Source organism: Ictalurus furcatus, chromosome 22 (genome assembly GCF_023375685.1).
Source record: "Ictalurus furcatus strain D&B chromosome 22, Billie_1.0, whole genome shotgun sequence".
Classification (NCBI taxonomy): domain Eukaryota; kingdom Metazoa; phylum Chordata; class Actinopteri; order Siluriformes; family Ictaluridae; genus Ictalurus; species Ictalurus furcatus.
The window spans coordinates 17,402,203-17,474,291 of record NC_071276.1 but is presented as its reverse complement, the minus strand read 5'-3'; the positions used below and the strand labels follow the sequence as shown (position 1 = coordinate 17,474,291).

At 38.5% G+C, this 72,089-nt stretch overlaps 3 protein-coding genes across 3 annotated transcripts in view; 2 read left to right on the top strand and 1 right to left on the bottom strand.

Moving 5' to 3' along the window:
• Nucleotides 1–4,802, top strand: part of selenoe (selenoprotein e) — a 7,418-nt gene extending 2,616 nt beyond the window's left edge. The window contains exons 1-5 of the mRNA XM_053610516.1: nt 1–787; nt 2,626–2,770; nt 3,780–3,856; nt 4,090–4,168; nt 4,480–4,802. The exon at nt 1–787 is cut by the window's left edge and continues 2,616 nt beyond it. Coding sequence (XP_053466491.1) covers nt 2,654–2,770; nt 3,780–3,856; nt 4,090–4,168; nt 4,480–4,623 — 417 coding nt within the window. The 5' untranslated portion in view covers nt 1–787; nt 2,626–2,653 and the 3' untranslated portion in view covers nt 4,624–4,802. The remainder of the gene's footprint in view (nt 788–2,625; nt 2,771–3,779; nt 3,857–4,089; nt 4,169–4,479) is intronic.
• Nucleotides 4,803–5,150: 348 nt separating this feature from the next.
• On the top strand, nt 5,151–8,306 carry zgc:112294 (transmembrane protein 17A). The gene is made up of 4 exons (XM_053610517.1): nt 5,151–5,286; nt 6,517–6,623; nt 7,759–7,872; nt 7,960–8,306. Exons 1-4 carry the CDS (start codon nt 5,151–5,153, stop codon nt 8,269–8,271), a joined length of 669 nt encoding a protein of 222 aa, XP_053466492.1. The 3' UTR covers nt 8,272–8,306.
• A 30,603-nt stretch (nt 8,307–38,909) lies between these two features.
• Nucleotides 38,910–67,726, bottom strand: LOC128599314 (calcium-binding protein 7). The gene is made up of 5 exons (XM_053610829.1): nt 67,618–67,726; nt 40,870–41,073; nt 40,174–40,286; nt 39,235–39,385; nt 38,910–39,040 (listed from the first exon to the last, which is right to left on the bottom strand). Exons 1-5 carry the CDS (start codon nt 67,724–67,726, stop codon nt 38,910–38,912), a joined length of 708 nt encoding a protein of 235 aa, XP_053466804.1.
• Nucleotides 67,727–72,089: the final 4,363 nt, after the last annotated feature.

Below are 72,089 nucleotides of genomic sequence, written 5' to 3'. Positions count from 1 at the left end.
AGAGAGGGGGAAAGTAGAGAAAGACAGAGAGCTGGAGAAAAACAGAGGGGAAAGTAGAGAAAGACTCTACGTGTATATGTGAACTGTATGAGGGGGAAATAGAGAGTTCGAGATAGAGGGATAAAGAGAGAGGAAAGTGAGAACGAGAGAGAGAAGAATGAAAAGCGTAAGAGTGAGATGGAGAGAGTGAGAAAGAAGTAAGGAGGAGGAAAAGAGAAAAAAAAAGAGAAGAGAGGGGAAGAAAGCGCAAGAGATTGAGGTGGGGTAAAGAGATAAAGAATGTGAGGAAGAGCCATGAGAAAGAAAGATTAAGACAGATAGTAAGAGCGAAATAAGGGCAGAGGGAGGGAGGGAGAGAAGGAAGGGAAGAAAGAGCAGAAAACAGAGATGAGATAAAGAGATATAGAGGAGGGGCGGAAGAGAAGAGCGAAAGGAAAAAGGTCATGGAAAATAAGACGGAGACAGAGAGATGGAGACAATGTCGAGGGGTGAGATGGAGGGGGAAAGAGAGAGGGAGAAGGGGAACGAGTGAGAAATGAGGAGAGATGAGAGAGGAAGAAAAAATGGAAGGAGGTAGAGAAGGGAAGTGGTGAGAGAGGAAAAGAGAGAAAGATGTGGAGGAGCAAGGAGAAGGAAAAGAGAGGGGAAAATAGAGAGAGAAAAAGAGATGGGGGGGTGACATGGTATAGTGTAGTGGGTTGGTTTCTACGCAGCATTCCTATGTACAGCAGTTTCTTTTCACTGGTTATCTTCGTGTATGAGGCAGGAAAAACAGCGCCCTCTGTTGGTTAGTTACTATTAATGCACAACCTTATTGTTTGTTATTGTGTGTTACTATAATACTATAAAATTCTGTAAGGGCGTTAAACACATGTTACAACATGCTTGGTGTATTTATTCCCAGCTTCTCTGGTGTCTGGTATATTTGAGGTTTAATCATTTTGTAATATCCACCATATCAATCAAAATATACTTTTTAATCTAACTGATTTAATTCTACAATTATGCAATTATTCATCTTAACACATACTAATTAGGAATTATGTAGTACATGTGTTACTTTTTCAGAAGCCCTGTCCCTTATATTTACTTTTTTATTTATTTATTTTTTTTAAAAAAAGGCTTATATATCTACAATTACTGATTTGACCTTTCCCTCCTGTGTCTGCCATTTAATTCTCCAGTTTGATCAAAAATGTAATTGGTGCCACATTACAGGTCTTCATGTGGTCAAATTCTGATCTTTTCTCCTATATACAATTATGAAAACTACAGAAGTAAATTTCCAGCATTTTAAAGTCTGCTTATCGCAAAAGTGAAAAGGGGGAATATCACATTCACATTTCCATTAAAATCACCTTTAAATATTCCGCTGAAAGACTCCGACGTATAATTTGTCTAAAAGCTCCTGCTACTTATTGATTTCATTTTAATTTAATATAATAAACAAAACCTACACTCCTTTATTCTGAACCTACAGAGATTTTTCTAGCCATGTTTATAAAACTGGCTCCTTATCTACTTACGTGATCGTTTGCAGAACACCGAGTTCACAACGTTAATAAAAACACGTCTTTTGTTTTGGTGAAAAAATATTTGCACTGTCTCGATGATATCGGATGGGCTTTCCCACACCACCAAACACATAATGTTGTTGTTCGTGGTGGTGGTGGTTGTGTTGGTTGAGTTGGTCGGCTCTGAATAATCGGGTTTGATGGGTGTTCGCTATAATTAGTTTATACTGTACATGCTTGTAATCCCAGCTATTGTAAACGTGCATTTCATACATTGTTTAGCCCCACGTTTTACATCCGCCTCTGTTCAAACGTCAGCACTGAACAATATACTGATTAAAAACAAAACTCTGACAGTATAAGGGACCTATAGATTCAGTGAACTGTGTAAACACTCTCAGCTCTCAGAGGTCATGACCGCTGTCTTATTCAAAAGCACCAGTAGCAGTATTGAGGGATTTATGAGCTTTCATGAGTGAGTTATGAGCAGCTTTCATTTCTGTCGCAGTACAATAAGACGTTAAAATCAGTATTGTGTGATTAAGCCTTGAAGGACTATGGGAGACTCTGATAAAACTCCAGATGGAAATTTACACCAGAAATTGTCAAATTAAAAGCAATGACATTGCACTCAATTAGGCTAAGTTTATAGTTTTATTTATATTTAGCATTTCAGGTCGGATTTCAGTTAAACATATGTAGTAAGTGTACCCTATGGAATATTTTCACTCTTATAGCCCTTACAACTTTTTTTTTTTTTTTTTAAACAGTGAATATAAGAAAAAATGCATTTAACTGTTCAAATGACCTTTAATTTATGTACAGTGCATATTTATAAATTTTATATAAGATGGATACAAATGGCGCCCCGATCATAGAATCACCAGCATTTCCGGCAAAATGCTAGATATATTCAGGCAGAACTTTTCCGAGTCACTCGTTTCTACCTGCACATCATTACGTCCTGTTTCAAAGCTTTGCCGCAAAATGATTAAAAAAAAAAAAAATCTGGCTGTTCTCTTTTATATTCCGAAAAGAGACGGGACACTAGACGGACCAATCAGGCTTTGCCACATGAGTGCAGTTATCAGTGCACCTGTATTTCCCACAGACATTTTCCATTGCTGTGAGATTTCACCATGTGGCTCTCAATGATGATCCTCTTGGCGCTCTGTGCCACGGGAAAAACAGAGGAAAACACCACACAGAGTCCAGCCGGAAAAGAAAAACTCATCATTGCCAGAGGGAAACTGATTGTGAGTAGTTTTATAGAGAATCTGGATAGTTTTGTGGTTATGTTGCAAAATAACTACTTCGAGTGAAAAATAGCTCCACTGGATTCCAATGACACAGGACTGATATTGAAATCAAAACAGAAATGAATGAAACTCGTGCATTACACTGGTGTATTCTATACCACAGCACAGATTCGTTCTGAAATCTAATTGGTTAGAACGTGTTGATTATTTTTCTAAAACAACAACTCAGACAGTAGTTCCAGCTGCAAGGCAAATCCCAGGTTGGTATTAACGCACTCATTCTAATATGCTATCGTTTCTATAGTAACCGCTTTAACACGGACTCGTATGGTGGACACTCCACATAAACAGATTGAACACATGTAAACACAATTGTTCATATGGTGAAGTTTTCCATAAGGAGACTTTGATGTAGCATTTACGGAAGGAGTCTCCATTCCCAGGGCTTTGTAATAATCTGGGGTAAATTTGCAACTTAAAATGTTTTCGGACATGGACAGAGGGGTTTGTGGTTTCTTAGATTAGACAAGCCTACAAGCTGTATTTTTATTTTTATTATTATTTTTTTTTAATCTTGTTAAAGACAGAGGAACTGGTGAGGGAAGAACTGTTTATAGCTGCTATAAAAAGTGATTTGTTTTCCTCAACATTAAGTGCAACTCATATATATATATACCATGTACCACAGTGATGGATGCTCCGTGGTCAGTTACCTCAAGAACAATGATAATATGTGCCATGTAAGCTAGTCATAGTAGTTACATAGTAGTTGTCGACTTGTACTCTCAATATCACTATATGCCAGTATCGTTCACCAATTCCTGTGTATTGCTTACAGAAGCTCAATACTGCAACTCACTACATTATCTACAGTAAATGCTAACCTGGCTTCTACCATAACCACCAGGAGAAACAGAAGGCAAATGAACAAATGAACGTGTAATAATATAGCTTCTCTTTTCTTAACTCTTATGTCTGCTAATGGCTTTGTGTTTTCTCCGAAAAGGCTCCCAGCGTGGTGGGATGATCCATAAAGAAGATGCCCGAGCTCTACAAGTTCCTCATGGAGCGCTTGGCACTGTAGTATCCTCACATATTAGCATGAATTAGCATGAAAATAGCTGCTCAGATTCAGATGCCATGTACTGTGAAGTTAAGCTTTCGGTTTAGTGGGATTTGAAGAGAAGAGTTTTAGATGTTCAGTGAACTTCAATGAAAAGTAAAGTGATTTTAGAGCTGCATTGTTTAAAAACATACAGTAAATGCACAACTGGAGCATCTTTGAGAGGCTGTTTGCTTTAACCCGTGTGTAAAAGTCATAACCTGGAGTATGATTCCGGAGACGACAAAAACCCACGTCTTATCTTTTACAATGAGAAGGATGAGGAGGTGAAGGTAAGATGCGCTTCTTTTGAACGTGTACAGCCAAATATTGTGCAAACGTTTCCGTAGCATAGCACTGCAGTGCTACAATACACCAGCCAACTTTGGTTCACTTTGGGTTTTACTTTTGTACAAGATGGTAACTACGGTTACCAAATTCTGACTCCTGAAAATTGCAACTTTGAATGGAAACTTTGATGGAATGTTGTTTATCTAATAGGCTAACATCTAAACATCATGCATCATCTGAGGGGAAAACTCCTAGCATGGACTAGCATGAAAATTGTCAACTCTTTCGATCAGAAAGCCTTTTTCATCCTCAGATTGTTCCACTCAAGAAGATGAAGTCAGATGAAATCTGTGATCTTCTGGACTCTCTTGGCTTCTACAAGAGGTCACAAAAAGGAGAGGATGTCCCTGAAGAATTTATGAATTTCCCCCTGAAGGCTCCACGAGACGAACTTTGACCCCTGGTGGTCAACAGCTGCAACTGCACCAAGCAAAAATAATGACGCCCAGGACCTCAAGGCCTCACAATTGGGTCAGGTTCTGGGCTGAGATACAGTAGTGTTAGCTTGGTGCAGCAGCTGTTTGCAACTAATCACTTAAACATGATGAATTGCATAATAAATGGTTTTGAAATCTTTGCATGGTGCATGAATCAATCATGGAAAAGTGTTCAATGCGATTACATCCGACTGGATGAAGCAGCATCAACTTAGTAGGGATAACGAAAAAATCTTCAGAAGCCACTGATTCTGTCAGATCGAATGACTCTAAACAAAGTGGTATGGTAACTGTTAAGCACCCAGAATATAGTTGGCACATGTTTAATCAGAATCCAGATGAAGCATATGCAAGACTAACGCTAATCCCCTGTCAAGGGGATTTAATCTGGTTAGCGTTTAGCCATCTGTCTCTAATCTCGGCTGACACAAGACAGAGCCTCAGAGGGGTGAAGTGCAGCATGGCTGAGTGATTCTGTTAGGCCACCATGCCAGTGTTTTACAGCCCGATACCCCAGAATCTGAGAGTGGGTCTGGCAAACGCCAGTAGTGCCATATTTATCAACAACAAAACAAGAGATAGCGGTTATCTGGGGGGACATGGCATTGAGAATGAAGGTGAGTGCTAACCTGAAATTTACGTTTGAAAATTCACTTGTAGTTTAGTATGTTTTACAAATCCTGAGTCCTGATAGTTGTGTGGTTTTACTGCTTTATTTTACAGTAATTATGGTTAACAAATTCTAGATCTGTAAAATTGTGCAGTTTTTCTTTGTTCATTTACGATAATATTGATTACCAAATTCTGAATGCTGATACTTCTGTGGTTTTATTCTTTTTTGGTTTAAGGTAATCGTGTTTACCAAATTTTCTGAATCAAGAAAATTTCATGGTTTTACTGTGATACTTTATGGTAACTTTTTTTTTGTTTTTTGTTTTTTTTTTAAGCAAAATTGAATCCCGAAATTCATGTGCTACCATGTGGTACATTGTGGTAATTACAATCGCCATGAAACTACAATTTTACGATGGTATCTTATGATATTGTAAGTTTATGAAACTGTCTTTACTTTACAAAAAGGGTTTACAAAAATTTGGGTTAACAAAACATAATAAAATAAGAAAAGGAAAAAAAAAATTACTAAATAAAACCACTTAAATCCTGAACTAAATGCAGAGTTCTAAATAGATACACTTTTAGTTTTGGTGTCTCACTGCTCAAGGGTCTTGGATCAAGGCCCTCAACCCTCAAATGTATAAATTAGATGGGCGTAAGTCGCTCTGGATAAGGGCGTCTGAAGGGCGATTGAAGGGCGTTCAATCCTGAGCGTTCACATTTCTTTGGATATTTATTTTCCAATACTCTGATTTTCCTCTGTCCTGCAGGTGGATTGCATACTCATATAATTTCAAATATATGTTATTTCATTTCAGAGTTCCATTTAAAAAAAAATCAGTGCTGGAACTTAGCACCTCAAGCTTGTCAGTTCTACTTTTTTTTTTCCCTTAAAAAACAAACCCCAATGCATATATTGTTTCAACATATATTGTTTAAGAAGCACCACACACTCTGTTGAGGTGAGAGAACACATCTATGGTATTGTGACAGACGCCCTTATCCAGAGCGACTTACACCCATCTAAATTACATTTGAGGGTTGAGGGCCTTGATCCAAGATTTGAACTTGCAACCTTCCAGCCAGAAGGCCAATGTTTTAAACATTAAGCTACTACTGCCACACAGTGAGTGGGTGAAAGTTGGGGTAATGAGAACGCCTGTCAATGGGTTCTTTGCGGTTAATATTTACATGACAAGCAGCAGAGGGCTTTAAAAATATCTCCAACACATTTCCAGTTTCCAGCAAGGTTTCATCTCACCTGCCTCTGCAGATGCTTCTCTACTTCAATATGTTCTTCTTTCCTTTCTGGTGGCTCTCTGAGATTGTCATGCTGGACTTAAAGGTGCGTCTTAGTCTTTCAAGCTTAGTCTTCCAAATGTTTATGCTTCAAATAAAATGTAGGTGCAAAGTGAAAATCCAGGATAGTTTCATAGAAAACAATTTTGTATTCTATATCACTGTAGTATGAAACATTGGCTTCGCAAGATATGACCATATCTTATAAATATTATTTCTATTATTAGACCTTGAAGTTAGACCTTGGGCTGGCATAGTGACCTGGAATTTAGACTATCGTTGAACTGAAGGTCCAGACAGCTTGCCATTTAAGAAATAGTCCAGTCAAAAATTATTATTTTTTTTTTTCCCAAATAATTTATGAAAGTTGCTTCTTGCTTTAGTTTTAGACTGAAGCATGGAACCAAGTGGTGACATGGTGGAAATTTTTTGATAAGGTGTAACCATAAATTAATATGTTAAGGCAAATTATGTTTGTTGAGATCTATGTATGTCATTGCCTTAAAATACATAAAAAAAAAAAAAAAAAATCATGGCAATTATGATATTTGAAAATGAGTAAGACGAAAATCAATTAAATTATCCCAGTGTAGTGACAGGAACCAGTATGGAGCTAACTAACAAGATTACACTCTTGGAATGAGGCATTAAGACATACTGGAATCACTGGCATTGTTAAGGAATCACCTTAAGCGACTTCTCGAAGCAAATTTTGCCTGTTTCCACCAAATAATTAAATTCGAGGCCACATATTAAGTATGACGTTCCCACAGCGTATCAAGTCATTGGTTCGAATTAGACAATTCGTGGCCACAACTTCGGTATCATAATAATTCATATTCATGAAATACTTCTTGATAATATTTTCTCGTAGTCTCAATATATTACCTTGTGGTGATGCGTTATTGAAAAATAACCACCATGGCAACCCAGTGGCTTGAGAGCTACAGGTATGAGGCCAATATTGCTAAAAAAAAAACAAAAAAAAAAATTAAGCAAAGGATATCAGAAAGATCAAAATATCAAACAAGAGATATGAAGATGTTTTGGCTGATTTAGTGTAGATGCGAAACTGTATGAATTCATTTTTTTTCACTGAATTATTCCTTAATAATGGTTTGAGAGAAATTATTATAAGACTGTAAGTGAATTATCTTGTTTCTATTTTATTTTAAACCAAGTTCACCCTACTGCCTGGATACTACCAGTGTCTGATGGTGGGTGGAATGGTAATAATTAGCGCACTTGAGGTTCTCCGTGTGTACCTCGGCTACGTTGGGAACCTGAAAGAAAAGGTAATAGGAGTATGATTAAGTTAAAGTGTGTGTGTTTCAGTGTGCATGTGTTCAGAGTGCTTTATTCCTCCTCGCTTCTCCTGTAAGGTCCCGGAGCTTGCTGCTTTCTTGCTGATCTCTTTAGCTTTCCAGCTGCCCATCCTCCTCTTCTTCCTCACCGATGAAGGCCTGATCATCCTCCCTCTGGAGCAAGCAGTGCACGCTCTGTATCTGGCCTTCCTCCTGGGCGAGGTGTTGTCTTCATTTGTGGCTCTGAGGGTCATGACGAGGAAACTCACGCTGCAGTTCCACCTCAGGCAGTTCAGGCCTGTAGACACATCCTCTATGTTCAGCTTCTCTTGTGGAAACAGGAGTGTGTTACCGGTTCTCCCTACGCTCAGAGACGCCCAACCACAGTGATTAGACACAGGTGCTGTGTTTCATTTGAAGTTACCTGTCTCACTGGGCAGCATTTGGACTGTAAAGGAACCCTGAAAGGCATTGTATTAGAGTCATCATTCATCATAACTTTTACCTCTGTGTCTATGAAAACAGTTTATTCCTAAGGAGGCTGGGAATATTAGTTTATTCAGTTTTTCTCTTTATAATTTTTTAAATATTAAGGAAGGACATTAAATCGAAAAGTTCCCAGTTTAAACACTGGGTGTCACTATCAACCGGACCAGCTTCCCTTCTCTTCTTTCCACTTTTCAAAAACAATACTGAAATAAAATATAGTAATCTAAGGTTAATGTTACAGAGATTCAAAGTAGACATAACTACCAAGGAACAAAAAAGAATACAAATACAGACTGGAATATCTAAGGTAGGAATGGAGTAATCAGGGAATATAAGTAGAGAGTCAAATCTGTTATAAAATCTTGATGAAACTGACACTATTTCCTGTGAACTTTGTAAAAACAGGCCTAAAAAAAAAAAAAGCCCTGTAAAAACTGTCAATTGCCGACTTAAACTGAAATGCAATTGAATTAACCTGGCCTTTACACATTGTGTACATATTATTAGGACACATAAAGTATCTCCATAAATTTTGGCACCCTGCTCTCTTGCTATGTTAAACTGTGTAATACATATCATGACCACATGGGGGCGGAATAAAACAATTACACTTACAGCAAAACCCTACTGCCACAAAGCATTCATGGGATGACTCATCACGCTAGTTCTCATGCGGCACGCACACACACACACACACACACACACACACACACAAACTGCAGTAGGGAATACCACTAGTGTCTGTGTTAATCATAGTAAAACCTTTAGTAGTATGTGAGAATGTGTTCTTTTTTTTTCTTTTTTTTTTTACTTGACAACTTTAGTACTATGTAAATACAGGTATGTTGGGAAAAAAGGAGATCCACACAAAAAACACGTGTATTTTTTTTATTTTTTTCATATGGAAAAGACTCGTTTATTTATAAAGGAGTCTCCAGTTCGGTGCATTATAACAGCCAGAGGTCAAGCTGTAACTTTAAGTTTTCTGCCATGGGAATGTCTTCAGGACAGAGGACTTTTTATTTTTATTTTATTTATTTATTTTTTTTAAATTTTGCGGTTTATTGGTAAGATGACAACCTGACGTTTTGTCATATTAACTTAAGAGAGAGAAAAATATAGAGGCTGGTGATGGAACTGCTCTTTGTAGCTGCTATAACGTAAGTGATAACAGGGACTAACTTGCTTTGTGGACGTTCCGAAACATTCAACATGAATAAACTGCTAAAAACATACAGTGTGTCATTCTTTAATAAATAAAAATGGTAATCAATGGGCAAATTCTACGAGAAAGTCTAAGAGGAATGAAATACTTCATGACATGCTGTTATAAGGTATCAATAGAGGCTATTCTGAATACTTTAGAGCGGATGCTAAAGCAGTCGGTGTATATGAGGAACACTTTTATGACAGTTGTAACTGCTGTTATGAATTCTGGCAGTGATGATGATGATGGTGATGATGATGATGATTATACGGTAGGTTTCGTTCTCTCCTTCAATCATTTTGTCTCATCACAGTTAGGAGCTGAACTCTGGAACACTGCTGCTGCTGCTGTTATTCCAGATGTTCTGCCATCTTTCATTTGTATTAACTTGTTGAATCCGGAGTTTTTCCCAGCTCTGGGAGGACTGAGGAATTTTACTCAGCACAATGACAGAAACCGTGTGCTTCTTTTAAAAATGTCTGGAAAGGTTTGTAAACATAGGCGTTTTATTTTCGGTAACAATGCGCTTCAATTAATCAGTTCAGCGAACTGCTTAATTATACCGCATAACCGGTAAGTAACTTGATTAACACTTTAAGCAACTCATATGGACAATATAAATGTAATATTAGTGAAGAAGTAAAAATATAAAACTGCATGCATCCTCTTTCGGCTTATATCAGTTTACCGTGTCTTACACGTGGCACATCAAACCATGTGAAAGAAAAACAGTTGATACACAGGAGTATGTATAGGTTATTAAAATAGGTTTTCGATAGTTATATTAATAAAAAGGTACAATTTGATGACGATATCGTTAATAGAGCGTTTAAAAGGTCCCAATTAGTGTGATTTTTCAGACTCATAAGTTGTACGCTCCAACCAATTGAAAGACTGCTTCACACAGCGCCAAGGTTAGCCATCTCTGTGTTAGCAATAGCTAACAAATTGCAAAAAAAATAATAAAAATAGTTAATGTTGCTTCTTGTTGCTTCATGGGGAAAAAAACCTGACGTTACAGCTATAACACATAGGTATAATTTTATCATTTACACCTGCACAGGTACAAAAAAAAAATCTGACTGCCATCTATACAGCAGTCCCTTTTTCTTGCTCGGTCTTTATTATTCGCTCGTGTGTGTGTGTGATATAATATATCTCCCTAATTACAATATTACAGCTGTACCAGCCTCCGGTTATGGCTCCTTTAAAAGTTTTTAATGAGCACTTTGGGGCTCTGTTGGAAATGTTGAAGCACCTGAAACAATCCACCCATGAGCATGATGCATTCTTTGGAATTGCTTTAGGGAACAATAGGGTTGGCAGATATTTTAGCTTGATATAATAAAGAAGAAATAAAGAGAGATGCATATATACAGGAGCTGATGAGGTGGTGGAGTCATATAAGATCTATTTTTATCTCTATGCCATGCACGACATTTTTTAAATATACTGTATGTAGTCCGGAATATCAGAGTGGTTTCGATCAATTTGGAGTAAGTACATAGTGAATCAGCTAAAGTGTGAGAACGATCATAGTAACATCTATGACCAAGCTGCTTAATTCTGGATTCTGATAGGTCAGAAGGTGCTGATTCATTTCCTAGAACAGCAGCTCTGAGAGTACAGTAGTTCTGGCTAATAATCTCTTGGATATGAATGTTTTTAATCTCTCAAGAAAAATGTTTAAATGTTTATTATTTAACATTTATGGAAGGAGTCCCCAGCGTCAGTGTCAGTAGTTTCCAGTTGCTTGGTAACAGTACATATATATATATATATATATATATATATATATATATATATATATATATATATATATATATATATATATATATATAAACAATGAACTTTTAGGTGGTTAAATTTTAGGGGCATCTTTGATTACTTTCCTATAACTTTCCTATGCTTTGTTGTGTCTTATTCCTTACTTATTATCAACTTTGTCCATTGTTAACGTCTGGATCCATCACGAAACTGTGAAACAGCTGGACACCAGAAAGAAAAAAAAAAATGCACCAAAAGATTAAAAAGTGTGTCTCGCAAGAGAATCATATCTATACTATTGCAGGCGTATTACAGAAAGAAACTAAAGTGTAATCATATTTCTCTCCCGGGTGAGTAACCATGAGTCCTCACCCTCTGTGGCCTCTCGTGGCCACAGCTTAATGACTTTGCCCTCCATCACTCAGAAAGAGATAGAAGCTACAGAAAAGGGGGGAGAGAGAGAGAGAGAGAGAGAGAGAGAGAGAGAGAGGAAAAAGAAGCGGCGGGCTTGGGAATGGAAATGTACTCTGGAGATCAGGGCTCTTCAATGCCCAGAGCTTGTGTGCTTGAAGAGTGAGCTGAATGAATACATTTTGGACACGGAGGGATGAGATGAAATGGATGGGAACAGCACTGGCAGACTAAAACATACTGATTCACTGAGAATAAAGCCTTGCGATCATTGCTTACAGGATATTGTGTGGATTCCAGCGTACTGATTGTAAATGGCTTTTGTAGGACTCTCTATTTTCTGCGAAAGTGACTGGGAAGAACCTGTAAGGAGGACAAAGTTTAGACCTGGTCATTATCTCCAATTATTTATTTTTTTTCTAGTCCTGTCATTCTGTAGTCTGTATGTGCACGTTATGATGTAGGTAGATGGAAGATTCACTGGGAAACATATCATGGAGTTAATATTTGATAAATAGCTCACATAATCGTGTGCTCGAATATTCTATTTTTACTTTAAAATCGGTCAGTGGAAGATCAGAAGATCAACAGGGAGCGAAATTAGCCATGCTCTCTGAGTGGGAGGGATGACGTACTCTCTATTACCCGTCAATCACAGCGACACTAGTTAATCGTGAGCCTCTTTGAGCACATGTATGTGGAAAAGGGCGAATAACGTTTTCCTCCAAGTGTGTACTGCTGCCCTGTGACAGCACGAGCAGAAGTTTAAAGAGATGTGGTTGGCTGGCATCACATGCCTTGGAGGAAGCACGCGTCAGCATTCACCCTCCTGAGATAAGAACCTAGAACCCCAAAAATGTTGTGAGTTAGGCGACAGAGTGGTTTAGTAGCTAGCACATTTGCCTCGCACCTCCAGGGTTGGGGGAACGGTTCCTGTCTCCGCCTTGTGTCGTCCCCATGTTTCCTCCACGTAGTCTGGTTTCCTCCCACAGTCCAATGACATGCATTGGCATCTCTAAATCATTCCTAATGTATGATTGTGTCCTGCAGTGGGTTGGCAGCCTGTCCAGGGTGTCCCCTACCTTGTGCCCTGAGTCCCCTGGGATAAGCTCGATGCTCCCCCACGACCCATTGTAGGATAATATATATATATATATATATATATATATATATATATATATATATATATATATATATCTATAATAGAAAGAAATGCAGTAGTAAAACAGTTGTTACTATAGAAATGACAACATCATAAGTACAAAGTATAAGCACGCATGATTGCAGGAATGTTTCTCTTTCATTTTCCTGTTTTTAAAGCATCCCATTAATGCAGCGTGAGTAAATGAGAAATTCAGCCTACAGGGGATTGTGTCAATTTTACCAGAACGGTGCACGTTTCCACCACTATATAAGATGTAAAATGCGAGCTATCCAGCTGGGAACGGGAACGTGATGGATGTCACTATATGGATGGCTTCATTTCATGTTGACACTTTTCTGATCAGTTTCCCTTTGAGGACTGATTGCAGCCTGTTCCACATGAGACTGACTTGATCAGTGGGTAAAAGAATGGCATTGTTAGTTAGAGACATGTGTTTATGCACGGAGGATGGATGAGAACAGTGAAGGATCATTCCGTAGGCTGTTTTGTACAGAGGTCAATGCTGTAGTTTGAATGTAGACTTTGCTGGAAAAATTTGACGTTTGACGCTGCGTCGTAAACATACGTCAAGTCGGTGAACTGGATCTGATGGCTTGTAATAAAACTCTGCAAGATGTGCCGGACATTTTCTGGGTGGAAATACAATAGCGTGGCGTTTAATATCTATTCAGTAAGACATGGTGATATTTTTAAGGATGGAAATTGCGCAATTGTCATTAAACTACCCACCCACTCGAGAGTTTAACAACTTGTCATCGCTTTACAATGAAAATTAGGTTAATTGCTGTCTTTATAAGAAGAAGAAGAAGAAGAAAAGAGTTACGGTTTTAAAGTTTGACAGTTAATTAGACCTGAAGTACACCGACTGTCCAAAACGCATTGGGAGTTTAGCATAAATTTGAGTTCTGCTACACTTTTGCAAGCATGTAGCGAGCCAATTTTAGCCGCACTGCAACCGTCATGCCCTTCAAGCATCCTGCAGAGCTTTTTTTTTTTTTTTTTTTAGTGAAATGAACTTTCAAGCGGACACATGAGAAAGTTTAATCAGAGCTCTCAGCCACAATTCTAGAGTACCCTTTCCTGTAACCACAGCATGAGCCTCCTCCTTAAAATTACTGTAAAGCGATTCAGAATCCTTTCCCTCCTGACTTCATTTGATTTAGCAGGAGAAGTATTTGGTCTCATTTATCTTGCTGCATTTGCCTTGCCAACGCTGCCAGGCCCTCAATTTAGAGAATCACATTTTCAATTTGTCTGGCCGTCAGTGTCGGGTGGGGTGGGGTGGGGGGAACGGTGATCTGAGCTGCTGCAGGTGGTGGAAACGTGGTTGGGGACGTTGATGAATATGGCTCAGCACTGGTGTGGCTTTAATCTCAAGGTTTTTTTTTTTGTGACAGCAGCCTCTGCCTGTTAGCAAGCTGGCGCTGGCATTAATGACTCGAGCTTCGGTGTGGATCCCAGTGTTTAATGCGCGGGTCTAGAGCTTCAATTTCACGACGATGAGATTTGTGTAGTGGGATTTTCCTCGCTGTCTATTAAAAGTTTATTCGGCAACCCTGTTTGTTAGCGGCAAGAGGGAATAGATCCATTTATATCGTGGTGCAGGGGGAATGGGTTGATGTAACGCAGTTAATGAAGGAGAGGAATTGGTTATAAGGCTTGTGGCAGCCAAAATGCAAAAAAAAAAAAAAAGAAAAAAAAGAGCAATAGAAAGGTAATGTCTGCGAACGAAAAGAGGTTTGGTAGTGTTTCCACACATTGACTGCATCTTGGTTAGAGAGGAAAGAAAGCATTCTGTTTTTCAAGGTTAGGCTAAAAATTGTCCAGAGTTGTAGTTTATGAAAGCCAATGATTCAATCTCAAATACGTTCAAAAATGTCATTTGGACAGGAATGACTTTCTCCACTGTAGCATGACTGTATAAGATGTCCCGCCTGATGTGAATACAGTCCTGCATTTCTACTGAAACCTGGACCTGAGTCACATATTAATGAGAACTTTGTCACCAGTTAGCATCTGCTTAAGTGTTTCAGTGCTGGGATTTGTAGCAGACACAAGGACAAAATGAAACGAGTGTGGCATTTCATATTAATCCGTAGACACAGACTGGTGGCTTACTGGCACCGTTATGCTGTGTGGGGCATTTATTTATTTTGCTGGAATGGTGTGGATCCACTTCTCCCTGTAGAGAGAAGAGTCACTCCGAATCATATAGAGTTCGTTGTCCGATCTTTGACCTTTATCCTTTGATTTGTTGTTTTTCCATATTTCTCATTTCATTTGCTACAGTTTGTACAGACTCACAGAAATTGGACAGCTGAAGATTGGAAAGCCATCTGCTGGTCGTTTCCCAATCTCCCGCTCTTTAGGTTTGGTGATTCTGTGCCCAGTTAGCTTGGTTCTAGGTTGACAGGAGTGGAACCTGATGTGATCTTCTGCTGTTGTCGCCCATCCGCCTCAAGGTTCAACGTGTTGTTCATTCTGAGATGCTTTTCTACTCACCACGGTTGTAAAACGTGGTTATTTGAGTTACTGCGTCAACCCGAACCGCTCTCGCTCTCTCTGGGCTTGGACTTCTCTCTATCCATAGATCCCGTCTCCCACCCTCTCTGGGTGGCAGGTCTTTCAGTGTTGTAGCACCTAAAATCTAGAATTCTCTCGCTCTTCGCAGGATCTCAGAGTTCAAATCTAAATTAAAAACGGATCTGTTTTCTCAGTGTTATCTGTCCTAATCTGTTATAATGCATTTTCTCACTGTGTATTTCTTTTCTGTGTTTGGTTGCTTATTGTTTTTCACATTGTGTGTTTGTCCATGATTGTTCATTGTTTATGTATCATTGTATTTCAAAGCGTCCTTACGCTCTGGAAAGGTGCTATATAAATTAAACATTATTATTATTATTATTATTATTATTATTATTATTATTATTATTATTATTGCTGCAGCCTTCCAGTCAGTATGGACCAGCCTGACCATTCTCCTCTGATCTCTCTTATAATCCATACAGGATTTCATGGAGTTATTTGATTGTTGTGGCCAAAAACGCTCGATTTCGCTGCGTATTTTCTTCAAAATTTGTGATACAATTTGCGCCTTTTTGTGGAAAATTACTTGAACTGGCGAAATTGGAGTCTTTCACAGTGATATTTGTTGGTAAATGAGACGTTTTAGCTGTACTCAAGTTCGACCCAAAAAAAGGTCACTTTTCAGACATCATATTTTTCTCCATTCTGATGTTTGACGTGAACGTTCATTGAAACTCTTGACCTGCACCTCTATTTTTATTTATGTATTTATTTATTGCTGCCGCATGATTGGCTGACTGGATGATTGCATGAATGAGGAGATGTAAAGGTGTCCCTATTTAAGTGGTCAGTGAATGTGTATGTATTCTGTATTTAAGGCATGAAAAGTTCAGACTGTCAAACAGTTTGCTGCGAGCAGGAAAACATCTCTCACATGGCCTAAATCAGAAAATACTGATTGAAGACTACGCTGTATCGTGGCACTGAGATATATTAGTCCAAATGAATCCTCTAAAAAAGTGTTCAACCTTGCAAAAAGTGCAGTTTAACTGTGAAAAATACCCAGAAAAAAAAAAATTAAAAGCGAATGATACAGATAATTTCCCACAGCTTCATAATTTATCCACCCAAATCCCTATAACCACTCAGGATTATATCTAACTGACTTGATGCCTAGCATTAATACTAGTATTATCATCATTCTCGATCTAGTCATGACACCAAAAGGTCTTTTTTTCCCCTCAAGCCCACTGGCTTGGCCTCAGTTCTCTGTTACAGAAATATAACGCTTCATTTTGTTATCATTACAAGCACCGACAGCAACGTTGAGTTAGATTTCCTATTTAGCCTACTTCGCATTTTACCTGGCCGCGCTTCACGAGACACTCGGGCAAATGGGAAATGTTTCATAATATAAAAGTAACTAGTGGGAATAGATCTCAAATGGCATAACTGACTACAACTACTGTGAGCATCAGGACTCGAAAACACATTTGGATATAGATATGGAGGGGTTTGTCCAAGAAAATGTCATGTATGATTAAATATACTAAAAATAAATGAAACGAATTGTATGACAGATGAATGAGGTCCATTCTGAAACATGGGATGCTGGGAAGCTGTTTTTCTTAGCGTCTGATTTATGTTATTTAGATATATTTAGACGTACAGTGTATTACAGTAGGTTATACTAAGTGAAGTAATGAGTGTTAAATAAAATGTCATTTTCAACCTTCCGACATTCCAAGACCTTTACGAATGATTCCCCTTCATGTTGCAAAGCAGGTTACGGCAGATCAGGGGGAACATCCATCCATCCATCCATCCATTTTCTATACCGCTTATCCTTCAGGGTTGCAGGGAACCTGGAGCCTTTCCCAGAGAGCATGGGGCACAAGGTGGGGTACACCCTGGATGGGGTGCCAATCCATCGTAGGGCACAATCTATAGCCATTCTATACATTCTACATAGCCATAACCCATTCTACAGACACTACGGACACTTTGGATACGCTAAACAGCCTATCATGCATGTCTTTGTACTGGTGGAGGAAACCGGAGTACCCGGAGGAAACCCCGGCAGCACGGGAAGAATATGCAAACTCTGCACACACAGGGACGTGGCGAATCGAGTCGAACCTAATATTCTTGTCTTCGCTTGCCATATGAGCATTACATGCCTTCTTCAAAATCCTGTAACCTGGCAAAGGCTCATGGTTTGTTTTTCTAGTCTCTCTATAAGGTGTCTGAAAAGGTGTAGGGAAAACTATATAATATGAAACAATCCTCTCCTTTTGCGGTAGCTTACACGTCTAGTGAAACTAGCTTGTCGCCTGCTTTAATTCCATTCAAGGTACTCAAGTTTGGAGCTATAGTGTATTGCACTACGGCTGAGTAAGCATCAAACCTATACTGTACGACAATACAACACGCTGATGTGAACAATTCAGCAGTGTTAACATTTACAAGGAAAATTTAGGGGCAGTGGTGGCTTGGTGGTTTAGGCTCTGGGTTACTCAGAACATTGGGGGTTCAAGCCCCAGCACTGACAAGCTGCCACTGTTGGGCTCTTGAGCAAGGCCCTTAACCCTCTCTGCTCCAGGGGGCGCTGTATCATGGCTGACCCTGTGCTCTGACCCCAACTCCTAACATGCTGTGGCATGAAGAAAGGGCTTTGTGCTGTGATGTATACATGACCTACAAAGACACTCATGGACAGTCAATAATCGAATGCTCATACCTTTTTGACACTTTTGGTGTCCCAAAAGTCTCCATACATAGGGGGTAATTGACAGTTTTTAGCAAAATGTCAACCAAATACTTTGTTTATAACATATATCTTTTTTTCAGCAATTAAGAACGCCTTAGACAAAAGAAGAACGTATTGAAATCATTCTCATGGCTGGGTCAGGAAGCTGCCACAAGGTTACGATGGACTTTAACAGGAAACATGGTAAGTACATCATACACGACGCTGTTGCCAAACTTATTAAGTAATTCAAAAAGACCGGAAGTGTTGCGGACCGACCGAGACGTGGACGTCCACGAACATTTCAGGCGTATACTGTTTTAGCCTTCTTTTTTTTTAATTTTTTTTTATGCATTTAATCCATCTTTGCTTTTTAATATTTGATATTCAGGCAGAATTAAAGTTCATATACAGTATCATGCAATTTTAAGGATAAAATATATCCTAAAGAATCTGGATAAGTGTATAAATAATTGATGCATTCAATTTTTTAAAATGCTTTAACAGCAGCATTATGGGTGTCTGGTGCGTTATTAAAATCATTAATCATTTACTGCTTATTAAAAAAAAAAAAAAAAAAAACAAGGTTAAAAAAAAAAGGACGAAAAATAAGGGAAACAAAAAAGAGGGAAAAAATGTAAATAGCTCTAAATTACATTTAGAATGTGCACAAGTAAATGTAAGAGTAAACATTGTTGACATAATAACAATAATAGTAATAATAATAATACGTGGTATTATTATTATAGCTATAAAAGTAACAGTATGTTCAGACACTAAAAATATTTGAGAACCTTGAACAGCAAATGCTCCCGATCTCCCTGACGAAACATGCTCCCGCTCTCGCAATGTTCATTTGGATGTCGAACGTTCATTTAATATTCGTTTCATGGGTCTGATCACTTGTGGTCTATTTGTCTAAACTTCGCTTAGCATCGATGCATTATGTATTCGTCATTAGAAGTCATAAAAAGCACTTTTAATGTCATCTGAGATCTTCTGCCGTATTCTGAAGTCAGTGCCATTGCCATCGCCGTCATCAGTCCTCCGGTTAATGCTCATGCTGCACATCGTAGAGGCAGCAAAGCACCTCAGAGAGCCGTCACGCTTTACGCTGAATTACAGGAGCGAGTTTGCGGTCCTGTGTGTGGGGTGAAACACACCCTGGTGTTAGGGGAGTCACACACACTTTCCCCGACACCCATTAAAATGAATAGCGCGGTAAATAATTGAACCATAATGCGATGAAACTTGGATACATTATTCAGATCTGCAGACAGTCATCGCTTGGATAGCACCATTTAGACAAATGATTTGGTATTATACTCTACAGTGAGTGGGCTGTAAAAATTTATTTTTTTTTATAGTGATAGTCATTTTTTAACTGTCTTTTTTTTTTATTACGCTGGCTGTTGTACTGTAAAGAAAATTCATCGACTCAACGATTGCATCTGAAGTCAAATAATGGCTGCTTTATGTTTTGATGAGCTGTTCTTAAAGGGTTTCCGTGGAAATATTACCATCATGCTTCCTATTAAACTACAAACAGGAAGCTGCTTAAGTAATGGTGTATAAGTAAGGAATAAAATACAACTGTTACCAATCCAGTTCATTATTTCCCTATAACATCTTGTCCTGAAGTGTGTTATTCCTCTAATACTAGATCAATTTGCCAATATGTACCATTTTTATGTCATTTATTATTATTATTATTATTATTATTATTATTATTATTAGCAGTTTATAGTTATGTTTAATGCTGTGGAACACCCACAAAACCAATTCAATTCCTGTTATCACTTCCACTATAGCAGCTATTAATACTTATCCCCTCCCCAGGCTCTTCTTTCTATATATGGAAGTTAATATATATAGAAAACAAATATATGTCAAAAACAAACAAACAAAAACAGAAAGTGCATTTGTCCTTTGTCTTGAAGACTTTCCTGTGTCGGTAAATTTACTAGCAGTTGCAAAGCACTGACACTAGAGACTCCTTCCTTAAACAATAAATAATCAACTCCTTACACAAAACTTCACCATATCGCCAGTGATATGTTTTCCTTCATTAAATAACAAACACTTTTTTTAATCTAGTTATGTTTTAGATTATACAGAGTGTGGTGTAAAACAATTTATAACACAACATGAAGAGGTCATAAGGATAAACTAGATAAACAGAGTCATAATCTGTTTGTCTTCCAAAAGGTAATGCAATAAAGATGTTTATCTTTGCTGTCAGTATGGAATATGGCATTGCATAAATGACAGTATTTTATACAATCAAATGCTTTGATACAAAATAGCAGTCTTATCAGGTTGTGCTTTTTATTACAGCTTAGGTTATTATCTGTGTCTGTGCAGTCCTTACTGACAATCATTCTGTTTCCGATATGTTATATTAAATAGTCCATGTCAGTAGCATATGTCAGGCTTGGACCAGACTAGCGGAGACAGACATGTGTTACAAAATAACACAGAGTTATGTTACTGGAAAAAATGACACAATGCAATCAGAGTGGAAATGGCAATCAAGGAAAGGCAAAGTAAACAAGGTCAAAACCATAAATGAATTATATTTAATAGAGTATAAACAGGTATTCTTTATACACTTTAATTCCAAAATTTTGGGGACACCTGACCATCACACCCGTATGTTTTTCTTGTTGGACATCCCCTTCCAGATTTAGTCCTGCTTTGCGGTTACAGTGCCATCCATTAATATTGACTAAAATTGTATTTATTGTTTAACCTTTTCATATTTTGTTAATTTTTTTTTTTTTTTTTTACAAAAATACTCTGTTCTCATGGATATCAAATAATTGCAAACAAAACACAGGTTTATCCAAAAAAAGATCTTTGTTAAATATAGGTGTGTGACAATTATAGTGTGTGACACTCTTTAAGTGAATACTTTGTGCTACCTCCCTTTGCCAAGATAACAGCTCTGAATCTTCTCCTATAATGCCTGATGAGGTGGGAGAATACATGGTGAGGGATCTGAGAGCGTTCCTCCATACAGAACCTCTCCAGATCCTTCACATTTCGAGGTCCACACTGGTGGACTCTCTTCTTCAGTTCACCCCACAGGTTTTCTATGGGGTTCAGGTCAGGGGACTGGGATGGTCATGGCAGGACCATGATTTTGTGGTCAGTAAACCGTTTTTGTGTTGATTTTGATGTATGTTTTGGATCATTGTCCTGCTGGGAAATCCAACCATATGGCTACCGCTCTGTGTGCACCAAAACCAACTCTGGTGTTTATTACCAAAAAGTTCTATTCTGGTTTCATTTGAAGTTCCAGTAGTGTCTGGAAAACTGAAGACGCTCGAGTTTGTTTTTGGATGAGAGTAGAGGCTTTTTTCTTGAAACCCTTCCAAACAACTTGTGGTGATGTAGGTGACTTCAGACTGTAGTTTTGGAGACTTTTTGACCCCAAGACGCAACTAACTTCTGCAATTCTCCAGCTGTGAACCTTGGAGATTTTTTGGCCACTCGAACCGTCCTCTTCATAGTGCGTTGAGATGATATAGACACACGTCCAATTCCAGGTCGATTCATAACATTTCCAGTTGACTGGAACTTCTTAATTATTGCCCTGATGGTGGAAATGGCATTTTCAATTCTTGTGCTATTTATAGCCACTTCCTATTTTGTGAAGCTCAACAACCTTTTGCCGCACATCACAGCTATATTCCATGGTCTTACCCATTGTTACTGTATAATAACCTCCCAATTTTCTAATACCTTGCATTGATGATATTTTGATTTATACCTTGTCATTTAATGTCCACGTCACGTCTCTTAGTTCCACTGAAGTGAAATTATAATGCTACAGCATACAAACACATCATATACACGTGTGTGCTTTCACCTTTGTGGCGACAGTTTGGGGAAGGAACAAATATGGTCAGGCGTCAAATAAAATTGGCCTCATAGTGTACATTCAAAATTCTTATGACCAGCCAGGACTATAAACACATATAAAATCTCCCTCCAGCCAATTCCTCCAGTCTCCTGGTCCCAGTTTGCAGGGGAATGTTTTTGGCTACTAGACAGATCTTATTGGGATTACCATTTTTATGACAATATGACCTCTGCCTCTACTTCTGAACCATCTACTGGATAATTCTACTATGAACAACGGATCCGGGTGCTTAAGAATGGAAAGCTGTTAGTGTGTGAGAAGTTCCATTTGTTCTTTGAATGTCAGAGTACAGCAGCCTCGATGGAAAGACAGGCTGCTATTCTTACTAAACTCTCTATCTGAGCATGTATAATCTTTTTCAATGTCACTGAGGTGCTGACTCTTTTCAAGGATTCTCTCGAGTACTGCTCTGATGTGAGTGACGTGGATACTACATGACAAGGAATAAATCAAAATATAATCAATGCTAGATATTAGGAAAAGGGGTGGGGGGTCATTGACCAGGCCATATGGCATTACTGAGTATTCATCATGCCTAGACTTAGTTATGAATGCTGTTTTCCACTCATATCTGGACAAAGTAATAGGCACTGCCATCTTTTGAAGTAATGAGCACCTCGAAGGAGTTCTAAAGAAGTGGATATTTTACTATGCTAATGTTGAGTCCACTATTGTCAATACTATAGGGACAACCTTTCTCCCTTCTTGTCTACTTAAAGAAACTGACTGCTGTGGAAGTATTGGAGGATCTAATATATCCTTGTTCAAGGCCTTCATTGATGTATTCTTTCATGGCTTTGTGTTCAACTGATAAAAGAAGGTAATGCCTAAATATAAGTCGTATTGAACCTTGTCCTTGCTCAATGACAAGGGGGGGAGGGGGGGGGGTTCTTCCTGATGGATGGTCCCAGCAGTGAGATGGAATTCTTTTGTTGTATGAGTGATGGTTTAGGATCCTACAGTCCGTAGTGGTTGAGATATTGGTGTGGTGGTAAAATTGAAGAAAATTCAACCTCATTGTCTTAGTTTCATTGTTTGTTTGTTTTTTTCCCCCTTATTTAAATTAAATTAAATTTAGTTAATGATACTAACACTGATTGCCAGATGACAAAATTAGACTATTTGGGTTTTAAGGTATTTCATTTGTTGATAATAACTGTCATTATTTATTACTATTTTAAACACTCTGAGTGACACTATAACAAGCACATTTTCGCCAGAACCTGAACACATCTCAGCTAAGAAAGGTGGGCAAACAACGATGATTGGAAAGGCCGTGAACGTGACTCCCCTCTTCAGCAGATAGAGTTGAACCTTTTGAGCTCCCTTATGGATGAGCTATAATTCTGCCTCACCAATAAAATTGAGTGTGATTCCTCTTGTGCCCATCACCACAGTCAAGCAGTGGCCTTGCTTGATGAACTACGGAGGTCATGTATCTGTCAGGATCAGATTCTTTAGAGAATTCTGAGTAATCACAGAAAGGTTTCATTGTGTTCAGGGTATTGGAAGCGTGAGATTGAGTCTGTATTGAGACTGAGTCTACAGTATCTGTATGCATAAGGTGCTTCCATCACCTTCTATCTTGATCAGGATCTCATTTTCTCTATCCACCTTTACAGCTTAATTCACGCTTTATCCGGTCCTGCAGCCTAACCGGAGTGTCTTCTTATTCTTTTGACTTGACGAGTGTTCTGTCGTTTTTCTTAACACCCCCCTCCCCATGACCCACACACAAAAAGCACACTGATAAATGCAAGATAATGCATAGCCTTAGGAATCGGAGGCTTTTTTTAAATACAGGATGAAACTCCACAGTAATCTAGATAATGTATGTTTGTGTCTGTTGTTGTTTATGTTGTTGCAGGAAAACGAATCAAGTGCAAGTAAACAGTTTATTGAATATTGCAGACCTCACACAACAATAAAACCTGAAACTGAAAACTGAAACCCTGAAGCACAGCTATGGTTACCACCCCAAAGTTGATTATCTTCCCATAACTGCACATCCTGGCGTGTCTCATTCTTCTTATTCAACAGCAATTTTACCAATGGCTGCATTTCTGTTCATTAAAGAATGACATCATACTTTTTTTATTATTATTATTAAGTCCATGGTTAAATTTAATGTTTTGGAACATCCAAATAAGTTATTTCATGTTATCATTTCTGGCAGAGCTGGGAAAAACAAAACCAAAATAAAAGCAAACGAGGCGAGGCTTTGTTGTTACCGCCCCCAAATAGTAACGGGGAAAGTAATTAACGGATGTGAGGTAATGATATAAGAGGCGGAGTCAAGGAAGGAAAAGGACAGGGACGTGTGAGGAGAGTAGAAAGACCGAAGGCGATAGAGAACAACGTGAGAACCTGAGTCCTGGAGTGTTCCAAGGAATTGTGCTCGGAGCTTTGGATACCAGCGCAGAACGTTAGTGGACGCAAGGGCTGGAAGATGTTTCTGCTGGGTATCGTTCTTCAATTTCTTGAAAATCTCTACCTCCGTGTCACTGTTAAAAATCGTCAACTTGTGGGATTATATATTAAATTAATAATATGTACCATGCATGTGCATTTCTGTGTGCTGATCGCTGGTGAAGGCTTGGCACTTGAAGGCTTGGAGGTTCGAATCCCACCACCGCCGTGTGCGTGCAGAGTTTGCACGTTTCCTCCCCCAGTCTAAAGACATGCATTGTAGGCTGATTGGCATTTCTAAAATTCTCCATAGTGTGTGTGAATTTGTGTGTGATTGTGCACTGTGATGGGTTGGCACCCCAGTCAGGGTGTCCCTTGCCCTGTGGCCCGGTTTCCCTGGGAGAAGATCTAGGTTCCCCGCAACCCTGTGTAGGATAAGTGGTATGGTGTGACCAGCATCTCTAACAGTACTTTGGCTGTAAGTTTTATATTAATGCGCCTGTTCTAATCCATTATCGTTTCTACAGAAACAACTTTCACAAGAACTTGTGTAATCATTGTGTCAGCGTGTGCAATGTTTGCTATGGCGATTGCATATTTAACATTTTTGGAAAGTCTTCAAGGTCACCACTGTGGTATTCTGTATTATTCCTCATTTAAGAGGAATAAAACGCTAGTAAGTCATTCTACATTGCACCGAGGTGCATCACACCGCCCTGCCGCTGATATTTTCACATAATATCACACCACAAGTGTTTTATTTTTTTAACAAGCTTGTGAAAGGATTTTTGAATTGTTGTATATTTATGGACATTGACCACCTGGTGCTAGCCCTTTAAGTTTTGTTTATCTACACCCAAGGAAAGTTAATCATCAGATGTACAACAGCCACAGAACACTTGTCTGCTCTTAAAAACCCACAATCACTGCTCAGTACGTGCTCCGGCTTTCTCATAAATCACCCAAATAAACCCTGACCAGCTTTAAAGATTTAAGCCGCTTCGGTGTGCAGAGTCAATTACACGAGCCCGCCGTCTGGGCCGGAATAAGGCTCTTGAAAACTAATTGAGTCACGCATAAGATAGGAGTGACCCCACATGAATGATTAATAAGGGCCAGCGTCTGATTCCCGGATCATTATTGATGCCGATAGGCAGAGGTAGATCGGATTCAGATGCCTGTTAATGTGCTGATACCAGCTCTTTGCTGTGAGAGCCAGCGTGTGTCGGTGTAGAAAATTCCCATTACTGCTTTACCCCGAGACACAGTGCAGGTGGCAGTTGGAAAAGCGCTTACTTTGTATGCAGCACGCAGCAATCGTTCAAATTTATTCTCGTTAGATAAACTCAGTTTTTTGGACAGAGCAGATGTGTATAAAAGCGTGCACGTGGAGCACGTGTGGAAGAGAAGGTGAGATTTTAGGGGAGAGCAGATAACAAAAAAAAAAAATGTAATTTAGAAAGGTGAGAAATGAAGTTGGCTAGAGCTCTAGGAGCCTCTTGTAGACTGTCAGAGAAGATGGAAGCCTCACACACACACACAAAGATGTGTACCTATTATCTTACATGACCTGATTTTGTTTTCGTCTGCAACAGCCTCTCTCTCTCTCTCTCTCTCTCTCTCTCTCTCTCTCTCTCTGAATTCAATTCATTTCAATTTAGTTCAGTTCAATTCCATTCAAGAGAGTATTATTGGTTTTTGCTGTTAAGTACATGGTACAATAATACCAGCACTGGTCGTATCCAAAAGTACGACAAAATTTGATCAAAGCTAAGGTTCCTGCCAGTCAGAATTAACTGTAATATTTGGGCAAAGTTCTTCTCGCATTCCAGAAGCTTCTATAAAACATCTGATATTAGGATTCATACATTCGAGTCAGGGGGCATGGCGTTGGAGCAATAGCGAATGGAAAGGTATAAACAGTATATTTAGTAGGATTTTAAAAAGGAGTTAATAGTTTCAGCTAATAGGCAAAATCCACCGACTGCACCTGTAAGTACTCCAATATGGGTATTAAATTGACACCATGATAGAACAATAATCTGGGTTAAAATTTTATAACAGAAAACTGAACTGAAAATTGAAAATAACAGCAAATGCGAATTACAAATTAGAAAGTAGTGGGTTCCGATTTGAATATTTTTACCCTAAAGATATAGAATTTTGACTAATCACAAGATTACATATGTTTATTGTTTACGTGATGGTGTTGATTATTTTCCTATAACTGGATGCTGTTTGTTTACATGCTGCTTTATTCCTCATATACCGCAATAATGTGCCAATGATTGGACATTTTCATTCACTGTAGAATGACACCCCATAGTTTTTTATCCATTTGTAGTTACATATAATGCTGTGGACTGTCCACAACACGAGTTAGTTCCTATTATCGCTTGTTATAGCGGTTATAGAAAGTTGTTCCCTCACCGGCCTCTATTTTTTTCTCTCTTGAGACGGACACTTGACACTGGAGACTCCTTCCATGAATGTTAAATAAACATCTGCTTACAGAAACCTTACAAAAAAACATGTCAACAATGATATGTTTTTGTTCAATAACAGCTTAGTTTGTATTAGGCTTAATTTATGTCTATGCGGGCTGTTACTATAGAAACGATAACGTATTAGCAATGAGCTAATATAATGCTAAACTACATCGTTGTGGTATGAATCTCGATATAGTCATATATCTCAACACGATAAAGCTCACCATAGCAAATTCATCCTGTAGTAACTGAAAGTATGTAATTGTGGAGAGGAAAGAAAACGTTAGCGAGATGGATCGAGAGCGAAATGGGAGTGTCGGAGCTCGACGCATCATCAAATATTAATCTAATCTCAGCATCCCGCTCCATCTGTTATCTACATTCGAATCAGGTGAACTGAAGGAACGTTCTGAGCAATTTCCACATCTGCTGCGTGCAGGCCGTGCCTGAGCGCTGATTGCTGCTTTGTCTCAGACAAAGTCGCCACGTCCTCTACTCCATACGTGTAATTATGAATCGGTTTAATGGATGGCGTGGTTCATTGTTAGAGAACATGTCAGCGCTTGGCACCTCCATTTGCTGAAAGTCCCCTTGTGGAAATATCACTTAAACCCACAGCAGGTTTGGCCAGAAACTACTACTATTGATTACTCAATTCAGATGCATGTTAAATGAACAAGCAGTGTTTAATTAACCATCTTATTGCACTTGCCACCACTTATCCATCTCAGGACCAGTTCGGTTTGATTCAATTTAAGACAGAATGATTGGTTTTGCTGTTAAGTGTATAATAAAGTGTTGTCTGGTAAACTGCTCATACCCAAACATGACACCGAAATTTTGGATTTTAATTCCACATTAGTTAATTAATTCATTTTTATTTAACAACACATTGTTACAACATACTTGGCACCACACTTGTTCCCAGATTCCAGAAGCTAATATGAAAAACACTTCTTTTTTTTTTAAATGAATAATTGTGAGCCACCAACCTATATCTAATCAGTTCACAGAGATGTCCCAACTAGCTTGTTTTTCATGTCAATCGAGAACGCTCCTCATCCCACATTACAATTCAGACATTTTAGTCTGGGGGTGTGGCTTTGGAAGCAACATGGAGAGGAACATGTCAATCGAGAAAGCTCCACATCCCACATTACAACTCAGACATTTCAGTCTGGGGATGTGGCTTTGGAAGGAACATGGAAAAGAAAGGTATGTATTTCTTATGAATTATAAAACATACATTTTTCAAATCACGAACTCCCTGAAGATGTGTGCCGTTGTAATGAAATCTCTTCATGGAATAATAAATTGCTTAATGTGTTTTTATTCTCAGGAAATGGTGTAGATGCACCTGTACATCTTTATTCTCCTAAACAAAATAGGTCAGGATCTATGAATATACATGATATGCAAATGTAAAAAAAAAAAAAAAAAAAATGCTTCCTTGAAGATCTTTCTGCCTTTCCACAGGCGACATGAGCGGGATTTCAGTATTACAGTTTACACTGTCATGTTCTCAGAGAGTTACTTCATAAAAATCTGTTCAAATATAACCTTGCCACAACAACGATGAAGTCTTATTTTTACAAAATAAAATGCCAATTTAGCACTGTGATAAGAAGTTTAACCTACACACCGACCTATACTATTGGAATCATCCATCCAAGAAGACTTTTAGTTACACATCACATTTATTGAATTAAAGGCTACTATACTGTAAAGCTTTACATCAGTGTAGTTGGCTGTAAATATTGTCTATATATAATATTGTCCTGTCTTTTCATAGGATGAGTAAATAACAAAAAACACACTATAGAAATCAAAATGATGATGATGATTTATTTATTTATTTATTTATTTATTTATGTATGTATGTATGTATTTATTTATTTATTTATTATCCCTGTGTCTGAAAAAAGTCACAAAAACAAATAGTCCCAATTGTATTTTTCTTGTCCCTCATGTCACATGACCTTCAGTCACACTCCTAGTCACCTGATTACTAATGACGCTCACCTGTTTGCAATCACACTGCTAACTTTAAATAGTCTGGTGTTTTCACTCTAGCCTTGTCTCTGCTGATTCCAAGCCATTTTGACTACTTTTTGGCCATTTGCCGATCACCTGATCCTTAGTATGCCTCACTCTTCTTTACTGCCGAGCAGCACTTTTGTTTCCTACTCAAATATCTTCGTTCAAAAATGATCTTAAAAACAATCTTAGAAAGGCAGAAATATCAATGAAATACTGGCTTATATCTGTCATATAGCAACGTTTATTAATCATTGGTTACTAAAAAAAAGGTCGTTAATCCAATAGAATTATAAAGGGGGAGGAATTGTGAATGAGGACTTTATTAAGATTAACGTTTGTTGAATGGCTCATGTGAGTCATTTATGTTTGTTTCTGTTGAAAGAAATATTTGTTTGAATCATTTTTGCTTTGATTATTTGCTAAGTTTTGTGATTATTGGTTAAGTTTATGTTCCTTTATGTTGACCTTTGACTAACGCTATGCTTAAGATGACTTAAGTCTTGCTCATACCTTCTAATAAATACATTGTTTACGAACTTTGAATTGAATTAATTATATTTCGACATAATTTTGCATGAGCATTTACACAAACATGTTGTTCCTAAAAATGTTGTATTTTTCATTCCTTTTGTTTTGGTACAAAGTGTTCGGTTGAATTCAGAGTAAACACATCAAATAGCACCATAGCCATGGTGAAGCATGGTGGTGGCGGCAGGAGCATCATGCTATGGGGCTGCTTCTGTTGAGCTGGGACTGGGGCTCTAGTCACAACAGATGAAATCACGGCTAGCTCCAAATACCAATCTACTTTGTCATGAAACCTGCAGGCTAACCCGGCAGTTAGATAGCTAAAGGTGAAGAAAAATGTCAACTTCCAGCACGATAACAACCCAAGGAACAAATCCAAGTCAACAAAGGAATGGTTTCAGAAGAAGAAGATCAATAATATGGAATGGCTCAGTCAGAGTCCTATCGAAAACCTGTAGCATGACTTGAAGAGGGCTGTGCAATTTGATGGCTCTGGAGCATTTTTGCACAGAACGGTGGAATAAAGTTGTTATTTTTTTTATCCTACATACACTAGGCTTGTTCAATCAGTAGCTTTGAGCTGGTGAAATCTTTCTAAAGTTATGCTAGTATTGGGAAAACCTTGGTCTGAAGATTCTTCAAGTACACAATTACCATCAGATTCTGAAAACCAACACTAGTCTCCTGGATCCTGACTCATTGTTACAGAATATCTAACACTATTGTTGTAATGTTGTTGCAGGAAACATGCTTTTTTGCTGCATAGTCCTATCTTTGATTATGTAAGCATCTTGCAGTTGAACTTGGAGTTTCACATTTTAATATTTTGCAAATCTATATAAATTTCATTAGTCCTGGAGGAGATCATAAACATAAGGTAGTCTTGTGTTGCACGGTATAAAAAATCACTATATTTATATAGTCTCAGATTCCGAGCCTGTTGCCGTTTGTTGTTTCTACACACATGAAGCCAGGTATTCGATTGGGATGAGTGAGGTTTCAGGTTTATTGTTTTCACAGGAGTCATTCAGGTTTCTCTGAATTGTATTGAGCACTCACTGAATTAACTTCGATATGGATCTGCTGTGCAGAGATTCTTTTATTTCTTTACAATAGGCTTTTTGTGCACTTGATCAAACTGGTCTGTACACCAAATTACTGCAATTTCCAAACAGTGTCATCATCATCATCATCATTTATTTATTTTATACATTTAGATTATTTTTTTGCGAGGGTAGTTTGTACTGTAAAAACTGGAATATGGATATATTTTACCATATTTATATACTAATAAGCTTAATGTAAGAAATATTACTCACATTTATGTATTTATTTATTTGTTTTTTCTTCCCCACATATTGATGCTTATTATTATTGAATCGTAAAAATATAGATGACTATTAAGTGTGCTTTCTGTGTGTTTTCTTTGTCTACTGCATGAATTATTACGTCTACATTTAAAAAATAATTATTTCATATATTGCATCTCTGGAACTGTACTACAATGATGAACACTGTTCTTCTAAAAGATTTTCCCTCTGTTGGTGTTTTGATGATGATGGAAAGCACTATTTCACACTTTGCTCCAATATCTCCCATAGGTGTACAACTGAGTCGAGATCTGGGTACTGTGAAGGCCATAGCATATCATTTTCATCCCCATGAAACCATTCAGTGAACCTTCATGCTCTGAGCCCTCGTGAGTTCATCCTGGAAGAGACCACGCCCATCAGGACAGAAATGTTTCATCATAGGAATAAGTTGATCAGTCTGAAGAACTTTGTATCGATTTGCAGTGAGTTTTTGCTTTAAGGAGACAAGTGGAGACAAACCATGCGAGAAAAATTAATAAATGCCCCCATAGTATAACAGAGACACTATGTTTTTTCTGTTACATGTGTCACCCTTTTATATATATACTCATGAATCACTTAAAACAGATGGTTTGTGTGGAAGCATTTGTCTAATCAAGAGTTTGAATGTATGAATTTAGGTGATATAGCAGATTGTAAGGCATGAGGACATTCTGTAATTATAATGACATCTGTGTATGTGATATAAATTCATGTGTATGTTATATTTTGCCTGATCCTCAGAATTGGATCTGTACATCAAACATTGAAAAGTTATGGGAAATTTGTGAGAGGTGCTGACTCTATAGCAAGTTGAGACTTGCTGTAACAAACTAACATTTCTCATGTTGTGTTATTACAAACGTGTATAGCACTGCATGAGGCCAGTTTGTCTGGCCTTCTTTTTATTCTTGTCAGATACAGCATTACAGGAAGACGCAGTAAACACACGTTACAGGCTGGACCCAACACGCACATATCACATATCAGATTAACCCAAGCTGAGAAACAGCATGTCAAGGTGCATCAATAAATATATGTATGGCAAAAAATAAATAAATAAATAAAATAAATTTTAAAAAATAATAAAAAAAAACATACATATAATCAAAAATAAGAAAAAATTTAATTGTAAACAATGAACAAAAATGAGTCTGTGTAGGACAAAATATATTTGAACAAATAATAAATTTTGGACATGTATACATATATAACCTACAAATAAACATTTATATAAAAGAAAACTCATTTATTATATACATATACAGTATATCTACAATAATCATTGATCCAATGACAATGTGAATTCATTAAACTTGTGTATCATAGTATTTTAAAGTGCAATAAGAAAATAAAATATCCCACTGGTCTTGTTCAGCTCTTGCACCTTGAAATCTCAGGTAGCTCACAGATTTTTACACAGTTGTCCATATATGCAGTATCTGCCTCAACAATCGATTATATATTGCTTCAGCGCATATGGAACACCAATGGAACAGATAACGCAATCCATGAAAAAACATGTATGTTCCAGAAATGCATCTCACATGAGATTTTTTGGAGGTGCCGTTATTCAAACATTTGCTCTAATGTACACGTAATCAAGATTTTACCTCACAGAAAACACACATTTACAATTTTACCTCACACTTTCACACCCAACATTCTCAGATCTTAACATTTTACCTCAGACAGTCACACAAAAACACACAAACTCACTATTTTACCTCACATATTCAGACACACCACTCATATTCACGATTTACCTCAGATGTTCACATAAAACACTCACACTCACATTTTTAGCTCAGACATTCTCACACAACACTCACAAATTCAACATTTTACCTCACACATTCACACAAAAAACATTCACATTCAACAATTTTACCCCACACATTCAAATTCATCATTTTACCTCAGACATTTCCACAAACTCACACATTTTGCCCCATTCACACACTCACATTCACCATTTTACCTCACATATTCACACAGAACATTCTTACATTGACCCTTTTTACCTCAGAATATAACATTCAAATTCACACAAAACTCTCACATTCACCATTATATCTTATTCACAATCTAACATTTACCATTGTACTTCTCACACAAAAAAGCATGTCATGAATTTTGGTGAGTGGGAGAGGATTTATGTGAATATGAAAGAGTTCTGTTCAATTTGACATCAGCTTGAGTGAGGTAAAATTAGTGAAGCTAGTTCTCTAGCTAGTGAAGCTAGTCCAAGAGCATAGCGTGTGTAACTATGAGGTAAAGTGGCAAGGTGAGATCATTTTTGCTTATGTTAGAGGTAAAGCAGTGACTGTCAGATCAGTGTGCGTGTATATTAGAACTGTAATTTGAACAATGTCCTAAACAGCACCTCATATACATAGACATGCACACGCTTTACTCGACCCACAGCTGATCTGTTTCTAAAACGATTGACATACATGCACCCCACACTCTCGGGTAAACATTCTTATTTCATGTAAGTCCAACATGTCTCTTTTATCTTTATGTAGTTCCACATGGAAATATGAACAGTGTTTTAGCTCACACACTAACACAATAGCAGATTAACACTGCGGTCCCCTTACCTTAACTCAACAGGTTCTGTTTGAAAATAAGTGATCATGCTCTTTAAGTATGTGTCTATTGCATATTTCAGCCAGACCAATCCTTCTGTTTTAATGTGTCATTATAGATATAACGTGTCAAGTAAACAGAAAGTTGGCTGCAAGGTCCAAATGTCTGTAGCTTTTTGACTTTCCAATTCTGCAGTCAGGATGTCATAGATACTGTTCATTGAGTGAAATCATGCATCAGATATTAAATGCTGTTAAATAAACTGGCTAGTTATGTTCAGGTTACATCATATAAATTTAAACAGCTAGCTTGCAAACAGTCCCATAAATTAAGATACTAATATTATAACTAGCTGGCATTACACTGATGGTTGTCATTGGAGTGGCTAAACATAATTAACTAAATAGCTACATAGCTTAGTAGCTACCTACTATTACTTCATTTATATATAGTATTAAGTAAAATAAGTTATACAACAGCGTTGTCAAATTCTCTAATCTGATTGGTCAGATGCTGTTGCATAATTTTTTAAGTAGTCCCGGCTTCAAATCGCAGGTTTATATTATTGCACTCATTCTAATGTTGTTGTTTCTATAGTAACATTCGATCTGAATTCACCTGGATTGTACTGTGGAAATTCTACATAAATTATGTCTAATAATAAACAAAGTTTAAAAAAAAATAATAATAAAGTTATGTTACTTAACCAAATATAATAGTGGATATTGTGAAGTTTTCTGTTAGGAGCTGTTTATTTAACATTTATGCAAGGAGTCTCCAGTTTCAGCGTTTTGTAACAGTCAGAAGTAAAGATCTCCTTTTTTTGCCTAAAGAAAGTCTTCATAAAGGAGAGCTTTGGAGTTCAAAGGTTTTGCGTTAGGTGGTAGCTCAGTGGTTAAGACCATGGATTTTTGCTCAGAAGGTCATGAGTTGAAATCCCAGCACCACCAAGTTGTCACAGCTGGCCCCTTGAGCAAGACCCTTAACCCTCAACTTCTTGATTGTATAAAAATGAGATAAATGTAAGTTACTCTGGATAAGGGTATCTACCAAATGCCATAAACGCAATGTAAATGAGTCACAAGCTGCAATCTTATTAACATCAAGAGGAAAAACGAAGGAACGACTCTTAATGAATCCGTCCAGGATTTTGGGCTCACAGACATTAACACAAAAGCCAAAGCCCCTTCGATTCACATGCGTTGAACATGAGTACAGCTAAAAGGTCTCATTTACCGACAAACATCACTGTGAAAAACCGTGAAAAACCATGCAAAACTATTTCGTGCAATTGCGAGTTCACCAATTCAAGTAGTTTTAAGCAAAAAAAGCACGAAAAACTCCACAAACTGCATCGCAAACTTTTTAAAAAGCCAGAGCAAAATCAAGCATTTTTGGCCGCAAAAAAAAAAAAACTCTATGAAATCCCATTAATAGCTGTTATAATGCAAATGAAGAAAAAACTATTGTTGGCAAGTTGCTGTTGTATAAGGGGAAACACTTTATGACATGCTGTAATAGGAAAATAACCAATTGACTCAATTAGAATAGTTATCATTACATGTTAATGTGAACGCACAATTTTTGACGTACAATATTGGATCCAAATGTTTGAGAAATATAGCTTTAGAAATTTGTACTGCAGATTTATTTCATAACTGATTAAATGGAACAGTTCTTGGTCTTGGATTCAGGCTTTTGGACCTTACTCTTTATGCAGCTGGTGGTTAATGAAACAGAAGTCTTCCCTGGACACTATGTTTAAACCCCAAACCAGTGTGGAGCATATTTTGTGTGTGTGTGTGTGTGAGAGAGAGAGAGAGAGAGAGAGAGAGAGATTTGGACTGCAGTGGTTTTACACTCCATATGCTGTCAGTGGGTCCCATTGCACAGAGCCTCAGAAAACATTCACAAACAAATCTGTGGGATTGAGTTTCACTATGAAATACAATGATGGACGCATACTATATACAGAAGAACAAAACAGAATTATTACACAGCATTAATCCCCTACCTCCCCCCCAGACAATATTCAAAACCTAGGACATGTGTCATCAGTAAACCCGGACAGTATACTACATCATGAATAACAAGGTGAATTTGTTCTGGTGGGTGTTTACTCACATGTAAAATGAAATATTCTGGAAAACAATCCAAAATATGAAGTAAATATATTGTAATATATTGTTTATATATTTATTTATTTATTTATTTATTTATTTATTTATTATCACTTTACATTTATATTTCAAAATATGGATAGACTATATTTGAGTGTATTTCCTCTATATTACATTGCGTCTGGACAGTCATAAAATTATTAAAATCATTTCCTGAAATCACAGTAAATTGTTGGTAAGATGCAATTAGTGCACTTATCTAGCTTCGCGTCATCTCTGAGACGACATGATCATGCATCAACAGTGCAAAGGTAGTTGTGGGTAACGACAGGAAACGATTACTGTACATACTGTAGGACTGACCAGCTGGGTTATGCATAGTGATTTGCAGATAGAATATTTAATGCTGTTGGTATTCTCATGATAAAAGTGATCATTTGACCAAAAATGAAATGTTGAAAAGTTCACCAAAAACGTTGTTGTTGTTGTTGTTTGAAGCTTGCTTGCTTATGTTGTCACTATAAGTGTAATATTGCTAACAAGTAAAGAAAGCTTATAGCTTAGTTTAATTTTGTTAAAGTAAAACTAGTAGCTGGGCAGCACTTTGAAATAATCACACACTTGCCTCAAAAGACACGACATCATTTACGAGTTTACCGTAATCTTACATTTTATATATATATATATATATATATATATATATATATATATATATATATATATATATATATATATATATATAATTAAAATATAAGATAGATAGATTGATAGATAAACATTGTCAAGTTTTATTTTTGGATTACACATACACAAATATGATACATTTTTTTAATTAATTAATTCATATTAATGAAGAAATGAAAGCCATAAATGAATAAGACTAGCTAGTCAATTAGGACAAAAGAAATGGCACCCTATGAAAGTAGAAAGAGCATGGCAACTGATGCGCTGCAGTGGCTGAGCTGTATTACTGGAAGATTTAGCACACATCACATTTAGGAGGCGCTCTTTCACTATTTAATCGCCATTTTGTCATTGTCAGCATTTTCAGAGTTTTGTGGGCATCACTAGCTGCAAATAAGCCATCATGGATGCGCTTGGTATTTTACGTATGATTGGCATTCATCAATATACGCAAAGTGAGTACGAAGAAAATCAATGTTACAGATACTTTAATAAATCTGGCAAGAATTTTTTTTTTTTTTTTTAGTATAGTTTGGCTTATGAAAACATTCTACAGTACATCTTTACTAAAAGATTGAGAAATTTTGGGCCATGTCAACCTCAGCGACACAATAATATACTGTAAGTAAGAAAGTGATTCGGCTTCACGATGGACTGTTTTGTCAGTTTGTACATTTTTTTAAAATTTTTTTTATTATTTTTTTTTTATAACTAACAGATAGGCAAGTCTGTCTGAGAGAGTAAACAACTTGAATTGATTCGAAACAAGTGTGTGATGATTTAAACACAGGCTGTACCAAGGCTAAACTGGTAGCTACTGTATACGTCTCCATTACTTGTAAGCAACACTAACCTCATAGCTTTAGGCAGTGCAAAACTTCAATCTTAGAGCACAAATCTTTTAAATTTCACTTCTGGCCAAACATAAAGAGTGTCTCTTGAACCAGACATGCTTTTTATTTATTTATTTATTTTCCAGAAACGGAGAACCTGCAGTTAACGTCTCTTGAGATTGTGATTTCTTTTATTGTGTGTGTGTGTGTGTATATATATATATAGATACATTTGTAAGTGCAAGAGAAGATGTACACACTCTTAAAGCATTCTATATCCTGCTGCTTTCACGTCTTGGTCAGATCAAACATATTGCTGTTCACCTTGAAGTCCTGAGCTTGACCTTGATCTTTCATCTTTCTGTTCACCTTATATTTTCTTTGTGTTATTTTGGGAACATGTACACTGTTTTCGTCTTTTAAAGTCAGTGTTAACGTGGGATATAAACGGAAAAACAATTTACTAAAGATTTGCAATGCTTTCCATCTGACGTGGGTGTGTCAGACTGCGTAATGTTAGGTAGTGGCATCGCGTCGGGAAAAGTCGGTGCTAGAAAATCTGGTAGGTATGATAAAGACAAACGTTTATCGTTGTGCGTGTATTTTCTATGTATTATTTTTAGGGACTCGTTTTTTCACGTGGCTTCGCCAATTCCAAGTCCAATTTTAAAAAAAAAACTAAATTGATTATAATTGATCAAAATTATCTTTACTGTGCAATTATTTAGCTGCATCACATTGACGTCACCCTTGGGACTAGATAATTAACTTCCTGCTGTTCTAACCCTTCTTCCTACGGGGGGGGGGGGGGGGGGGGTCAGGTAACTTCCTACCGGAGATGGAGACACAACATTACTGGACGTCACCTACTTCCAAACCGATTCGACCAGAAATAATTGTCAAGACCAACGGAGACATTCGAGTCTAAATACACCACAGGAGCTACAGCCAATATTGAAGGAGCTAGTCATACAAAGATGTTAGATCTCAAGGGTCGTCAACTTCTGGTTCCCAGTTCCAAAGAAATACAGAACCTCAATACATCACCACAACAACACTTCAGGGCTGTTGCGCCCCCCCCTTTGGCAGTGTGAAATATTACTACAGTGTGCTCAGTGCAACAGGTAAGAAAGCACGGAAACTGATAAACAACACGTAACACACACACACATTACAACATGAGCATATCCTGAACAGCCCTTGTAGTCATGCACATGGACCAACACGCTGTATAGAGGGTATATTTCCAATCTAAAGATGACATCCTCGACTCCTCCGCTGGCATACAGATAAAACGACAGATGCTATAAGACTACTGGAAGTCCATGCATCACTTCATCACTTCATGCACTGGAGGAGGAGGAGGAGGAGGAGGAGGAGGAGGAGGAGGAGGGTCATGGGTTGGAGGTTTCCATGCATCTTGGACATCAAGGCCAGTGAGAAAGTAGAGTTTCTTTAGTCGCATGACCTGATCAGGACGTGGATCCGAATCAAACACTTTTTTTTTTTTACTTTTTTTTTTTTCTCCTTCAGTTGTAGGTCTGTGTATAATAGATTCCATTCAGTACTTATTACAAATTTGCAATTGAATGAATTACAAATTGAATCACAGTACTGCCAGGTGGTTTAGTTGGACTCAGTTTGTCGCTTCTTGTGGCGGTGTATTTCGTTTTGTTTCGTTTACAGTGTTGCTTTCAGTCAGTGTAGAATGTTCTCGGGTTTGTGATTGAACGCCAACGTTATTTCATGCCACTGCGGAGCACCTGATTGGCCGCGATGAGCATAACACTGATGATGAAAGCGATGGCAAAGGCGCAGATCAGACTCTTCCTTACGCACGTCTGTTTCACCTGCTGTGTCGGACTCTCCGCTGAGTAGAGACAGTAAAGAAGGACGAAGACAAAAAGCAAAGGACAGAGTAGAGAAAATGACTACCGGGGTTTTCGAACAGTGGTGTGGGTTATAAACAGATGAACTCAGACAGAAATCACAAAATGTTCAAAGACAGAAATGTGGAATTCGCCTCAGCATCACATCAAGCAGCTCAGAAAAGAGGACTCTTACAGTCGATATCCACTTGGCAGTCCTCGGGGTTCTCGATGTGGTTCTCCTCCGTCATGATGATGGTCTCGATGTCTTTCATGGTCAGGTGATCGCAGAACGTCTCGTAAAGGAGACGCTTCAGCTCGTCCACGGTGAGCTTCTGCATGTCGCACTGTAAAACAAAAAGAAACAACCATTTTACTTCATAGGGTTACATGACAGCCGGATAAGCCCTTCGTAACAACTGACATCAGCTTAGATTTATACACTTTTCTTTTTCATGAAGGTTTTAACGTCAGTTGGATGTAATACCTGAGTCAAGTGACAGATTTTTGTTCACGTAAGGCTATTACAACACGTTCTGATCGGGTGTGCTGCTTCCTATTGCACATATCCATGTCTTACTAATAAGAGCTGTGAGAGAGCATGCAGATATTTTATTACATCCGTGAAATGGTACAGAAGCACAGCTGTCTCACACACACACACACATACAGGCAGAGAGACCTTTAAACTCTCAGTGGACAGTTAAGTGTGGAGGACCTTCTGCTTCAGAGGGTCTAGGGCTTTGCTCAAGGACATTACAGCACAGAGCTGTGACAGGAAACTTTAAGCAGATCCGTTAAGCCATTTCAAACCTGCTGCTTGACCTTAAGAAGATAACTCCGACTCTGTGAGAGTGTGTGCCCAGAAATAAAATTATTAAAATACATGAAAACAGTCGTGGATGCAAATACGAGGCACCCCTTTATTTGACTGCTTGATGAATGCCAAATTGCGGAGTAAGTGTGAGGGCGGATACATTCCTGATTTGGATTGTGTGTGTGTGTGTGTGTGTGAGAGAGAGAGAGAGAGAGAGAGAGAGAGAGACACACACACACACACACACACACACATATGAGCGGAACTGTGATTAAAACTGTGCCTTGTGTCAGTTTTAATAAGACACTTAGTAATTACCTTCCAGAACACGGAGTCGAAATCTGTGCCGTTGAACTTGTCAGGCATCCCGGCCGTGGAGATCTTTGGCCCCAGGAGTGTCACAAACTCCTCAAAGTCCACTTGGCCGTCTCCTTAAAGAGAGAGAGAGTGAATGAGACCGAGAGAGAGAGAGACGAAGAGATGTTTGAGCAGAATTTAATTAAAAAATTGTTAATTGAATTCTCCTGGCACTAATTTTTAGCGTGTGGGTCGGACTTCTGCTCTACAACCTGCAGGACTGAAGGAATTAAAGGTGAAATGTGATTAAAGATGCGTTCAGCATTTGCGCATGTAAATGTTTGCGTGGGGTTTGTTTATACGTAGGAAGAGCGGAATAATAAAATGACATCCTAAAGTGCATGACGTCTGGAAACAGGATAAAAAAAAACATTTACGAACATTTTCGGATTAGATCTGTCAACATGTGAAAACATCATTTGTAAAGTAATTACCCGCATAGATTTTCACCAGACTACTTTATTTACTTTTACTCCAGTCATTTTGACTTTCACATTTATGTGAATTATGACTAGTAGCAGTACTTTTACTACAAAATCAATGTCGTATGTACTCTTTCCAACCTCTTGCCTGATTATAAATGGGAAGAACTTAACGGACATTTCATTTACTGTAGTGTAATAGGACGTTTTTGGTCGTGTTTGTTGTTGTCCTCACCGTCCATGTCCAGTCTCTGGATGATGACCTCCAGTTCCACCTCGTTGGGCATATACCCCAGAGAGCGCATGGCCATGCCCAGCTCCTGCTTAGAGATAAAGCCGTTCCCATCACGATCAAACACCTTAAACGCTTCCCGAATCTCTGAGGAGACAAAAAGCACAGAGACAAAAAAAAAAAAAAAAGAAGAGTAAATATGAGTGTCTAAACGGTATGATGTTTAATATCGGTTGTAAGAGATGTTAAAATGAGAGACAGATATTAAAATCACATGACACAGTGATTCGAAAATATTACCATTCTATACGGTATGTATATATTCTCATTTAATTTGCACTTTTTCTTAAAATAGTCACACAGTATATGCATTACGGATCGTCGTCTACTCGCAAGTCATATTTTCGGGATAGTAATTAGGAAATATGTGGCTTTCATGAAGTACGTGTCCGCCCCAAGCGGTTTTAACATATGGAATTGTTTTTTTTGGGGGGGGGTTTCGTGTACAGTGCCCTCCACTGATATTGGCACCCTCTGTAAATATGAGTAAAGAACGTTGTGAAAAATTTGTCTTTTATTGTTTAAACTTTTTTTGAATGAAAAAAAATTCGCAAAAATACTCTGCTCTCATAGATATCAATCAATTGCAAACACCTGGATAAACCCGTGTTGTGTTTGTGAAAAAAAAATTTAACAAAAGATCGAAAGGATACGCCTTTCAGAAAAGACTAAATAAACATGTCCTGACAGAAAACATCGCCATAGCAACAGTTAGACTAGTTTTTTAATGCAGTTATGTGTAGCGTCCTCTATACAAGTCCCTCTGTAGGGTTTTACACAGGCCTGAAGGTGGCCTGCTGACCAATCAGAACCGAGCATTCAGCAGCACTGTGGTATATTAATAATTTATCCATCCATCTTCTATACCGCTTATCCTTTTCAGGGTCACGGGGAAACCTGGAGACTATCCCAGGGATCATCGGGCACAAGGTGGGGTACACCCTTGACAGGGTGCCAATCCATCACAGGGCACAATCACATACACACTCACACACCCATTCATACACTACGGACACTTTAGACACGGTAGGCTGATTGGCGTGACACTTTAGACACGCCAATCAGCCTACCGTGCATGTCTTTGGACTGGGGGAGGAAACCGGAGTACCCGGAGGAAACCCCCGCAGCACGGGGAGAACATGCAAACTCCACACACGCAGGGGCACGGTGGGAATCGAACCCCCGACCCTGGAGGTGTGAGGCGAACGTGCTAACCACTAAGCCAGTGTGCGCCCTATTAATAATTTATGTTTCTTAAAAACAAAAGTAACAATAAACTATAATAATTAATGAAAAGAAGTATTTGGAGAAGAAGCGCCATTTGGAATATCCATAAACGTGATCAGAAGTTTAATGAATAAAATATCAGCGTGCAACGGTTTCAAAATCAACCTGATTAACCTAAGGCGTTGGATTTTGGACAGAGAAATGAACTCGACTGTCTTGCTTTATTTCCCTCGATGTGTTTTTTCTTCTTCTTTTTCAGGTCTCAGTGATTGTATCATCAGTTATTGGTATAGAAAAGCCGCAGTGTTTAGATTTGACCCGGCTGTCTCTACAATAGTGCTGTTTTCATATCCGTCCATGTTCCCGCACCCATCCGTCTTCTATATGAAACGCTCTCAGTGACATTTGTACAAATTCATACAGAAGCGACCGTAAACGGACGCAGCCTCAGCACGTATACGGTACATACTCGCACTCATAACACTGGAAATCCCACCTCCGTGCCTGCTGTACAAATGGTCTGATAAACGGAATATTTCAAATAGAACTGACAGCTTTTGTTTTGTGCTAAAGACTGTGTGAATAGTGTCAGTGTGCAAGATAAAAAAAAATTGTGCAACATAAAAAAAAAAAATTTTAAAAAAAGGAGGTTTAGAAAAAAAAACCTGCAACAAAAGTAGTCTCAGTCATATGTAGTTTAGGACTCTTTGTTGTGATACGGTCTTAAGAATGCAATAATGTGTGTATTATAGTTCAATTATTATGCATAATTATGCATTTCTCATTGCTTTGAGATTCTGAGACATACTTTCAAGAAGATTTAATCAAATATTATATAGGAATAACGGTTTTATTTATTTATTTATTTATTTTTTTCTTCAAATGGCAGAAATGCTCTTTTAATACCTGCCTTTCAGTCGCATTCATATTTGTTTCCAAATGATTTTAAGGCTCCATGAAATGCAAATGCACATGCTAAATTGATCTTTATGTGGAGACACCATATGGCAAATTCATAACAATTTGCATGTCTCATGTCACATACTGCACATTATAAAGGTTAAGGCTAGGGTTAAAGGAGCAGTTTGTGCTTATATTAAAATAAATAAATAAATAAATAAATAAAACAAATGAAACATAATCACAATAAAATAAAACAGTTCGTTATTACATTATAACATACTGCACATATATATTAAAGACTTAAATAAATAAATAAATCAGGTTTGGGCTAAAATTGGGTTTTTCTGCCTATAACTTACTTTGATACCTCAGCTTTAAGAAATAATTCATATATTTCTGCCTAAAGATGGCTAAATCCTTGCTAGCCACAGTATGTGAATACATTAGATTAGGCGTATGTCCATTTAGCCCTGGCATGTAGATATCCAACAACTTGATCAAAGTGTGACATTCACTGTGTGAGCAAATCTCATTTAGCCAGCAAGGATTTTCTGTCTTGGACATCAATACATTTCTGCCTGAAGCTGTGTTAAACTGTTCTAGCTTTTCCTCACACAGCGAATGCCATCCTTTTGATCAAGTTGTTGGATCGATACAGTATGTTCCATATTGAAACAGATATGAGCTTGATCAATGCAGTTTGTGATCCGATACCAGCTGTCAAAAACGGCCGCATTGCCAGAATCAAACCTTTAAATGCAAGCTGGTCCTTTTTTCACGTTTGGATACGAGCAGATTTTAAAATGCTACAGTAGAACTTTACTCGTGATTGAGATACACTACATGGCCAAAAGTATGTGGACACCTGACCATCACATCTATATGTGGTTCTTCCCCAAACGGTTGCCAAAAAGTTGGAAGCACACAACTGTATAGAATGTCTTCGTATGCTAGAGCATTACAAATTCCATTCACTGAAACTAAGAGGCTCAAACCTGTTCCAGCATGACGATGCACAAAGCGAGCTCCATGAAGACATGGTTTGCCAAAGTTGGAGTGGAAGAACTCGAGTGTCCTGCACAGAGCCCTGACCTCAACCCCACTGGACCTTTCAACCTTTGGGATGAACTGGAACACCGACTGCACCCCAGTCCTCCTCACCTAACATCATTGCCTGACTACATGGTACAAAATTACGAAATATTATCATATGCGTCATGTGTTTTCCCAAGCCATCATTAATATAGGTATAAATGTACAACAATATGACGTCTGCGTGTCATCGTATTTGTGTGACAAAAGGGGAATCCTGTCTGAGTGTCTGATATAAACGAAACAAAAGAAGTGCATAGTAGAAATGACTCCATCATGGTGATTATTATCTCTCGGTAGAAAAAGGGGCCGTGTAGGTCTCGCCGGAGGCAAAAGTACTGAAATAGATTTTAAACATAGAGAGTGTGAATAGAGGGAATGATGGTGTGTGTGTGTGGGTAGAACTTAGATCAAAGAAAACGAATTAATCTTTCACTGGCCTCCAATTTTCTTTCTGTGAGCCCTTTATACAGAATTTAAATCGACAAAGAGACCATAGTTAGTCTTAATCTGTGCTCAAGAAGAGACATAGAGGGGAGGGGGAATCCTCTGCCCCCTATTCTACAGACTGAATGGAGTTGGGATGAACATTTTTATCCCTTACTGTTGTATTAGCTTTCTGTATCCTAAGATATGAAGAACACAGAAACGTGAAGACAGCATGGTCTCGTCTTTAAGCGTCGAAACGACGTCAAGATTATAGCTGCATGGTTGGGACTGACTATAGGCAGTTCCTTAAAGTCCGGGATTATTATTCAGTTATTTTAATATTATGAATTATTCAATAACTGCAATGAGCGTAAAATGAGATGTGTGCAGCTATGAGAGTGAGGAATGTCAGTCTGGACCTGCCCACGGCTCCTGGGAGTTTAAGGGATTAACAGGTTTCTTAAGAATGCATATGTTTTAATTGCAGTTAATTGAATAACACCTTACTGAATCCCTTTATAACATATCAGCACACATGTTGCCTTGTAATGCCTTGCTTAAAGATGCAATAGGGGATTTTTTTTTTTTTTAGTTTTCATTCCATACTTCCGTACAGATAACCTGGAAGATATATACGTGATGAATAAAAAAACAGCAGATTAAGGCGTTGCCAACGAGCATGTACAATGTTTTTATCTACTTTGTTTAATTGGGGGTTTTTTTATCTACTTTTAGAACTTGTGTGAAAATCGGATGATGTTTTAGGTCGTATTTATGCAGATATAGGCCCTATAGAAAATTCTAAAGGGTTCACAAACTGTATATCACAGCGACTTCGATTAGATCGGGTGTTGATTATTTTTCTGTAACTGCAGCTCTGACAATAGCTCCAAATCACAGGTTTATATTAAATGCGTTCGTTGTAATACGTTATCGTTTCTATCCCACCAACTTACATAGGGACCTCTATGATGGATAGAAGTCTTCTATGGAAGGTAAAGCTTTCTGTAAGGAGACTTTTCTTTAGCATTTATGGAAGGAGGCTCCAGTCACAGGAGGTAAAGCTGTAAATTTGAAAACATGGCAAAGTTGTACGAGTTTACGCGTTGTGGTTTCTCAGTAACATGACAAGCTGTGGTTTGTTTTTGTTTTTTTGTTTTTTTTGTTAATCTTATTACCTTCAAGAGAGACCAAAAAAAAAAAGAGGCTGGTGAGGGAATAGCTGTTTATAGCCACTATAACGTAAGTGATAACAGATAACTTGTTTCACGGACATTCCGCAACAATAAATGTAACTATAAATGAATAAAAAGTACACAGTGTCCTCCTTACATACATTTCAGGACGTGCGCGTTGTGGAAAATAACCCACTTCAGCGTGGTAACAGTAACTACACTTCGAGTCAGACACCACACCTCACCATTGATTGCTTTCCTAAAACAGCATGCCTCCTAGAGGTTTATTCCCTACTCGATGTCTACTTTTCTACTCATATGCTTCATCAGGAGCATTTTTCAGATAGCATGTGTGTGTGTATGAAATGTTTGTATTGCATTACCTTGAAAGACATACGTAAGTACAGCAACACCATTTTCCCCGAGGTACAATTTAAATGTGCCCTCAGAGGTACAATTATTGTGTACCTTATTGATATTTCTTTAATTAAACCAACAAAAAAAAAAAGACCTACCCTAGAGGCTACCAGCTTGATGATAAGCATATTTACCTTAGTATTTATTTATTTATTTATTTATTTACTTATTTTCGTTCTGAGCGGTCACAACGACAGCATAGGAGACTCGGATCATCCAGCTCAATAAATATCTCAGCTTGTCATCATGCTGCATACAAATGAGTCTCTGGCTCCAGGTCCAGAATCTCCTCTGAATATCCTTGCCGGCTTTGTCTCTCTCTTTTGTTGTTTATATTGACGTCTTGGCTCTAGTTCAATTTCATCTCTTTTAAATGGAAAGCTTCGGCTGCTCCTGATACGCACTCACGCTGTGTTGGATGTGTGAAGGTGTGCTCACACTTCAAAGATATAGCGATTCCCGCCGTGACTTCAAGTGAGACCGACATGAAAGTGACCCTTCGGAGAGCACCTCTGCGCGGGGTTAAATGGATTCCTTATGCTATACGCCCCTATATATAGTAGATGCAAGCGCACGCTCATGAGCATGCAATCGAAATTTGGAATCGAAATCATGCTACTCATAAATCTTCCGACAGGAAACTACAAAAGCTTCATCAAGCAAGTTAAATGGTGTTTAACACTGCCAATATGCGCACATACATCACCATGACGGCGACCGTTATTCATTCTGTCCATGGTTTCATTATTATACGTGTGATCTGAGAGCTGCAGGATTTCCCACACACACTAGATCTCCAGTCCACATTTGTGCACTTTCATACTAGCTCTTTATATAACACTCTCCAAGAAGGGAAAAAAAAAAAAAAAAAATCAATGCTCGCAAAAGCACGCTTAACCCCGTGTGTGCGTTCTGCACTTTATTTTTAAACCTCCATGGTAAACTCAGTCCCATCTTGCATTCTGCACAGACCTTTTATTATATATTTTAACAAGTCTCGAAAGTCTGCAAATGGAGTTAAGCGCAGCACTGTTTCAGAACGATTCTCCCCTCGCTTCACTCTCTGCCCCTGAGCAAGAATCATTTTGTGGGGAAGAGTGAACAGAAACATGTTTTTTTATTATTTATTTTTTTCTCGCCAGGAGGCTCAAGAAAGGTATCTGCTCAGGATAACCAGTTATACAACAGTCACCAATCAGTTATCTTTTTTTTTTTTTTGCAAAACACTAATAGAAGATGGCCTAATGATTCCATTAACCATTAAAATCATTAGATACTGATGGGAAACCTCCATTTTGTTTTTAGCCATGACTTAGCGTTTTTACCTGTGGCTGATCGCCAGCTTTGTAAAAGCAAGTCAACTCTCCTAAATTAATCTAGGCTACTAAATCAAGTCCTCTACATTATATACAAGAGTCTCTTGGAGTCAATTTTGCTTTGCTAACCTGTCCAAAATGTCTTGCAAGTAAATACGCTAAAACATCAATCTATCTACTTAAACAAAAAATAAATATCAAAAATAAAAAAATAAATTGTTTGTTTGATTTATGTTATGTGCTAGACTTCATGTTAGCTGTTAGCAGATAAGCCTCAGAAGCCATCTGTACTAGCTACAAACACTCTCCTGCGACACCATTGATTGCTGCTACTTACTTCCAAGCTTTAATTTTCTTCCCAACATCTCTACACACATTAAAAGAGATGAGGATAACAAGAAACCATGGTTATACGTATTTCTTCCATTTTTTTTTTTGAGTCAAGCAGTATGTAGGTACTGTACTATTTGTAGGTAGGAATAAAGTTGTGAGTGGGGCATCCATCCATCCATCCATCCATCCATCCATCCATCGATTTTCTGTACTGCTTATCCTATACAGGGTCACACGGGGCCAACCCATCACAGGGCACAATCGCACACACAGTCACACACACTCATTTTCTGGTAGAGAGCAGAATTCATGTTTCCATCATGTACTGCAAGTTGTCAAGGCCCTGAAGCAGCAAAGCATCCCCACACCATCACACTTCCTCCACCATTCTTGACCATAGGTATGATGTTCTTTTTGTGGAATTCTGTGTTTGGTTTACGCCAGATGTAACGGGACCCCTGTCTTCCAAACAGTTCCACTTTTGACTCATCAGTCCACAGAACATTCTCCCAAAAGGTTTGAGGATCATCAAGGTGTGTTTTGGCAGAATTCAGACGAGCCTTAATGTTCTTCTGGATTAGCAGTGGTTTTCACCTCGCCACTCTTCCATGGATGCCCTTGGAGGAATTTGGGAAGGTCGGCCACTTCTGGGAACGTTCACTACTGTGCAGAGTTTTTTCAATTTGGAGATAATGGCTCTCACTGTGGTTCTTTGGAGTCCCAGAGCCTTTGAAATAGCTTTGTAACCCTTCCCAGATCGATATCTGATCACCTTCTTCCTCATCATTTCTAGAATTTCTTTCAATTTTGCCATAGTGTGTTACTGAGTAAAACCTTTAATCAACTTCATTCTGTTGTAAAAGTTCTATTTAAGTGTTGATTTGATTGAACAGGGTTTGCAGTAATCAGACCTGGTTGTGTCTAATCCAGCTGAACCTCATTATGAATGCAGTTTCATAGATTTGGGGAATTAGTAACTAGGGGGGCAAATACATTTTCACACAGGCCCAGTTTGTATTGGAGAACTTTTTGGCTTCAGTGAATAACATTATCATTTAACAACTGTATTTTGTGTTTAATCAGTTTGCCTTTGTTTTATCTTAGATTTTGTTTTCATTTCTGAAACAATTTAGTATGAAATATACACAAAAACAGAAAAATTCAGGATGGGGGCAAATACATTTTCACAGCACTGTAGTATACAGTTATAGAAGGGAAATTATTTAAATCTGTCATCACCCAGATGAGGACGGGTTCTCTTTTGAGTCCGGTTCCTCTCAACGTTTCTTCCTTACTCCCTGTCGTCTCAGGGAGTTTTTCCTCGCCACCGTCACCTCTGGCTTGCTCAATAGGGCCAAATTTATAAAAGTAAAATTTATATCCAGAATTTATATAGACCAGCAAAGCTTCTTTGTGGCACTGTCCATGGTAGATGGCACTGAAGTTCACTTTGTAAAGTTGTATCCCTATACAATAGGCTAATTTTGCACCAGCTACTTTATTTCTTTATTTATTGACCTTTTTTTAACAGCTCAGCTACAGTAAAGCTCTCCTTTAGAGCAATGGAAGTACGCTGCAAACTACAGTGCAACAATACGAACCTACCCCTCTCCACTGAGTTCGGGAAGATAGTTCGAATGAACAAACAAGTATCTGAAAGAAAGAAAATAACAGTTTAACGACAAAATAGTTGTTTCACTAATGAGCTAATCTGCGAGGCTAGTACAAAACAGCGTAACAAGTCAAAAGACAGGCAAGAGAACCAAGAGCCTCCTTTCTCTCGGCACTTCCGGGTCTTTATACAGACTAGTTGAGTCCTGATTGGTTCCTTAACGGGGCGTCGTCACGTTAACTAATGATGATTGATGTGATGAATGACCAATCACAAAACCTAAGAATCAAGACACATGGACGTTCTCGCTGTGGTTGCTTCAATTCAATTCAATTCAATTTTATTTGTATAGCGCTTTTTACAATAGACATTGTCTCAAAGCAGCTTTACAGAAATATCAACATGGTATACAGATATTAAAGGTGCGAATTTATCCCAACTGAGCAAGCCACTGAGTGGCGACGGTGGCAAGGAAAAACTCCCTAAGATGTTTTAAGAGGAAGAAACCTTGAGAGGAACCCGACTCAGAAGGGAACCCGTCCTCATCTGGGTAACAACAGATAGTGTGAAAAAGTTCATTATGGATTTATATGAAGTCTGTATGGCCTTAGGAGCAGCCGTAGTCCCAGCAGTCTGGAATTAGAGAAGATTTGAGCTCCATCCAGAGGCAGAAAGGATCTGGATCTCTAGTATCTCCATAAATTCATGTGGGGCTCAGCAGAAGGAGAGAGGGAGAAAAAAGATAATTATGACTGCGAAGTAGTAGAACAGAATCTAGTCAGGGTAGGCTTGAGTAAACAAATACGTTTTAAGCCTAGACTTAAACACTGAGACTGTGTCTGAGTCCCGAACACTAATAGGAAGACTGTTCCATAACTGTGGGGCTCTATAAGAGAAAGCTCTTCCCCCTGCTGTAGCCTTCACTATTCGAGGTACCGTCAAATAGCCTGCATCTTTTGATCTAAGTAGGCGTGGCGGATTATATAAAACCAAAAGGTCGCTTAGATATTGTGGCGCGAGACCATTTAGTGCTTTATAGGTTAATAAAAGTATTTTATAGTTAATGCGAGATTTTACTGGGAGCCAATGCAGTATTGATAATATCGGTGTGATATGGTCGTACCTTCTAGTTCTAGTTAGGACTCTAGCAGCTGCATTCTGGACTAACTGGAGCTTATTTATATTCCTACTGGAACATCCAGACAGTAAGGCATTACAGTAATGCTGGGACTACGGTTGCAGCGATGGTCTTAGGACTGCAATTAAAACATACAGTCTTGCACTCGGGTGTCCTTTAGTGAACAGTGGACTAGTTCAACAAACAGACTTCATGTAAAACCATAATGAACTTTCTTTTACTTTTACACTATCCGTCGTTACCCAGATGAGGACGGGTTCCCTTCTGAGTCTGGTTCCTCTCAAGGTTTCTTCCTCATATCATCTTAGGGAGTTTTTCCTCACCACCATCACCATCGGCTCGCTCAATAGGGATAAATTCACACACTTAAAATCCCTATCCTGTGTTTATACGTTTCTGTAAAGCTGAATTGAGACAACGTCCGTTGTTAAAAGCGCTATACAAATCAAATTGAATCGAATCGAATTGACAGTAAGAATGACTGAGAGAAGGGAAGAAAAGACAATCAGAGGGGTTTTTTGTTTGTTTTCAGAGTTCGGATAGGTCAATTTAGCTGTAAGTAATAGGGCGTAACGCACAGAAATGGATTTTCAGTCTCGTCTACATCTGTATCTATTGCAGAACACACAATCGACAGTACCGAGTCATCAATATGATGCCGTCTCCACTGCTAACCGAAAATCAGATCTGACATGACGACACTCCTGGAAACGGCAAAGCTCACTGCAGAAAACTATAGACCAGGTAAAACCGGATAATAAGCGTCCTGAACATACAACATTTATTTCATATAATAAAAAAAAAATATGAATTGCCAGTGCAGGTTCTCTCTTTGTTTTACACGAGTGTTGGGGAGAACCAACTTGTCGCTCCTTGATGATCTTGGTATCTTGAATTTGTGAAGGGGGAAAAAAAAAAAAAAAAAAAAAACCCTGGCAATAATCTTCTTAACATGAATCTTTCTTAGCTGTAACTGTTGTATAATTTGTAGTATATATTATAACAGCAAGACCTTGTCGTCGCTCTATTGTGTGACTCGGCGAGCACGGCTGAGATCTGTGGTTTGGGAGCAGTGAATAAAGCGAGACCTTCTTTGTTAGCACACGTCCTCATAATTACATGATGACAGAAGCCTGACTTCGAGTGGAAAGCTGTCGTCTGTCAAAAAAAAAAAGACTCAAAAGAAGGATGAAAAACTTCTCTGAACATCTCGTTGGGGCTGACAGACAGCGAGAGGAGATGGAGAGAGAGAGAGAACGAGAGGATGTGAGGAGTCAAAGCTGCCATCTGCCATCTTTATTATTTTGACTCTGAGGACTGATCATTCTCATGAGTAATCCAATTACTAGCGAATTTGATACATTTTTAAAAGCTGGCTACAAACTAGCCTTCATATTTGTTATGCATAGCTGTTGTGGGTTTTTTTTTCTTTTCTTTTTTTATATTCGGAAGAAAGATCTTTTTTTAATATGCACCCAGTGATGCTCTTCGTCCTCTGAGTCACGCCATGAAAGCATCCGTCTGTTGACCTTAATGTGATTGACAAGGTTTGATTACTGAAAGCAGAGAGTCATGTAGGGTGTGACACCATTGTGACTAAACAGAGATGTGAATGACTAAGCAAAAAGAGCATCAAATAATTTGTGTGTGTGTGAGACTACTGTCCGAGTCGTGAGTTTCTATATAATTCTGACCAATCAAGTTTGAGAATTCGACAATACGGTGGTACAGTGTTCATTAGCTGAGTCACTAATGAACTCACACCTGAGTATAAAGACGTGAACAAACATTAAGCAGAGCTAATGGAGGACATTTAGACTTCATGTATAAACCATAATGAACTTTCTTTTACTCTCACACTATCCGATGTGACCCAGGTGACGACGGGTTCCCTTCTGAGTCTGGTTCCTCTCAAGGTTTCTTCCTCATATCATCTTAGGGAGTTTTTCCTCACCACCGTCACCATCGGCTCGCTCAATAGGGATAAATTCACACACTTAAAATCCCTGTCCTGTGTTTATATGTTTCTGTAAAGCTGCTTTGAGATTGTTAAAAGCGCTATACAAATCAAATTGGACTGAGTTGAATATTTAGTCTGAGCGAAGGAATTAATTTGCACTCTTTTCGACAGGGGTGGTACTTTTCCATTTGATATCCCGTGTGTTGTTTGTTAGCGGTCGCTAACTCTCTACAAAGCTGTGTCTAGGTTCAATTGAGTTGTACTTGTTTGTACTTTTTTGTTGTTGTTGATTTGCAATCAAATCACATTGGATTATGCAAATAATGTGCGTCTCTCACATGACTGAGATGATGTCTGGGATTTTTGGATAGCTTATTAAATTGAGAAAGATTTGTTTCACTTATTAACTGTAAGAAACGGAAGGGAAAACAACTAGCATACAGGAATTGATCACAATATAGCCACTTTAAATGTAAATGTAGCTTCTTACTGCTGTTGTTCTGGGTTGGGTTTTTTATTTATTTATTTTTTTTTTCTTCTCTGAATACCCTGACTCGGTGTGATGTTTGTTGTGCCTGTTTTGTTAAAGCATATGCTGTAAATGAGCCATGCTTGACCCTGCTACGCCTACTATCCGCTAATCTCACTCATGCAGTTCTGTAGTGAACGTGCCTCACACGGCAGATGCTCAAGAAAATCATTCTTGCTGCCTCACGGCTCTTGGTTCAATCCTGAGCTCGTGTTACTGTCTGTGTGGAGTTTCACACATTATCCCTGTGTCTTTCAGGGTTTCCTCACAGTTCTCTGGTTTCTTCCCACCTCCCAGAAACCCTCCAGTAGGTTAAGTAACAGAGATTGTGGATATATCTGTGTCATACAAAATGCTGTTCCATCTACTGTATACCTTAAATACATCATCATATACACTCTTGAAATCTAGAACCCTTAACGGTTCTTCAGCTTGTCCCTCTGGAGGAACCGTTAAACAACAGTGATGGTTCCAGATAAAACCCAAGAACTAGATATGAGTTCCACCGCTCTTTCTCCCAGAAGTCTTTCTTTTTTTTCGCTTTTCAACGGTCGAGGCATACGAGGATGACTTTTTACCGTGCGCGATGGTTATTTCGGTAAATCCAAGAATGTCAAAGAAGAGGAAGACAACATTAAACAGACATAATCTATGTTCAGAACATGGGAACAACAAACGAGAATCTGAACTGGAAACCACAGAAACAAGGCTTAGCACTGAGATACTGCTGGGGGATTTAATAGATCATCTAATGAATGAGTTAACACAGAACAGGTGAACACAATCAGAAAATACACCAATGACAGGACAGGGGCGGAGACAGGACTAGGAACAGAAAGAACGGCGCATGGAAATGTACACAAAAGCACGAGGAGTGAATTAAAAAGCAAGCAGTGCTCGCTTGAAAGGCTTGTCAGTGGTTTTATTGAAATTGCAGTTCTCCTCTCAGGCAGTAGAGGGCTCTGAAAATACAAACGGTGTCTTTAATATATTACGTGTACCTACATGTTTCAACCAAAAAACAGCCAAATGGCATATTCGGAAGGACCCAATAACAACACTTTTTTCATGACTTAAGCCGAAAAGTCACCTCTCATCTACGGAGAGACGTCGAAAAGTTCAGCGCTTTCATTTAAATGTCAGATTTCTCATTTCTTTCATGTAGGGCAAAAGATATTTGATTAATGTGATAGGTCAGTGACAATATTTTTTGTCTCGGAGAATGAATATAGGTAGATGGTTAAATCGCAAATTACATTCGCACACACACACACACACACACACACCATGTACAGGTGTAAGCGCTATCCTCTTGTCCTATCACTAAACGCTGTAAATGGTAGTTTAAATATAAATGTAAACTTGTCGATTCCTTCTTCATCCTTTTTCCGTTCCTCTCATTGCCAATAATAAAAAACAAAAGAAACCAACCTGTGCACGTGTGTAGGCGTGCACGTATAAGTGTCAAGCTGAGCGCAGGTTTCAAAGTCTTCCTTTTGCACACAGCCTACACCGAACCGCATGCAAAGTATGATACAGCCCGTGTGTTAGTTTTCTCATTTCATACATTTCACCCAAAACAGAAATAGAAACATCAGCAAACGTCTTATCAACATTTTTATTCAAATATTTCAATACCCATACCGTAACACCAGCGGGAATTCGTTTAGCCCGCGGCTCTGTCTATAAAGTCCCAGCATGCTTTGGCATAACATTAGCGCAGCTTTGTCTTGTTATATTTGGCCCTCTTAAGCTTTTCTTCCTGTTTTATTTGCGTTCTACGTCACCACTTAGCAATAAAACTGGTCAGAGACTACGTCCTGAAGATGCACTGGCAAGTGGAAGATTGTGTCATTGACTCAATCGTAGCTCTCACGCAATAAAAAAAAATAACTCTAATGTATTGTGTATATATATGGATATTGTGTCTATAGTTATTCGAACCATTACTCATCTAGCGTCTGGAGTAATAGCTGTATAAATAAATAAATAAATAAATAAATAAAGACAAATAATTACTTACATTATAGCAGCTATAAACAGTTTACTTTCCTTTACTTTCTATTGCCAGTGTTTTACCAAGAGGAGCAGCTTTCACTTTCACTGGTACAAAGCACTAACACTGGAGACTCCTTCCATAAACATTAAATAAACGTGTTTTTACAAAACGAGTCACCATATCAACAATTCTACTTTTTTTTTTTGGTGTTGTTCGATAACAGCACATTTTTAACCCGCTTCTTATTAATCGTAGCTTATGTAGAGCGTTCACCATACAAATCCCTGTGAAGGAGCTGTCACTATAGAAACGATAACGTATCCAAACAATTCATATAAACCTCGAGCAGCCAGCACGACTGTCCGAGAAAATGAATTAACACCTCCTGACCAATCAGATTCGAGAATTCCATAGCATCATGATATAATGTGTATTAATGCAAGCCAAGCTACAAAAGAAAGACAGAAATATCAGCCTGCTCTCTGAAAGACACCTCGCCACACAATGAACGCTGCTTAATGAGATTTAATTGGCTTCTAAGTATTCATCGGCGTGTGCAGGAATGAAGAGAAAGCCTCCACATTTAGTAATAAGCCCATGCTGGGCTGAGCGCTGGCTAATCATCAGGTGGTTTAACCAACAATGCATGCTTCCGAAATACACACCCGACAAGCTGCGATAAGGGAAAATAACGACACGTCGTTCAAATTAGAAATGAATGTTCGTTGCATGCTTAACCAGGTCTGACATTAAAAAACATGTTTGGTACTTATATAGCGCTTTTGTAACCTTAGTGGTTCTACAAAGCACTTTACACTGGATCTCATTCACCCACACACACTCACACACCAGTGGTAGCAGAGCTGCCATGCAAGGCGCTAACTTGCCATCGGGAGCAACTTGGGTTGTTCAGTGTCTTGCGCAAGGACACTCCAGCACGTGGAGTCACGTGGGCTGGGAATCGAACCGCCAACCGTACGATTAGTGGACAACCCGCACTACCACCTGATCCACAGCCGCCCGTGGCTAGAACCAGCATTATAGTGTTGTCGCATTTATGTAGTTAGCCATCTTAGCTTAGAATCAGGTTTTCTCACAAAGCGACAGATATCAACCAAATAATATAGAGGCTAGAGTAAACGCCGCTTATCTTATGCTAATAATACAATGCTAATACAATGAGAGCTATTTGAGAGCTAGGGATTTTGCCTAAGCAATGACATTGCTTTTTATTGTGTTTGAAGGAAGTATGTGATTGCCAGAGCAGAAAAAAGGGGAATGCATGAGCACTTTCATAGTGCTTGCAGGCTGATTGGCCAACACGGATTACTTTAAAATGCTCGATATCGGTCTAATTAATTGGCGGTCGAGATCTAATAAAGAAATTACCCAATTTTTTTCAAGAATTAGGGTTAAACCATAGCAAACTTATACCATACCATGATAATTATAGTTTCTATGATAACGAATAATGGAGGGGAAAAGAATGAAAACAAAGCAACAATAAATAAAGTTCAAATCTGTACTTATGAGATCTGCATCATCAGTCAATTACAATACATCTTCAAATGGGTGACTGTTTTGTGCGTAAAGGACGTCCGATGCGCTTTTGTCATTAGTTAATATTTTCCCAGCTACCCTCAAAGATATATCACACATATGAATGTATGATGGTTTAGTTAGATTTTTTTTCCCCCTGATGTACATGTTTGCAGCCATATTTGAGTGAGGTCACAGTTTATCTACGCGACCGTGCCACTTTGCTCCTTTTACAGTACTTTACAGTTTGCAGTACTCGCTGATAATATTAATAAAATTCACCCGATAAAAGAAGAACACGTGTGCAAAGTGCTAGGATGTTATTTGGGAAATATAAAGCATGTCATTTAAATGGTAACCCTTTACAACAACACCATACAACTCCGATTCCAAAAAAGCTGGGACGCCGTGTAAAACGTAAATAAATGTCAATAAAAACAGAATGCAGTGATTTGCAAATGAGACATTCGTAGTCTTCGCAATTTTACGTTGAGGAACATTTATTCTGAAATTGTTCGAGAAATTGTAGACGCAGTTTTTCGCAGATTGGTGAACTTCTGCCCGTCTTTACTTTAAGATACTCTTTTTATCCCCAGTCACCTCACTGACCTGTTCCCAATTAACCTAATCAGTTGGAAAATGTTCCTCCAGCTGTTTCTTTTTACTAACACTTACTTCTCCAGCCTTTTGTTTCCCCCGCCCCAACTTTTTTGAGACGTGCTGCGGCCCGCGAATTCAAAATTACCTTTTTTTTTTTTTTTTCTTCAGTTTAAACATCCGATATGTTTTCTATGTTCTACTGTGAATAAAATATGGGTTTATGAGATGTGCAAATCAATGCATTCTGTTTCTATTTACATTTTACACAGCATCCCGACTTTTTTGGAATCGGGGTTGTACATGAATAATCGTCCGCTCATACCTGAATTAATACTTACTTAAATATGAACTAATGAAGTGCTAACCTTTCTTGTGTGTAAAGGAGCAGTGCGCCAGACCCTAGCCACCTAGAGCACCTACTAGTGGGAGCTGAAGAGAAATGGATGTAGAATAACAAAACAGGATGAGATTAAATTATTGGTGTTTATCATTAGCGCGTCTTTCTACGTTCGATCAGGAGGATCGATGTAAATTCATTGAGGCTGAAAGTAATCCAGCGCCATCTGACGACGTTTGTGCACGCAGCTGCATACGCCGAATTATATAAACAAGATTAAACGATGCACGTTTAACTCAGATTCTTTCTTATAGAGCCGGTTTGATTTAGTTTACTCCTTAATACATCAACGAACAAACATGTGCTTGAGGCGGCTGTTATTCACGCATCAATTCATAAGACGCACGTCGTAGGTAACTTTCGCTCGTCATCAGTTTGTGATTAGTACATGCCTTAACTCATTATTGGTTCATATATATACTTTTACCTGCTACTTTATAATACATATTGTAGTCTAACATAGTATTAGTATTCCGTTGAATTGAAGCTCTAGATGGCACGAAAGATTTCGGATACACTACTTGTTCGATTGAGTAGTTATAATTTCGTATTTATTTCAATACACTGATGCTGCTTTCTGAAAACGTTTAAACAGAAGTAAATTAACTCCGAAAAAATTGCTTTTGTTTCCTCTGGCTATTGTAAGTCATGCAAGTGAATCAAATCATTTTTAAATGCCTCTGATCATCAGCGCATACAAATCAGATGTACAGGGATTCGGAGTTTTCCCAGATTAAAAAAAAAAAAGTTAAGATGCAAATAGGAGGAACACATGAGGAACACGCTAGGGGGTGAAGAGTAGGATCTGACGAATGCTGAAGAAACACTGCGTATGAAGCACAGTGGCAGTCAGAACGCAGATCATTTATGTCGCACGAGGCTTCTCTGTCAGTTATTTATGCATAGCTTTTCAGAACTTGGGTCTAAACCCATCTTCCTTCTCAATCAGGCTATCGCTCTTTATTCGCACACTGCTGAGAAACATAATTCAGTCCTCTCCTGTCCATTTAGCTGACACTGATATGAACGCTGTAGAAGCCCAACCATTCAGTGTCATATTACAGGCTGATTACAGATTACAGTGTCAGGGTAATGATATGAAGTTTGTCCTAAGAACATGTCGGCGTTTGACCCGCAGGATTATCGCCAGGAAATCTGGAATTCGTTACAGCCGGAAGCATAAAAGAGGCCGGATGACCTGACGGTTATGAATTCTGCTGTGACTCATCAAGGTGAATGAATCAGTATCGTTCACTGAGTCATTCCTTTTGTTCAGGCTTCGCTATTTCTAACCGCAACTGCTTTCACAGGACCAGAGACTGACTGCCTCAACCAATAGCAAACAAAATCAACCAATAGCAAACAACCTTCATTGGAGATGATCAACTGTCCATTTCATATTCTAACTGGTCAGAAGGTGTTGATTCAATTTCTATAACAGTAGCTCTGACAGTAGTTCCGGCTGTAATTGAAATCATATTAATCCGCTCGGTCTAATATGTTATCGTTTCTATAGTAACACCTAATTCGCAGGGACTCAGCAGGGACTAAAGTGGCACATCGTTTAACGTAGCCTAACAATAAGTCGTGTTTTTTTTGTTTTTGTTTTGTTTTTGTTTTTTAATGTATGCACTGTGTTTTTAATCAAAGAGAGAGAGAAAAAAACATATCTGTATACAAGTTGTGATGAAAAAACTATCTGTGAGGAGACATTTCAGCAAGGAGTTTCCGATGATAAAAATGAAAGTTACTGTAAATGTGTAATCTTTTGGAAATCGCTAAGCAGAATAAATGACTCCAGGAGGGATAATGGGGATTCCATTTTGCATCTGGGCCACATCATTATGTTAATTAATTTCCTATAACTGGTGAGATTTTCTTTCTGGAAATGGTGCAATAGAATGCAACACAAAAAAAAAAAAGGTTGTTTGCATCTTGACCAGTTTGTGCACTCCAGTGAATGAAATCTAAGGTCAAATGTATAACTTTTAGGGTGCTTAAATGACATGCTATTAATATCAATATAAAAAGCAGGCTCATGGTTAAAAGTACTACTACTTCTAGTACTACTGCTACTAATACTACTACTACTACTACTACTACTACTGCTACTACTTCTACTACTACTACTACTAATACTACTACTGCTACTACTACTGCTACTACTACTGCTACTACTTCTACTACTACTACTACTAATACTACTACTGCTACTATTACTGCTACTACTTCTACTACTACTACTACTAATACTACTACTGCTACTAATACTACTACTACTACTACTACTACTGCTACTACTTCTACTACTACTACTACTAATACTACTACTGCTACTAATACTACTACTACTACTACTACTACTACTGCTACTACTTCTACTACTACTACTACTACTAATACTACTACTGCTACTACTGCTACTACTGCTACTAATACTACTACTGCTACTACTGCTACGACTTCTACTACTACTACTAATACTACTACTGCTACTATTACTGCTATTAATACTACCACTGCTACTAATACTACTACTGCTACTACTACTACTACTAATAATAATAATAATAATAATAATAATAATAATAATAATTCTACTACTACTACTAATACTACTACTACTACTACTACTATTACTACTACTACTAATAATAATAATAATAATGCTACTACTACTACTAATACTACTACTATTTCTACTACTACTACTAATAATAATAATAATAATAATAATAATAATACTTCTACTACTAATACTACTACTACTACTACTACTAATAATAATAATAATAATAATAATAATAATAATAATAATAGAGAGTTCATTTCAATTCACTAATCTGCACTCTTAGACAACAGTGAGAATGCACTACTATAAACATCAGGTAGAGTAGTCACATAACATTATAAGTACCGTATGTTGTTTCGACTCCAGGGCCTAAATGAGCGATGGTATAAGAGCATGGATAGTACGGAGTAAATCCAGCCCAGAATCACAGTTGAGACTGCTGTCACAGTGTTGAATCTGCTCGAGTTTCACCTCAGAGAAGTTAATCTGTCACTACTGATTTTTACTGCACTGCTTGTACTGCAATGATTTTTCAGTACATTTAAGTATTGACTTTTTTATTGAACACAAGTTCCCCTTCAGTGTTTCTGTTGTCAGTGACTAAATCTTTGAGATTTGAGATAACTTAAAAAAAAAAAAAAAAAAAAAAAAAAAAAACCCCTACGAAAATAAAAAACCTAAATTAGCTTAGTTACGTAATGGGGCACAGGGAACGAGCGGTCATCTTCGGACCGACCGTAAAATACACACTGAATAACCAAGCTTCAGTTGTTGACTGTGTAAGAACTACTCCATGAGACAGGAGCTTCATCAGGGAGCACACGCAAACAGCTCAGGCTGTGTAGGTGCGTCTCTGGACTGTGCTGAAAATTCTGGAAACCTTTAGCCTAATTATGTGTCTCCTTTTCACCGACAGTCATTCATTACCCAGCATGTGCGCTCAGCCTTCACTGCAGGCACCATGTGCACTTTCCTGCCAACTGGATGGTTGGGAAATGTCTTTTTCTGTATGAAGTTTAAAGTTTTATACACCAGATTAATATTGCTTTATCTCTGGCCATCTTTATTTTTTATTGAAACTAAACCAAACAGTCTAGTTAATATGCAACAACCTGAAAATACTATCACATGACTTAAATTAGACTTCAGTATTATTGATTCAATGGGGTTCTTTCAATAGTTTTTAACTTCCTAAAGACAAACCTCCCTGTTCTAGAGTTCTAGATAGAGGTGTCTCAATCAATCAGTCAGTCAATCAGTGTCTATCTATCTATCTATCTGTCTGTCTGTCTGTCTGTCTGTCTAGCTATCTCAGTCTATCAATCTATCTATATCTGTCTGCCTATGTCTCTATCTGCCTGTCTGTCTTTGTCTGTCAGTCTATCAATCTATCTATATCTGTCTGCCTATCTATCTATCTATCTATCTATCTATCTATCTATCTATCTGTCTGTCTGTCTGTCTGTTTGTCAATCTATCTATATCTGTCTGCCTATATATCTATCTGCCTGCCTGTCTGTCTTTCTTTCTGTCTGTCTATCTATCAATCTGTCTATCAATCTATCTCTATCTATCTGCCTGTCTGTCTTTATGTCTGTCAGTCTATCAATCTATCTGTCTACCTATCTATCTATCTATCTGTCTGTCTGTCTGTCTGTCTGTCGATCTGTTTATCTATCAGTCTATCAATCTATCTATATCTGTCTGCCTATCTATCTATCTGTCTGTCTGTCTGTCTGTCTGTCTGTTTGTCAATCTATCTATATCTGTCTGCCTATGTATCTATCTGCCTGCCTGTCTGTCTTTCTTTCTGTCTGTCTATCTATCTATCTGTCTATCAATCTATCTCTATCTATCTGCCTGTCTGTCTTTATGTCTGTCAGTCTATCAATCTATCTGTCTACCTATCTATCTATCTATCTATCTGTCTGTCTGTCTGTCGATCTGTTTATCTATCAGTCTATCAATCTATCTATATCTGTCTGCCTATCTATCTATCTATCTATCTATCTAGTAGTTGTGAGATTTCAAAAACACAAAAAAATATCCTCACTAGATATAAGACATACTGAAACATAAAGCATTACGCGTTCTCTCACGGCACCTTCATCTGTGCACCCGTGACTGAACCTGGTTCTCCATGTACTACAGGAGTGTGTGAAATTACTGTATGATCCATGTGTTTCCAACATGTGCTAGATGACAGGGCGATGGTGTTCTCTCCACGCTCGTGTGCCGCACCATACCCCCCCCCCCCCCCCCAGACAGCAGCGAAATGCAGATTCAATCACGATGCAGTTCCACCTCTGCCACCTCTGCCAAGTGCAATAATCAAGCTCGAAACAAGCTCAGCGCCTGATCATCATGGTGCCAGTGGAAAGCCATGTGGAGCGCATGGCCAGGTGCAGGCAACATCTGGGAGTTTCCTCAGAACAGCAAACACTGCCAATCAACAGAGTGTTACTGGCATAGCATGAGGCATCTCTATATCCTGAGTGTATCACTGAAATAAGCAGCTGCAGCGCAACCGGCCTTTCACTTTACTTGATACCCTTGTGAGATTTTCATCTGTGGTGCCAGTTCAGTGCTGAATAAAATCATTAGAAATGTCTGCGCGCTTGTATTTATAATCATTTAACCTAGTATAAAGAATTTCCACAGATTAGCAATATCGATCTGACATCTGGCCTGGACCTCGAGTTCAGATCGGATATTTTCTAATCCCATTCATGTATTTCACGATCAGAAGCACGTTCACATTTTAGAAGGTCTAAGAAGATCTAAGATTTGATTTTTGATCTTTTTAGAAGCTCAGAGGAAGAAAGCAGGCTCGGGTACTAAGATGTCGGATCAGTAAAAAGTTCCGGCTGATACTCGGAGCTCTGATCTCAAAATCGGATATGGAAAAAGTGTCAGGGTTTCTGACCAAAAAAATGTCTGCAAAGCTACAAATCCAAATCCGATCATAATCATCATAACCAGTTCGCATGTTTAAAAAAATTTTAGCCTAATTTTTGTCATTTCTTAATCTTTTTACATACCCAATGGCTTTTTACATAGCAATGGCTACCCAACTAGTACTGAGTGGTCACACACGACCAAAGATTTTTATTTTATTTTTTTTAAAGAAAGAAAGGGGAAAAAAAAGACACGCAGCACACAGGCTGTGACCGTGACAACACTCTAACTCTAATGACTACTTAGCTAGAACATCAATCTAGAGTTATTAACAATGATTAGATTTTTAGATTAGATTTCTGTCTTGAGTTCTCCCTTTCCATGTAAACCATGTTTCTCAGTACAATGAACACGCCTGCGTTTATGTTCGCTCCACGTGCTTTTGTTTTTTACTTTATTATGTCCAAAAAGAAATATTTAGTCTATTTCATCCTGCTGTTTCTGACTTTTGTTGCAAAGTCTTATCATGCCTTTTTTTTTTTTTTTTTTTTAAACAAAATAAAAAACACTCTTTATGTCCAGACCTGAGTTTCTTGTTTCCTTGTTTGTTTGGTTGTTTTGTTTTTTTTTTTGTTTTGTTTTTTTACTCTTGCTTATGATTCGATTTATGATCATGGATTACCCCTGCCTGGAATTTTGACAATTATTACTGGATTACGTATAATAAATACCACGCACTGGCACTCTATTTCTAACCATTTATTACAATTTCTCAATATTCTGACGTGTTGAAATATCTCTGCGTTGACTTGTCATTAATCTTCTTTTATAATAAACGCTCCATACTCTGTCCTCCATGTCGTTGTTATTCCTCGCTTGTACACCAAGCTGATTGGTTAGCTGATTAAAAAAAATTTTTAAAAAAAGTTGTCACCATGCACTGTTCTGAAAAGTTACACATTTGGAGTTACACATTTCGGCCTGCCTCGAGGCCACCTCCTGTAGGATTACCTTTAAAACATGCGCTGGTGGTTGAGAGAAAAACGACGCCTAATTAGAGTGAATTAGAGTAAATAAAGCCTCCATGACCGTTCTCTGATGGCAGGCCATTAAGTTCACTGGATGGCCGTGTTTGAAAGTTTTGAAACGAATTCTAACCAAAGTCCTTCACGGGAAGTCAGCCATCTTGTCCTGAGCGGTTATTTTCAGCATTACAAGACTGTTTTTGAATTGGGGAGACACGTATACCAGAAACAGGCACTTAAGGCTGATTTGAAATTCAGGCAGAAATAGCGGCTCTAATATTGTTTTTAAAATTGAATAAATAAATAAATAAATAAATAAATAACATTCATGTTTCTCAGCTACTGCACATGCGTGTACAAATGGGGCAAAGCGTCCTCTGTCTGTGCATATATCGGTGTAAGACTCTGATAGGTAACACTTTTTCGCGAACATCTTGATTGGCTGTTTTTACTGAGGGGCGGGACTTGTCATACAGCTGTGTAATACAGCGACCATGCTAGGCGTTACGCGCTGTCCCAATCAGTGGCCTGTCCCTACTCATACTGTCTCTGTAGGACAACACTAGCAATACATCAATACCGTTGTCTTGACCCCGATACCGATAACAAAATGAATAACCTACTTTGGATTCATCAAGACACATCTTTAATTCTGTTTACGTTTCGCAGGTTACAATAGCGCCAATGAAAAGAACATATGTGTGTGTTCATGCGCTTAGACTACTAGGCTCATTCTTTATAACATTAGTAGGATGATTTCAAACGAAGTGTGCATTAGCTAGCTAAATTATTTACCTTGGAAGTATTTAAAAAAGAGCAGTTTTTCTTTCACTTTGGAAAGTGAAGTGTTTCTTCGTTGCATTGGAATTCCTCGTTGTCATGAGATACCGACGTTTTAAGAGCTGGTATTTTTTTTCGCTGTCCAAGGGTTGTCTCTACACCTTGTTTCTAACCTAATTAGCATTTACGGTGTTGGTTGCTCAGTTGTTTGATCAGTTTAATCGTATAGCTGGTCTTTTTGATATTTTTACACAGCACGGTTTGCGGTCTGGTCCAGATTGCTGTCGTTTCATGTCGTCTGCTCATTAGCTCAGCGACGTGCACTGGGCTTCACGTGATGTCGTATGTTGATACCGATACCAATATCGATATTGATGCATCCCTAGTAAAAAACCTTCATAATGATTCGTTATCATGGATGTACTGAACCGATTCCGGGCCTAAGAAGCAGAACCGATATCAGATTTGACATGGTTTTCGATCTGATCCACTGATTGTCTTAAAGCACGATGCTACTGATGCTTTTCGTAACTTGGTAGCGATTCTCTCAGTTACTCTGACGTCATCAGTATCGGATCAGTATTAGGTATACTAATACACCGAGCTCTGATATCTGTATCATATCAAAAGGGCTGGATGTGTGCATCTTCACAGTAGTGTTTTTATAGCGATATAATGACACACCAATGCCTCATATTCCATTCTGTCCCAAAGCGTGAGAAATATAACGCGTTCGTGAGCCCTATGAGCAAAAACAACTTATTTATTCTTGACATCTGTGTACGAGTGTTTTAGCTCTGCTGTCGTTCTCTCTTTCATATCAGACCACACTAATCCGCTCTTGAAGTGTGTGTGGGTATGTGCCTGCCTTTGTTTGTGTGTTAGTGTGCCTCTTCTTGACAGTGTTTACAATTTGCCTTGCGTATCAGAGGATGTGCTGCAGCCGTATGGAGCTGAATTCTGATGCAGGTGTTGGAGACACACGTGTGTGTGTGTGTGTGTGTGTGTGTGCGTGTGTGTGTGTGGTAGCCTGACAAGATGCTTTTGTTCATCATGCTGCCCGCTGTAATAGCCTGTCACCTCAGAGTATCACTAAGCACAAACCCCTCCCCTGCTTATGGTTCATATTGGCACGGAACGAGCCACTGCTGACACTTTTCCCCCCTTCGTATAAAAGCTTTGTCAAAATACAAACCCAGACGTCACCTTTATTGATGTTTTTCAAAGAATGCATGTTTCCTCACAAGTGTATTTCTTGCTTAACGTAGACACTCCGCTCGGTTTATAGCCAAGGTGAGTCCTAGATGCGTTAATAGCACGAGTCATAGGGCTAATTTCAATACTGAGTACTGGATTTCGAACTTGCTTTTGTTTGTGGCTAACAACTTTCAAAGCACTGAAGTCTAGAAACATTCTGAATGGAAGGATAATGTGTATCAAACACGTCGTTGTGATAGACTCCTCCCGAGTCCATAATGATTTGAATTATTGCTTTAACCTTGGAGAAAATCAATAGATTTGAGCTGGAAATTGAAATTGATTGAAGCTCTCTCTCCCTCTCTCTCTCACACACACACACACACACACACACACACACACACACACACATTTCACGGTATTTCTAAAAGAATAGGTTTTCCTTTGTGGAATTTTTTTCTACAATTTTTTTTTTTTTTTTTTACATTTTTAGAATATTGAGATTACCCTCGGTGATCTTTTGACTTGTACTTTCAAAAGAAAGTACCTTTTTTTTTTTTTTTTTTTTAAAGAAAAAAAAAATCAATATTTATAGTTACTTTGGACCACAGGTTTGCTATTTGCTTCATGTTTGAATGGAATGGTGAATGAAAACTGGAAAGCCTGATTGTGGTTGATTTTTCCACCAGTTTTAGACTTCGTGACACAGGAAGGAAAATGAATTGCACTGAAAATAAATAATGATAAGTAATGACACCCGGCTGCTTCCTTACTGTAGGTGCAAGAAAAGTATTGAATGGTAATAAAAACCCATAATCAATAAATTATATGTCTCAAACAAGATATATGACAAATCATACTAGAAGAAGAAGCAGAAGAAGAAGAAGAAGAAGAAGAAGAAGAAGAGGAAGAAGAAGAAGAAAATAATATAATAATAAATAGAATAGAATAATAATTATAAAAAAATTATTTAAAAAAAAGGAAAGGAATATTTAAGATATATAACATATAATTATGTAGATTCAGATGGACAGTTTATTCAGATTATTATTATTATTATTATTATTATTATTATTATTATTATTATTATTATTTAGATCTGGCAACCTGTTCTAACAATGAATTATTGGCTTATTGGGAGAACACTCCTATAGCCAATATTCTGCTCACCGGCAGAAATAATTAGAAATAAACCAGCAGAAAGTTTAAATCCAGTCCAATATAATAATTTTAGAGCATTTCTACACTGCAGCATTGATTCATTCAGTGAGGGGAAAAAAAACAAAAAACCCCAAAAACACTGAGAGCACACTAACAGGTGCTCTGAGACTGTGAGTGACAATGGATGCGCTTCTTCTCCATGATCATTCATTCCATTTCAATTCGATAAGGCTTTTGTCATGATGGAGTTGGATGTATAGAGTTAGATTCCTAATAAGCAAGGCAGAGCGGAGAGACGACAGACATGACTAAGAATCAATGACAGGAACTATTTGGACTGGTGCGTAATGATCATCAGATGCAGCTCATTCATCTAAGCCGCTCGGACTCACCCTCCACTTCATCTTCAGGTAGGTTGACCGGTGTCCCGTACGAGAGGATGTCCGGGATGGTGCAGATCCCTCGGTACATCAAAGTGGAAGTGACGGGGTGCATGGGCATGTCTGCGCGCAGTCCCGATCTTCATATATGACCTCAAAGTCCGCGCCGCGACAACTTTTCCTCCACTTCCTCGTCAACGCTGCTCAGTGCAGCCACTCCGCAGACGAGGAGAGTGCAGACAGAACAAGGCGAGTGCCTCTCCTCCGGGGAGAAAAAGGCGCAAAGAGATCTCATCCGAGGGAAAATAAGGCGCATTCCTCTCACACAAGGCGCGCGCCGAGATGCCCGCGTTCCTCACGCGCGCGCGACGATCCTGAAATCACTGATCACTATGTTTAATCACTGATCGAATCCATATCTAATCTCTTTTGCGCTAAATATAGAGTTACCTGCTCAAGGTGACTGAGCTGCGCATCCTTGGGGTTTTTTTTTTTTTTTTTTTGCCATACCGTTTTCTCACTCGTTGCCAAGGCGACGCGTGAAGGCGGTCCTCTATTACCATATTGTCTCTTATTAGCCACTGGATGCATGCAACTTTTCGTCCTCTTTTTTTTTTTTTCCTGGAAAATTACTCACAGTCGCAAAACCTAAAGATTTGTGGGGTTTTTTAAAGAGAGAGAAAGAGAAAGAGAGAGAGAGAGAATATTTCTTTATCTTGCCATGGTCAATCACACCTTCAACTGGACTAGAAGTAAATACTTCTTCTGCTTGAAGCTCCTACACTATACTGCTGCTGTGGATGGTCCCACATGGATAGCCTTCACTGGAGATTTGTACCTAAGAACTGCTACTGTAGTCATATAGACTGTCCTGGAATCATCCCAGGACTCTCGTTTAAAGAATCTGCTCATACTGAACATTCTGAGACTAGTCCATCACTGAACGATAGTCCATCACAGAGGACTATGCATGTACTCATTCACACACAGGTCAGATCAATCCATCTACCGTCATTATGCTTTTGCGTGGTCGAAGGAAACCTGAAGGAAGCACACATGGATACGAGAAGAGCATATAGAGAAAGTCCACCCAAGTTCAGGATCGAATCCTGGAGATGTGAGATCTGTATTATTGTAGACCACAATTCCAGCTTGAAGTCTTAGAGGTCTTGCTCAAGGACCCAACATTGGCAGTTTGGTGCTGCTGGTTTCCTTTTAACCCTGTTTTACTTCCATGTATTTATACCAGTTCAACACACCTCTTTTGAGGTTTTGCCATTCCAGCATAGTACATCTCTAAGCATTGGTCATTCCTGATTCTTGACTTTTTGCTCCTTCTCTGTATTCTGACTGCCATTGTTAGCTTGCTGTTTGACACCTGCCTGTTTTTGACCATGAGTTCAGTATTATCTCATTTGGATTGTTAAGAAATGACTCACACTTCCATCCATTTGCCTCCAACATGTACAGTAAGCCTACCATAATGAACTGCCGACAGTAAAATGCTGGCAACAGTGTGCCAGGACTCAAACTTGAGATCGCATGTCAGTGCCACAGTCGTCTGTAGCCGGGACTCGATGGAGCAAAATCGGCCGTGGTCTCGAGTGAGAGGGATCGCATACTCTCTCTCATCTTTAAATCACAGTGATACCAGCCAGTCATGGGCATCTGTGGGCTCATATACAGTATGCAGAAGAGGGCGGACAGCACTTTCCTCTGGGCGTGTCACATTGCTCTGTGATGCAGCATAAATAAGCAGCAGTTCAAAAACATCTGGAGGGAACGTGTGTTAGACTTCATCGTTTCTCACGATGGGGGGAGCTGGTGAGTGGGTGGGAAATGGAAGTAGACTAAATTGGGGTAAAGAGTGGAGAAAAAAAGGACCTTGGAGGAAGCTTGGAATGATGCACAGTTGGATGACTTTCCTGTCATTAACTATGTTAAATCTGGTGTAAGCATGAAAGTCAACAAACTGTGCTGGACCTTGGATCTGCATGACCACAGCTGTCAAATCGAATTGACCGTACTGTAGTCCAATCGTTGGTTTAAATCTAATTTGCTATAAACAGGCAAACTATAACTGAATTATATCTCAACTCAATTATTTCTACAGCCCAAGGGCATTCTATCTAAACCTAATGTGATTACAAATAACCACTGAGGGTGTGGCTCAATCTGGCATGATTGTTTCAAGCCCAGCGTTTTGAGAATGCTATAACAATAGAGGTGTGAATAATGATCCCGCGCTGCTTCAATTCTTTCGGCTCTTTTTGAATAGATATTATACTTTGTTGTTCCGCATAATTAAAACGTGAATGGACTTCTCAGTCCAGTCCTCAGGGAGCTCTCGTCTTGCCTGACCGTCACGCTGTTCCAGCTGTACATGGACGAGGCGAGCTAATGCTGCAGACTTCTGATGTCCTGCCTCAGGTCTGTTAGATGCTGGAACATGAGGAAAATGTGGTCCCTAATGTATAGAGCTTTTTTTTAATCGGTCGGTAAGCACGGCACAAGGTAATGTCTTCATTCAATTCAGCTGTGTTTTGTTCTATGGCTAAAAGTTTCCACGTACCATGGCCTCATCTATTCCCGGACATTATAGGTGCAACCGTGTTGAGGTTTATTTTTGTAAACTTTACAGCATAATCCTACACCTCTCCATATCACAAATACATTATAGCCTTTTGGCGTTTTTATGTCGTATTGGTTTCATGTTTTTGACATTGACATAACGTATTTGACAAATATTGGCAATGTGGTTTAGCAGAGGGATGAGGATGAGGGAGGGGATGAGGATTTGAGCTGAAAAAGTGATGTTTACATCCTATTTCTCTCTCTCTCTCTCTCTCTCTCTCTCTCTCTAAATATATATATATATATATATATATATATATATATATATATATATATATATTCTCGATCCTGAACAGGACGCTGAGCATGAGTGGCCGTGCGCAGAGTAGAGCTGATTAGCAGGATAAGCGGCGAGTGCTGAAAAGCTGCACTTCTGTTTGTTTAAATTTTTTGTTCCTGCTCACTAGCTATGCCGAAGGGCATGAGGATCAACAAATAAAATCCCACATGCATTCTTATTCTGGGTCTGCTCTGTTCTTTGAGCAGTGTGCTAATGAGATGTATTGATTCTGTAGCATCAATGAACATAATAATCATCATATACTATATATTATCGGCTATATTAAACGCTATAGTCCAACCAGAGGCAAGTGATACACCGATCAGCTATAAGATAAAAAAAAACACTGACAGATGAAGTGAATAACGCTGATTATCTCGTTACAATGGCACCTGTCAAGGGGTGGGATATTTTAGGCAGCAACTGAACCGTCAGTTCTCGAAGTTGATGTATTGTAAGCAGGAAAAAAATTGGCAAGCGTAAGGATCTGAGCGATTCTGACAAGGGCCGGGATGCACTATGGGAAGAAGGCGAGCCGGCGGAGGAAGTGTGATGCTCTGGGCAATGTTCTACTGGATAAGCTTGGGTCCTGGCATTCATGTGGATGTTACGTTGACACGTACCACCTACCTAAACATTGCTGCAGAGTATTCCCTAATCACAATGACGTCTTTCAGAAGGATGATGCGCCCTGAGACACTGCAAAAATGGTTCAGGAACAGTTTGAGGAACATGGGAAAGAGTTCAAGGTGTTGACTCGGCCTCCAGATTCCCCAGATCTCGATCCGATCGAGTGTCTCTGGGATGTTCTGGACAAACAAGTCCAATCCACGGAAGTCCCACCTCGCAACTTACAGCACTTTAAGGATCTGCTGCTAATGTCTTGGTGCCAGATACCACAGAACACCTACACAATATTAGGCAGGTGCTTTAAAGGTTATGGCTGATGAGTGTATATAAAACATGTAAATTGACTCTTTATTCATCAGCAAAAATATTCATTCATGTTCGATAACTACTTTAGCGTGGTCAGAGTCATGGTGGATGTGGAATCTATCCCGGGAAAACTGAGAGTGATTTGGGCATACAGACTTGGATGGGAGGCCAGTCCATCTTTGCAGACACACATATTCACACACCATTCACCATGACCAGAGACCCTGAAGCTGTAAGATGGCAATGCTACCTGCTGCACCACCAAAAATATGGTGAGGTAAATCAATTGATCAGGTTATAAAACAACGGAGCAAGCAACAAACCAATTTTCCTGCGATTTTAGACAGCAGTTTGATTCCCCACATTAGCAGACTGGCACTGTGTCTGAAATAATGCCCTTGCTGCTTATTCCCTATGAACAGAAAAGTGGGTTATGAGTTTTCTGTATACTTATAGATATTATGTACTTATGTACAGTGCTGTGAAAATGTATTTGCCCCATCCTGATTTTTTTCTGGGGGTTTTTTTGTGTGTGTGTATATCTCATATCTTCAACCGAAATACAACATAAAACAAAGGCAAATTGAGTAAACACACAATACAGTATTTATTTATTTATTTATTTTTATTGAAT

Coding starts and splice junctions, on each gene's coding strand:
- LOC128599314 (XM_053610829.1), bottom strand. CDS start 67,726: ATGCCCATGCACCCCGTCACTTCCACTTTGATGTACCGAGGGATCTGC. Junction 41,074..67,617: donor ACCTGAAGATGAAGTGGAGG/GTGAGTCCGAGC, acceptor CATACCGTTTAG/ACACTCATATTTACTCTTCT. Junction 40,287..40,869: donor CCAGAGACTGGACATGGACG/GTGAGGACAACA, acceptor TCTCTCTTTAAG/GAGACGGCCAAGTGGACTTT.
- zgc:112294 (XM_053610517.1), top strand. CDS start 5,151: ATGCCAGTGTTTTACAGCCCGATACCCCAGAATCTGAGAGTGGGTCTG. Junction 6,624..7,758: donor TTGTCATGCTGGACTTAAAG/GTGCGTCTTAGT, acceptor TTTTAAACCAAG/TTCACCCTACTGCCTGGATA. Junction 7,873..7,959: donor TTGGGAACCTGAAAGAAAAG/GTAATAGGAGTA, acceptor TTCTCCTGTAAG/GTCCCGGAGCTTGCTGCTTT.